This window comes from Bombina bombina, chromosome 8 (genome assembly GCF_027579735.1).
Source record: "Bombina bombina isolate aBomBom1 chromosome 8, aBomBom1.pri, whole genome shotgun sequence".
NCBI classification, from domain to species: Eukaryota; Metazoa; Chordata; class Amphibia; order Anura; family Bombinatoridae; genus Bombina; species Bombina bombina.
The window spans coordinates 16,707,044-16,779,132 of NC_069506.1; the positions used below are offsets into that span (position 1 = coordinate 16,707,044).

The 72,089-nt window shown below is 36.7% G+C and overlaps 2 protein-coding genes across 2 annotated transcripts; both read right to left on the bottom strand.

Moving 5' to 3' along the window:
- Window positions 1-1,484: 1,484 nt before the first annotated feature.
- Window positions 1,485-38,057, bottom strand: FXYD3 (FXYD domain containing ion transport regulator 3). Its single transcript, XM_053690143.1, has 8 exons — window positions 38,037-38,057; window positions 22,230-22,294; window positions 17,123-17,158; window positions 16,980-17,000; window positions 7,196-7,270; window positions 7,004-7,037; window positions 1,890-1,930; window positions 1,485-1,637 (listed from the first exon to the last, which is right to left on the bottom strand). Exons 2-8 carry the CDS (start codon window positions 22,267-22,269, stop codon window positions 1,624-1,626), a joined length of 261 nt encoding a protein of 86 aa, XP_053546118.1. The 5' UTR covers window positions 22,270-22,294; window positions 38,037-38,057; the 3' UTR covers window positions 1,485-1,623.
- A 22,015-nt stretch (window positions 38,058-60,072) lies between these two features.
- On the bottom strand, window positions 60,073-70,395 carry LOC128638749 (acrosin). The gene is made up of 5 exons (XM_053690886.1): window positions 70,323-70,395; window positions 68,105-68,348; window positions 67,170-67,435; window positions 61,494-61,639; window positions 60,073-60,536 (listed from the first exon to the last, which is right to left on the bottom strand). The coding sequence occupies exons 1-5, from the start codon at window positions 70,393-70,395 to the stop codon at window positions 60,363-60,365; spliced, it is 903 nt and encodes a 300-aa protein (XP_053546861.1). The 3' UTR covers window positions 60,073-60,362.
- Window positions 70,396-72,089: the final 1,694 nt, after the last annotated feature.

Genomic DNA, 72,089 nt, shown 5'->3' on the forward strand with positions numbered 1-72,089 from the left:
TTTTATTGCCTGAGTTATATATTTACCAAACTGTACTTAGCAAGAGAGAAGTAAATAAAATATGACATGCAGTTGCCATTTATATAAAACAGAGGACCTTCTAGAAACTGAACCTTTACATCTTCAATGTGTAAATAACTAATTGTAAAAAATAAAAACCTACATACTCTAAGGCTAATCTTTGTTTTTAATCATATCTAGCATTTGTTTACAGTTTAAAAACAGTTTAAAATGTGAGCAGCTCTTGAAGGCCTATGAAGTCCGTGCTTCAGCTTCTCTTAAGAGGAAATTCAGTCTGAACTTCAGATAAGTTTTTTTTTCTGGCAAATTTCAGTTTTTCTACTCCTCTTGTATCATGTGACAGCCATCAGCCAATCATAAATGCAAAACAAAAAGTATAAAATATAAAAAGACTGAACATTTTGTTAATGGAAGTAAAATGGAAATTAAAGTTTAATTTTCACTAGAGTGTCCCTTTAAGTATAGGTAGGGATACAACAGGCAAAATTAGCTATTTCAAATGGTTTACAAAAAGTTCCTTTACCTCTTTTATATAAGCATTTAATACACCCCTGCTGGTTAAAATGGATTATTGGGAATTAAAGTGATTTTTTTTATGGTACTACACTGTTCCTTTAAGTACATGCCCATACAAATGAACTGAGCATGCAGGTACAGCAGAATTGCTTAGGCTGTGTCTAAAACACAAACAGGTATTGCAATGCTAATTATGGCACAAGCAGCCATTTCAAACACAAAAATATCTCCCTTTCACCGCACCTAGGGAAGGGCGAATGTGTTTATATCCGAATTCGAATGTTAGAACGAATGTTATTCTAGAAATTCGATTTACATAATAGAATGTTGATAAGAACGAATATTCTTAAAAATTCGATTTTCGAATGTTACAGTTTTCGAATGTCACATTCAAATTCGAATGTCACATTCGAATATCACATTTGAATATTACATTTATAAAACACAATTGTAGACTAGAAACACTATTTCGAATGTCACATTCTAATCGAATATCACATTTAAAACACAGTATTAGACTAGAAATACTATTTCAAATTTGAATGTCACATTCGAATATTACATTGCTAAACATTCTATTATTCGAACAAATATTTTCGAATTTTATTAAAAAATTCGAAGACGAAAATTTGAAAATAGAATGTTAGAATGCTATATAAACATTCGAAATTCGATTCGAACGAACGAACCAAAATTCGTTTTAAATTTTGAATTTTTAGAAACATTCGCCCATCCCTAACCGCACCCCACCCACTGGGAGATTAATAAGGACACTAAAGTCAAATTAAACTTTCATGATTTAGACAGAGCTGCAGATTTACAAGTTTACAATTTGCTTCAGCACAGAACACAGTTTAATAAAATAGATGGACTATTCTGTAATGAAATGCAAAAATCTGAATCTTACACACAGCACGTTGTCGTTTTAAAAAAATAAGTTCACTCAGTACGAAAACACACGTTTTATTGTATTAATAACAAAACAAAAATGTTAAAAAGAAATAGTTTGCATAACAAAAAAAGGTAAGAAAAGCAAATTCTCAAGTCACAGAGTAGTTAGAAAACCATTGGCAGGAAGAATCCAGTTTAGCAGGCGCTTCCTGAAAGACAAAAAGACATTTCATTAAAAACATGACAATCACACAGAGTCATGGCATTAAAGAGTTAAAAATATTTACCTTTACATGAACAAAATTTGACTTTTTTTTTTTATTTATTATTAAAAGTTTTCTATGCTTTACAATAGGAATTATAAGAAATAGCCTCAAAACCAGCCTGTTGCCGGCATCACCAGCACAAGTAACAAGATAGATCTCTGGTGCCAAAGACCAATCAAAGGGCAGGAACTTTACCTGGACGTATCAGCTGCTGCTCTTGTGCTCGATTACGGCGCCTGAGAAAAAAATAAATATAAAAGTCACTTAAGGACACAAAACACTAAGAATTACTGAATAGAGGTCCAGTCACTAAGTTTGGGTCAGTGTTATTATCCCTGATCTTACTAAAAGGAACAGTATACTTGAACATGGATTTTGTTTACAAATCACTATTATCCATTCCCCAGTTTTGCACAACCAACACGGTTATATTAATATGCTTTTACCTCTGATTTCCTGTATTTGAGCACCTGCAGACTGCACCTTAACTTAGTGCTTGTTTCCCCCCCCCCACACCCCCTTTTACAATTTAGTATTTTAGCTAAATAGTGCTGCCGTTATTCTCTACAGGAGTGAGCACAAAGTTAGCTATATGTCACACATGGACTAGCACTGTCTGACTGTGCACAATAGTGTTTTTTGTTTTAGTATTGTGCATCTATTTACTGAGATAAGGGGCAGCCTGCAGGGGCATAGAAACAGAATATCGTAGAGTTTATAAAGTATATTAATATAACAATGCTGGTTTTTCAAAGCTAGGGAAATGGGTAGTAACTAGTAAGTGATTATCTTTTTAAACAAAAAAAAAAAAAAAACTATGCCCCTTAAAATGGACGTTTGCCCTAATTTTCTCTCTCCTTTATTTTGTTCCAATGATCCATTTTTACCTACTTTAGTAGTTTATTATATAGTTTGCAAATACCTCCTTTACATTTGTGTCAGCATTTGGAAACACATTAAGAGAAAAACTTTTACAGTATAATGTCCCTTTAACAAATGAGGCAGCTGCTCAGACCACTTAAAATCATAGAAACATTCCACAGGTCCATAAAAGGGGCATATTATTTTAATTTATATCACTGGTTTTCAAACCTGTCCTCGGGCCTCCCTAACAGGCCAGATATTTATGATATCTGAACTGGAGCATAGCCGAATAGTAAACATGGTTATTAACCTGTTCTCACCGAAGGTAATCATAAAAAACCTTGCCTGTTAGGGAGGCCTGAAGACCAGTGATCTATATGAAGCAGACACTCTTTTCTTTCTTATTGTGCTAATAATTACAACCTTTAAAAAGACAGAACACCCAACATTCTTCTTTTAGTATTCAGATATAGCATAATTTACTTATCTAATTTGCTTATACCTAGATTTAGAGTTTTGCGTTAGAAGGGGTGCGTTAGCTACGCGTGTTTTTTTCCCCCCGCACCTTTTAAACAACGCTGGTATTGAGAGTTCTCTGAAGGGCTGCGTTAGGCTCCAAAAAGGGAGCGTACAGGCATATTTACCGCCACCTCAACTCTCAATACCAGCGTGCTTACGGACGCGGCCAGTTTAAAAAACGTGCTCATGCACGATTCCCCCATAGGAAACAATGGGGCAGTTTGAGCTGAAAAAAAAAACCTAACCTGCAAAAAAGCAGCGTTCAGCTCTTAACGCAGCCCCATTGTTTCCTATGGGGAAACACTTCCTAACACCTAACACCCTAACATGAACCCCGAGTCTAAACACCCCTAACCTTACACTTATTAACCCCTAATCTGCCGCCCTCGCTATCGCTGACCCCTGCATTTTATTATTAACCCCTAATCTGCCGCTCCGTACACCGCCGCAACCTACATTATAGCTATGTACCCCTAATATGCTGCCCCTAACACCGCTGACCCCTATATTATATTTATTAACCCCTAATCTGCCCCCCCCAACGTCGCCGCTACGTTACCTACACTTATTAACCCCTAATCTGCCGACCGGACCTCGCCGCCACTATAATAAATGTATTAACCCCTAAACCGCCGCACTCCCGCCTCACAAACCCTATAATAAATAGTATTAACCCCTAATCTGCCCTCCCTAACTTCGCTGACACCTAACTTCAAGTATTAACCCCGAATCTGCTGACCGGACCTCGCCGCTACTATAATAAATGTATTAACCCCTAAAGATAAGTCTAACCCTAACCCCCCCTTAAGTTAAATATAATTTTTATCTAACAAAATAAATTAACTCTAATTAAATAAATTAATCCTATTTAAAGCTAAATACTTACCTGTAAAATAAACTCTAATATAGCTACAATATAACGAATAATTATATTGTAGCTATTTTAGGATTTATATTTATTTTACAGGCAACTTTGTATTTATTTTAACTAGTTACAATAGCTATTAAATAGTTAATAACTATTTAATAGCTACCTAGTTAAAATAATTACAAAATTACCTGTAAAATAAATCCTAACCTAAGTTACAATTAAACCTAACACTACACTATCAATAAATTAATTAAATAAACTACCTACAATTAAATCAACTAAACTACAAAAAAAAAAAAAGGATTACAAGAATTTTAAACTAATTACACCTACTCTAAGCCCCCTAAAAAAATAAAGCCCCCCAAAATAAAAAAAATGCCCTACCCTATTCTAAAATAAAACTTTTACAGCTCTTTTACCTTGCCAGCCCTTAAAAGGGCCTTTTCCGGGGCATGCCCCAAAGAATTCTGCTCTTTTGCCTGAAAAAAAAACCAAAAAAAAAAAACCAACACTATACCCCCCCACAGACCCCTAATCTAGCCCAAACCCCCCTTAAAAAACCTAACACTAAGCCCCTAAAGATCTCCCTACCTTATCTTCACCACGCCGGGTATCACCGATCCATCCAGAAGAGGCTCTGAAGTCTTCCTCCTATCCAGCAAGAAGAGGACATACGGACCGGTAGACATGTTCATCCAGGCGGTGTCTTCTATCTTCATCCTTCCGGTGCGGAGCGGGACCATCTTGAAGCAGCCGACACGGATCCATCCTCTTCTTCCGGCGACTCCCGACGAATGAAGGTTCCTTTAAGGGACGTCATCCAAGATGGCGTCCCTCGAATTCCGATTGGCTGATAGAATCCTAATTAAGGTAGGAGAAATCTGATTGAGCTTGCATTCTATTGGCTGTTCCGATCAGCCAATAGAATGCAAGCTCAATCTGATTGGCTGATTGGATCAGCCAATCGGATTGAACTTGAATCTGATTAGCTGATTCAATCAGCCAATCAGATTTTTCCTACCTTAATTCCGATTGGCTGATAGAATCCTATCAGCCAATCGGAATTCGAGGGACGCCATCTTGGATGACGTCCCTTAAAAGGAACCTTCATTCGTCGGGAGGAGGATAGATCCGCGTCGGCTGCTTCAAGATTGTCCCGCTCCACGCCGGAAGGATGAAGAGAGAAGCCGCCGCCTGGATGAACATGTCTACCGGTCCTGATGTCCTCTTCTTGCCGGATAGGAGGAAGACTTCGGAGCCTCTTCTGGACGGATCGGCGATACCCGGCGTGGTGAAGATAAGGTAGGGAGATCTTCAGAGGCTTAGTGTTAGGTTTTTTAAGGGGGGTTTGGGTTAGATTAGGGGGTATGTGGGTGGTGGGTTGTAATTTGGGGGGGGGGGTATTTTATGTTTGTTTTTTTTACAGGCAAAAGAGCAGAATTCTTTGGGGCATGCCCAGCAAAAGGCCCTTTTAAGGGCTGGTAAGGTAAAGGAGCTGTAAAAGTTTTATTTTAGAATAGGGTAGGGCATTTTTTTATTTTGGGGCTTTGTTATTTTTTAGGGGGCTTAGAGTAGGTGTAATTAGTTTAAAATTCTTGTAATTTTTTTATTTTTTGCAATTTAGTTTAGTTGATTTAATTGTAGGTAGTTTAATTAATTTATTGATAGTGTAGTGTTAGGTGTATTTGTAACTTAGGTTAGGATTTATTTTACAGGTAATTTTGTAATTATTTTAACTAGGTAGCTATTAAATAGTTATTGACTATTTAATAGCTATTGTACCTAGTTAAAATAAATACAAAGTTGCCTGTAAAATAAATATAAATCCTAAAATAGCTACAATATAATTATTCGTTATATTGTAGCTATATTCGGGTTTATTTTACAGGTAAGTATTTAGCTTTAAATAGAATTAGTTAATTTAATTAGAGTTAATTTATTTTGTTAGATAAAAATTATATTTAACTTAGGGGGGTGTTAGGGTTATGGTTAGACTTAGCTTTAGGGGTTAATACATTTATTATAGTAGCGGCGAGGTCCGGTCGGCAGATTAGGGGTTAATACTTGAAGTTAGGTGTCGGCGAGGTTAGGGAGGGCAGATTAGGGGTTAATACTATTTATTATAGGGTTTGCGAGGCGGGAGTGAGGCGGTTTAGGGGTTAATACATTTATTATAGTGGCGGCGAGGTCCGGTCGGCAGATTAGGGGTTAATAAGTGTAGGTAAGGTAGCGGCGACGTTGGGGGGGGCAATAAATATAAAGGTCGGCGATGTTAGGGGCAGCAGATTAGGGGTACATAGGGATAATGTAGGTTGCGGCGGTGTGCGGTCGGCAGATTAGGGGTTAAAAAATTTAATTATATTGGCGGCGATGTGGGGGGACCTCGGTTTAGGGGTACATAGGTAGTTTATGGGTGTTAGTGTACTTTAGAGCACAGTAGTTAAGAGCTTTATGAACCAGCAATAGCCCAGAAAGCTCTTAACTCCTGACTTTTTTCTGCGGCTGGAGTCTTGTCATTAGAGTTCCAACGCTCACTTCAGCCAAGACTCAATACCAGTGTTAGAAAAATCCCATTGAAAAGATAGGTCGCGGCTGGAAAGTGAGCGTTGGACCCTTTCTTGACTGACTCTAAATACCAGCGGGCGGCCAAAACCAGCGTTAGGACGGCTAACGCAGAACTCTAAATCTAGGCGTTAGTATTTTGTTATCCTTTGTGGAAAAGCATACCAAAGAAGCCTCTGGACTATCTGCCGATTGGTGGCCTCACATCTATAACTCTGGTCATTGGCTTACCAATGTGTTCAGCTATCTCACCCTAGTGCATTGCTGCTCCTTCAAGGGAGTATACCAAGAGAATGATAACTTAATAGAAGTGAACTGAAAAGTTGCTTAATGATTCAAATAGAGCATAGTTTTTTAAAGAAAATTGTGTTTCACGTCCCTTTAAGGCTCAAACATTTGATATTGAGAGCAGGTTTTACATTTCTGGCACTTAAAAAAGTTGGCGTTCGAACAAGAGGGGGGGTGCAAAGGGAACAAACAGTTTGTCACTTACTCATTTTGGTTGAATTTGCATCTGCATTTTCCACCTAAAAAATAAATAAAAAATATATGGTTACATCTGAGATAATTCCCCCATTAAACTAGATCAATGGTGAGCAGATCCAAGGAGTGAGGAACCTATGGCTTCCTGTATAGGACTCTTGGTTCTCACCGATGAGCGCTACATTTATACAATAGAACTTACTCATTAGAATGATAATGCCCATGGCGCACAGCACTCCTGCCACAATAAGGCCACCAATTTTGAGTGATTTATAATCTATAAGAACAAAACAAAGATTTTAGAATTGACCATGTAATGCTACAAGGTGCCCATTGCCAATATACGGTACAGAAGGGGATATTAAGATCACAACAGAGTGATATAATTTATGTTTGGGCAAAGGTTTTAAAATAGGATACTGGCAAAGCCCTATAGAAGGTCCATTCAGATTATTTTTGCACAGTAAAAAAAATTCAATTTTTTTTTATAAATTAATTAATATAATATATCTATTTATAAAATATTTTACCAGGAAGGATACATTGAGATTTCTCTCATTTTCAAGTATGTCCTGGGACCACAAAACATTGCATTGATACAATAAAATTCAAAAACAATAAAACACAATATATGCAATATTTTTACATAGAACAGGTAAGAAATAACATAATTTATGTAAGAACTTACCTGATAAATTCATTTCTTTCATATTAGCAAGAGTCCATGAGCTAGTGACGTATGGGATATACATTCCTACCAGGAGGGGCAAAGTTTCCCAAACCTTAAAATGCCTATAAATACACCCCTCACCACACCCACAAATCAGTTTAACGAATAGCCAAGAAGTGGGGTGATAAGAAAAAAGTGCGAAAGCATAAAAAATAAGGAATTGGAATAATTGTGCTTTATACAAAAAAAATCATAACCACCACAAAAAAGGGTGGGCCTCATGGACTCTTGCTAATATGAAAGAAATGAATTTATCAGGTAAGTTCTTACATAAATTATGTTTTCTTTCATGTAATTAGCAAGAGTCCATGAGCTAGTGACGTATGGGATAATTAATACCCAAGATGTGGATCTTTCCACGCAAGAGTCACTAGAGAGGGAGGGATAAAATAAAGACAGCCAATTCCTGCTGAAAATAATCCACACCCAAAATAAAGTTTAATAAAAAACATAAGCAGAAGATTCAAACTGAAACCGCTGCCTGAAGTACTTTTCTACCAAAAACTGCTTCAGAAGAAGAAAACACATCAAAATGGTAGAATTTAGTAAAAGTATGCAAAGATGACCAAGTTGCTGCTTTGCAAATCTGATCAACCGAAGCTTCATTCCTAAACGCCCAGGAAGTAGAAAAACTGACCTAGTAGAATGAGCTGTAATCCTATGAGGCGGAGTTTTACCCGACTCGACATAGGCATGATGAATTAAAGATTTCAACCAAGATGCCAAAGAAATGGCAGAAGCTTTCTGACCTTTTCTAGAACCGGAAAAGATGACAAATAGACTAGAAGTCTTTCGGAAAGACTTAGTAGCTTCAACATAATATTTCAAAGTTCTAACAACATCCAAAGAATGCAATGATTTCTCCTTAGAATTAGGACATAATGAAGGAACCACAATTTCTCTACTAATGTTGTTAGAATTCACAACCTTAGGTAAAAATTCAAAAGAAGTTCGCAACACCGCCTTATCCTGATGAAAAATCAGAAAAGGAGACTCACAAGAAAGAGCAGATAATTTCAGAGACTCTTCTGGCAGAAGAGATGGCCAAAAGAAACAAAACTTTCCAAAAAAGAAGTTTAATGTCCAATGAATGCATGGGTTCAAAAGGAGGAGCTAGAAGAGCCCCCAGAACCAAAATCAAACTCCAAGGAGGAGAAATTGACTTAATGACAGGTTTTATACGAACCAAGTCTTGTACAAAACAATGAAAATCAGGAAGATTAGCAATCTTTCTGTGAAAAAGAACAGAAAGAGCAGAGATTTGTCCTGTCAAGGAACTTGCGGACAAACCGTTATCTAAACCATCCTGAAGAAACTGTAAAATTCTCGGAATTCTAAAAGAATGCCAGGAAAAATAATGAGAAGACACCAAGAAATATAAGTCTTCCAGACTCTATAATATATCTCTCTAGATACAGATTTATGAGCCTGTAACATAGTATTAATCACAGAGTCAGAGAAACCTCTTTGACCAAGAATCAAGCGTTCAATCTCCATACCTTTAAATTTAAGGATTTGAGATCCTGATGGAAAAAAAAGGACCTTGCGACAGAAGGTCTGGTCTTAACGGAAGAGTCCACGGTTGGCAAGAGGCCATCCGAACAAGATCCGTATACCAAAACCTGTGAGGCCATGCTGGAGCTACCAGCAGAACAAACAGAATCTTGGAGATTACTCTTGGAAGAAGAACTAGAGGCGGAAAGATATAGGCAGGATGATACTTCCAAGGAAGAGATAATGCATTCACTGCCTCCGCCTGAGGATCCCGGGATCTGAACAGATACCTGGGAAGTTTCTTATTTAGATGAGAAGCCATCAGATCTATTTCTGGAAGTTCCCACATTTGAACAATCTGAAGAAATACCTCTGGGTGAAGAGACCATTCGCCCGGATGTAACGTTTTGGCGACTGAGATAATCCGCTTCCCAATTGTCTATACCTGGGAAATGAACCGCAGAGATTAGACAGGAGCTGGATTCTGCCCAAACCAGAATTAGAGATACTTCTTTCATAGCCAGAGGACTGTGAGTCCCTCCTTGATGATTGATGTATGCCACAGTTGTGACATTGTCTGTCTGAAAACAAATGAACGACTCTCTCTTCAGAAGAGGCCAAGACTGAAGATGTCTGAAAATTGCACGGAGTTCCAAAATATTGATCGTAATCTCACCTCCTGAGATTCCCAAACCCCTTGTGCTGTCAGAGACCCCCACACAGCTCCCCAACCTGTAAGACTTGCATCTGTTGAAATTACAGTCCAGGTCGGAAGAACAAAGAAGCCCCCTGAACTAAACGATGGTGATCTGTCCACCACGTCAGAGAGTGTCGTACAATCGGTTTTAAAGATATTAATTGAGATATCTTTGTGTAATCCCAGCACCATTGGTTCAGCATACAGAGCTGGAGAGGTTGCATGTGAAAATGAGCAAAGGAGATCGCGTCCGATGCAGCAGTCATAAGACCTAAAATTTCCATGCATAAGGCAACCAAAGGGAATGATTGTGACTGAAGGTTTTGACAAGCTGATATCAATGTTAGACGTCTCTTGTCCGAAAAAGACACAGTCATGGACACTGAATCTATCTGGAAACCTAAAGAGGTTACCCTTGTCTGAGGAATCAATGAACTTTTTGGTAAATTGATCCTTCAACCATGATCTTGAAGAAACAACACAAGTCAATTCGTATGAGATTCTGCTAAATGTGAAGACTGAGCAAGTACCAAGATATCGTCCAAATAAGGAAATACCAATACCCCGTTTTCTGAATACAGACAGAAGGGCACCGAGAACCTTTGTAAAAATTCTTGGAGCTGATGCTAGGCCAAACGGTAGAGCCACAAACTGGTAATGCTTGTCTAGAAAAGAGAATCTCAGAAACTAAAAGTGATCTGGATGAATCTGAATATGCAGATATGCATCCTGTAAATCTAATGCAGACATATAATGCCCTTGCTGAACAAAAGGCAGGATAGTCCTTACAGTTACCATCTTGAATGTTGGTATCCTTACATAACTATTCAATATTGACAGATCCGGAACTGGTCTGAAGGATTTGACCTTCTTTGGTACAATAAAGAGATTGAATAAAACCCCAGCCCCTGTTCCAGAACTGGAACTGGCATAATTACTCCAGCCAACTCTAGATCTGAAACACATTTCAGAAATGCTTGAGTCTTTGCTGGGTTTACTGGGACACTGGAAAGAAAAAAATCTCTTTGCAGGAGGCCTTAACTTGAAGCCAATTCTGTACCCTTCTGAAACAATGTTCTGAAAAACAGAGATTGTGAACAGAATTGATCCAAATTTCTTTTGAAAAAAACGTAATCTGCCCCGTACCAGCTGAGCTGGAATGAGGGCCGCACCTTCATGTGGAATTAGGAGCTGGCTTGGGTTTCTATAAGGCTTGGATATATTCCAAACTGGAGAAGGTTTCCAAACTGATACCGCTCCTGAGGATGAAGGATCAGGATTTTGTTCCTTGTTGTGATGAAAGGAACGAAAACGATTATTAGACCTAAATTCACCTTTAGATTTTTTATCCTGTGGTAAAAAAGTTCCCTTCCCTCCAGTAACAGTTGAGATAAAAGAATCCAACTGAGAACCGAATGATTTATTACCCTGGAAAGAAAGGGATAGCAAAGATGACTTAGAAGACATATCAGCATTCCAAGTTTTAAGCCATAAAGCTCTTCTAGCTAAAATAGCTAGAGACATATACCTGACATCAACTCTAATGATATCAAAGATGGCATCACAAATAAAATAATTAGCATGTTATAGAAATGCAAATGATAATTATGATCTGTTATTTGTTGCGCTAAAGCTTCTAACCAAAAAAGTTGAAGCTGCAGCAACATCCGCTAAGGATATAGCAGGAGTAGAGACAGCCCCATCAATCTTAGGGATTTTGTCCCAAAACTCTAATCTGTCAGATGGCACAGGATATAATGGCTTAAAACGTTTTAGAAGGAGTAGTAAATTAATTACCCAAAATATTCCATTCCCTGGAAATTACTTCAGAAATAGCATCAGGGACAGGAAACACTTCTGGAATAACTACAGGAGATTTAGAAACCTTATTTAAACGTTTAGATTTAGTATCAAGAGGACCAGAATCCTCAATTTCTAATGCAATTAATACTTCTTTAAGTAAAGAACGAATAATTCCATCTTGAACAAATACGAAGATTTATCAGCATCAACCTCTGAGACAGAAACCTCTGAACCAGAAGAACCATTATCAGTATCAGAATGATGATGTTCATTTAAAATTTCATCTGAAAAAAGAGAAATTTTAAAAGACTTTTATGTATACTAGAAGGAGAAATAACAGACATAGCCTTCTTAATGGATTTAGAAACAAAATCTCTTATGTTATCAGGAACACTCTGAGTATTAGATGTTGACGAAACAGCAACAGGTAATGTAACAGTACTAAAGGAAATTTTATCTGCATTAACAAGTTTGTCATGACATTCAATACAAACAACAGCTGGAGGGACAGATACCAAAAGTTTATATCAGATACACTTAGCTTTGGTAGCTCCAGCACCGGGCAGCGATTTTCCTGAAGTATCTTCTGACTCAGTTGCAACGTGGAACATCTTGCAATATGTAATAGAAAAAAACATATAAAGCAAAATAGATCAAATTCCTTAAATGACAGTTTCAGGAATGGGAAAAAACTGCCAGTGAACAAACTTCTAGCAACCAGAAGCAATAAATAATGAGACTTAAATAATGTGGAGACAAAAGTGACGCCCATATTTTTTTAGCGCCAAATAAGACGCCCACATTATTTGGCGCCTAAATGCTTTTGGCGCCAAAAATGACGCCATATCCGTAACGCCGACACTTTTGACGCAAAAAAAAAAAAACGTCAAAAATGACGCAACTTCCAGCGAGACGTAGGACGCCAGAAACAGAAAAAAAAAATTTGCGCCAAAAACGTCCGCGCCAAGAATGACGCAATAAAATGAAGCATTTTCAGCCCCCGCGAGCCTAACAGCCCACAGGAAAAAAGTCAAATTTTTTTAAGGTAAGAAAAAAATGATTGATTCGAATGCATTATCCCAAATATGAAACTGACTGTCTGAAAATAAGGTATGTTGAACATCCTGAGTCAAGGCAAATAAATGTTTGAATACATATATTTAGAACTTTATAAAAAAGTGCCCAACCATAGCTTAGAGTGTCACAGAAAATAAGACTTACTTACCCCAGGACACTCATCTACATATAGCAGATAGCCAAACCAGTACTGAAACGAGAATCAGTAGAGGTAATGGTATATAAGAGTATATCGTCGATCTGAAAAGGGAGGTAAGAGATGAATCTCTACGACCGATAACAGAGAACCTATGAAATAGACCCCGTAGAAGGAGATCATTGCATTCAAATAGGTAATACTCTCCTCACATCCCTCTGACATTCACTGCACGCTGAGAGGAAAACCGGGCTCCAACCTGCTGCGGAGCGCATATCAACGTAGAATCTAGCACAAACTTACTTCACCACCTCCATAGGAGGCAAAGTTTGTAAAACTGATTTGTGGGTGTGGTGAGGGGTGTATTTATAGGCATTTTAAGGTTTGGGAAACTTTGCCCCTCCTGGTAGGAATGTACATCCCATACGTCACTAGCTCATGGACTCTTGCTAATTACATGAAAGAAATATAAATCAACCATGACAGGTGCATTCTGTTTTGAGATATGTAGAGAGGGATCTCTTAAAGGATTTTAGACTTGGGGAAGGTTTGAAAGTGTGCGGGAGGTCATTCCATAACCGTGGCGCTCTGTAGGAAAAGGAGGATCGAGCTGCTTTCTTTTTGTATGGAGGCAAACTAAATAATGTGTTTGTACTGGATCGGAGGTGGGAACAGCCGGGGAGAGCATTCTGCTCAGGTAGGGTGGGAGCTTCCCAGAAAAGCTTTTAAACACAAGGCAGGAAAGATGGAGGGAGCGTCTGGATTCCAGCGACAGCCAGTTTAGTTCCTTTAGCATGTCACAATGGTGGGTCCTGTAGTTACATTATAGCACAAAGCGGCAGAACGAGTTTTACAATGTATTAAGTTTATTAAGGTGAGTTTGCGGTGCAGGTGCATATACTACATCCCCATAATCCACAATAGGCATCAGCATTTGCTGTACAATCTTTTCCTTTACTGTAGGGCTGAGGCAAGATTTGTGTCTGTATAGGGCACCAAGTTTTGGATAAAGTTAAGATGCAAGTTTTTCTATGTGGAGGACAAAAGATAGATTAGGGTCTAACATACCCAAGTATTTGAAAGAGTGGACTGCGGTCAGTGTGCAATTGGATTTTGTTTTGATGCGTAGATGGGAATTTTGTAATTTGTGAATTTTAGGTCCCGTTCCAAAGATCATTGTGACAGTTTTGTCAGTGTTTAGGAAGAGTTTGTTTTTTGAGATCCACTTTTCTACCTCTGTGAACTGGTCTTGGAGCACTGCTTCAAGCTGCGGCAGATCGGATTTGTTTGCATAGATTACCGTGTTGTCTGTGTACAGTTGAGGTTATGCAGACATTGGGCAGATCATTTATAAATAATGTGAATAGGAGGGGGCCGAGAATGGAACCTTGGGGGAACATCACACGTGACTGGGAGAGGGAGGAAGTCACTGTTAGAAATGGAGACATATTGTAATCGATCTGATACATATGATTTAAACCAGGTTAAAGGACGATCATCAATACCAGAGTTTTTTTTTAGTTTGAGCAGTAGTATGTTGTGGTCTACTGTGTCAAAAGCCTTTGCAAAATTTGGATGTCGTTGCAAACTTTTAGGAGGGCAGTTGTAGTGGAGTGATTCGGGCGAAAACCTGATTGATCAGGGGTCAGATAGTTAGAAAGTTGGTAATACTCAGATAATTGCGTATAGATGCATTTTTCTAAGATTTTTAACAATACTGGGAGCAATGATATAGGGCAATAGTTAGAAACTAAAAGTTAACTCCCCACTTTTATGAATAGGCACTACTCTTGCAGTTTTCCAGAGTTTGGGTATGTATCCAGACATCAAGGATTCGTTAATTAGGGTTGTGACAGACTTAGCAATTGCCGGCGCACTGATCTTCAACAGCATTACTGGGATTTGATCAGGTCCAGACTGGTTTTTCATTTTTAGATTAATAAGGCGTTTAAGGACATTGATGGGTATAGGTCTAAAATTGAACTTCTCTATATTTGGTCTTTGCTGTTTTAGTGGGGCCTGATCCACATTTCTAGTGTCAGGATGCGTGCCATTTATTAGTTTGTCAATCAGGGTGGTGGAGCATCCTACAAAATAATTGTTTAAGGCATTTGCTACTTCTAAGGGGAGTTACAGGTTTTGGTTATCTACATTGACAGTGGAGAGTTGGGAGTGGATTGGTGGATTTTGTAAGTTATTAATGAGTTTCCAAAACTTTCTAGGGTTAGATATGTTATTGTTCAAATTTTCCACAGAAATATTGGGCCTTGGCCAATTTTGTTTGTTTAGTGCATACATTTCGCCATTGTCTATATACACAGTGATCGTTCATAGAGCCAGTATGCTTGAACTTTGACCACAATGAATCCCAAAGCTGGTACATTTGAATGAGGTCAGCTGTGATCCAATTTAAGTGTGCTCCTTTTACTCTCACCTTACGCAGCGGGGCATATATATATATATATTATCAGAACGTTACGTTTTTTTTTTTCTATAAAGGATAGAGATAGATATATATATATATATATATATATATATATATATATATATATATATATATATATATATATATATATATATATATATATATATATATATCCTTTAAATATTAAGTGAGAATTACCATTAGAAAAACAAAACGTAACGTTCTGATAATATACTTTACGCAACATCTTTCCAACTCTGGAGCCTATTTTTATCTCTCCAGAAGCGCTACAGGCAATTAGCGTGTTTAATGCTCAAATCTGTTGATAATGCCTTGCTGGAACAGTGAGCCGGGTCAGGGCCACTCCCCCTTTTATTTTTTTAAAAGCCTGTAACTACACAGGCTGAAGAGCAATAAGTGATTATTCTTTATTTAAATGTGAATTTAAATAGCTTCTATTTAACAGCCACCAATAAACAAAGAACAGTAACAGAAGGGAGTTAAACTGCAGATGTAAAACAGACATTATATTATACTTGTCAGTTTTGGGATATGGTTAAACATAAGGTGGTGTGTGTGTGTGTGTGTGTGTGTGTGTGTGTGTGTGTGTGTGTGTATGTGTGTGTGTATGTGTGTCTATTTTTGGTCCCAGTCTGGTGCCGATTTCAGTTTCAAGTAGGTGGAGCAAAAGGAAAAAACGTGGCCAAAGGGGGGGTGTTTAACTTCAAGGGACACTGAACACATTTGTTCTTCCGTGATTCAGATAGAGCATAACATTTTAAGCAACTTTCTAATTTACTCCTATTATCAAATTTTCTTTATTCTCTTGGTATCTTTATTTGAAATGCAAGAATGTATGTTTAGATGCCGGCCCATTTTTGGTGAACAACCTGGGTTGTCCTTGCCGATTGGTGGATAAATTCATCCACCAATAAAAAATAAAAAAATAAAAAAAAATAAAAAAAAGTGCTGTCCAGTCTTTTCAAATAAAGATAGCAAGAGAACGAAGAAAAAAATAAATGAGAAATTAGAGTAAATTAGAAAGTGGCTTAAAATTGCATGCTCTATCTGAATCACGAAAGAACAAATTTGGTTTCAATATCCCTTTCAGGAAATTTTCTATTAAAATAACTTTTATAGGATGTTTGAGTAAGGTTTTTTTTTTTTTTTCATGTGACCGGTTTTGTGTATTTAACTCTTAAAAGTTTAATAATGGTAATAATGGTTAAGTCTATACTGGAGACTTCACAAGCCTGACCCTGGTACATTATGCATAACACTTCTTCTGCTGAGGCTGTTAAGTTGAGAGATTTAAAGAGAGATTTTTTCTTATAAAGTGGTGGTTTAAATTATTTTAATACATCATTTTTTTTTTTTTTTTTTTTTTTTTTTTTTTTTTATTTTTTTTTACATTTTAACATTTGCAATGTATAGGCTCAAACTTTTACGAAAGGTTATTAAATGCCTCCATGTGTTTATTGGTGAATGTTGTAGAAAAATTAAATAAAAAAAAGATTGTGATCAACCTAGAGCTTTTAGAATTCCTGCTATATCCCATAAATATTTAAAATGCGTTTTATGTCAATAGGAACAGATCAACAGATTAAAATTGTAAGACACTTACCATAATAGAACTGCTTGTTCACTAAAATAAAACAAAATTACAATTAAACTGTTGTTAAATTGTCACGCATTAGTCAATAGGATGTAGATACACACACTTCAAAAATACAGTTGTGATAATAGGATGTGTCTACAGTTACTCACTTTCTGAGGGATCCACCGCTTGCAGAAAAGGAAACGCTGCAAAGATAACAGGAACTTTTTACAACCAAAACAGAGCACTGAGATACACAGGAATGTTTTAACTAATTTTTTTTTAATAATTTCTATAATCTCTGCAACAAAAATAGTAAACAAATATTCACTAAACACATGATACAGTAATAAAATACAAATTAAAAAGGGACAATATACTGTAGAATTTGTTACCCTTTAATGAGGTTGCAATAACTGGCTATACCAGCTACAGAGTATGGGGTCACAGTTGGTCAATGGGATATGGTCATTTCAGTTACCCCCCTCACTTAAAAAGGATATTAAATGTCTGTTTCATTGTTGCCATAAAATAAGGACTAAGCAGTGGCGGGTTCTGCTTGATGAATAATTTATAATTTCAGTGATTTCTATTATTTTAAATGGATTTTACCATTTACTAACTTCATTAGTTCCAGTGTCCATTATTTCCTGTCACAGCCCTACAAGGGGGCGGGGTCTCTGCAGTAAGGCACATTTAGCTTGATCTAATAAATCCTCTGGAGTAACTTGAGCTGGTTTAATATTCAGATAATGCTTGAGAGTAAAGCGTTTGTGGCAGAATGCAAATTAAGGTCAACAGATGTCAAATCTCATCTTACTGAGGGTAGTGGCTACAATTATAAATTCGTAGGTAGTGGCTACAATTATAAATTCTAAGTGCACATTTTGCAAGATAATTAGTTCTTCAATTAAATAGTAGCAACACAAAGTGCTGGTCTCTATACAAAACAAAGCATCCAGATAAGTGAGAAAAAAAAAAAAAAAAAAAAGTCTGACCGGTTTCAGTCTTGGTGACCGTAATCATAGACCTAATTAGGTTTAAAAAACACAATCTCATTGGCTGTTAGTTAATAGGATACAAATTAACTCCTAGCATGCCGGATTTAACAGCTGTTTGATATATTCATATGGAGAATTTAACCAATTGTATAACCTGGAATACTAAAGCTTTTAACTTTGGAACAAACGATAAACTTGTAATGTGGAGAGTATACAAAGAGAACAAGAGACCTTAAAGATAGTGGAGTTACATAGTGCCTCCTGAAAGCTTATATTTTAAGTAAAGTAAAATAAACCTAAATAGCACTATTATTATGTGACCACTTATATCTATATTAACATCATGTGTACAGTGATCCATGTGCCAATATGGCAAGATGTGGTATAAGAATATCCTGAGTATCAGCCTTATAAGGGAATAGCCATATCCAAATGTATGTGTATATATATATATATATATATATATATATATATATATATATATATATATATATATATATATATATATATATATATATATATATATATATATATATATATATATATACACACACACAATACGATATGGAAAAATCTTGGTTCCCTATATCGGGCTGCCATGTTCTAATTCAACAAACTGTACCATAACCAAATCCCAGGGTCAACAAATAATTAACTGGTCATTACCCTGACTCCGGCCTAACAGGCCACAGTATTGTGGCTGCCAGTAGGAAAGGAGAGAACCTATATTTAAGTAATGCCTAACCCTCCAGTCAATACAGGCAAAGATCAGAGGGTCAAATTTATACTGGGAACGAGTCTGGGACAGTGGGCACTAAACCTCCTTACAGCCCCGGACATCATTTCTGCCAATAATTGATATGAAACTCGAAGTTGAATCCTCTAGGTAGCAAGCTACCCAGTTTGTAAATCCAAAAGACCTCCTGTCTACTCAGGATCTTCAACTAATCTCCACCTCTAGGTGGTCTCACTATCTGTTCTATAGCCTGCCATCTAAAAGGACCCCACATTTCCATTGTGTGTTTCAATAAAGTGTTTAGACAAGGCCGAGCATGGTCTTTCACTAGAGATGTATGAAAGGTGCTCCTTTATTCTGGTACCCAACATATTGCCTGTTGCAGATAGTACAGAAGATCAAGTAGACCACAAACCTGCTAGTAAAGTTGATGCAACCCCTTGTTTCATATTCTACCAGACTATCTGCTGAGTGGAATTTGTCTGTAACAACCACATGGTCACAGGAACTGCAAGATCTCTTGCCACACCTGAAGGTGCCTTTATGACGTAGCCATGAGCAGGCCAAATTTTCCTCTTTCATGAGACTAGGAGACAGGAGGTTTCCCAACGACAGATTTTTCCTATATATGAACCTACAGCCCTTCTCTACATATTGCCTCAACTTGGTGTCCCACATTAATATAGGTAGATTTCTGTTGATGATGTAACACACTTCCTTATATTGGTTAGAAAAAGCAGTTACACAAGTGGGACCCTTCTTATCACTCTGTCCTTGTTGCTTTCCATATGTTGAGCAGTCCGATTTTCTACCCTTTACCAGACTACCTCTGTCAATCTTCTGTACTTGGGCAAAGGCTCCCCTCACTAGTCGCCTAGGGTAACCCCTCTAATGTAACCATCTTGTCAGATCCCCACTCTAAGGAAATCCCTTTCTAAAATTTTGTTTTATATGAATAAATTGGCCATTTACAATACCCCCAAACACATGTCTGGGGTGACTGCTTCTAGCATGCAAAAGGGAGTTACCTGTTAAGGGTTTCCTATACAGAGAGTGGAAATGACTCTTGCCTGAGTCTCAGATATGAGAGTTATATCCAAGAAGTTGATTGTCTTCTTATTCCATTCATAAGTGAAACTAATCTCCACGTCATTATCGTTTAAATAACTGACAAAAGTTCCAGCTGAGTCTTGGTCACCAGACGACCAAGATATCATCAATATATCTTGCATAGCTTATAATCTGGGTGATGAAGGCATTGCCATCTCCATAGACGTGGAACAGCTCCCACCACCCCATGAAGAGGGTTTTTTTTTTCACTTGGCTGGATGCTTTGTATAGAGACCAGCACTTACTTTGTGTTGCTACTATTTTAATTGAAGAATAAAGTTTAATCTTTTAGTCTACTTCGTTGTGGGGCTGAACAGTTTTTGGAGTGCATATCCATTTGTTTCTTAAATCTATCAAGGAGCACTGGGGGCTCCTGCATTATCCATAACATTGGCACGCCCCCCGAGCCAGGTGCCATTGGCTGAGCTGTACATAGGAGTTGCCTGTCAAGTCTCACATCACATCTGGATGGATACCGCTGACACTGGGGAAATCTAACAGGGATCAAGCTGGCTGCAAGCTGCATTAGGAGCGGGACTGCGTCCATCTAAAGCTCTTCAGTGCTAGAGCTTCTGGATTTCAGAATGGACATTGCAGCTGGTGAGTGCTGGTGTAGCCACTTGCGAAGTGGACACTACTCTTATTAATATTGATGCTTATCCCGTTTACCTCCACCTGGAGACACATACAATAATATATAGGGGTAGTTGAGACATCCCTGGCCCCCTAGACGGACTGAATTTTTGCTATAGACGTAGGAGGTGGATGACCCCAAAACCCACTTCAGTAACTTGTCTTACATTGGTGGTAAAGCACGGACTCCCTGTCACAACGTGACACAATATACACGTTTCAATACAGGCTTTCCCTGAAGGGTAATTTTCCGATATTTTTTAAAACAATTAGTTGTTTGTGGGGAGGGTTATTGCTATTTTAGTTTACTTTGATTTAACATATTTAGTTTTACTAAACGAGTACCGTTTTTAACCCCTTTAACAAATGTCACTTAAAAGGGACAATATACACTCCTTTTCTTTGCATAAATGTTTTGTAGAGGATCTATTTATATAGCCCATAAAGTTTTTTTTTTCTTGTTTTTTTTAAAAGTATAGTTTTGCTTATTTTTTAAAGAAGATTGCTCGGAGTTGCAGACTCTTAACCAAGCCCCAAAGTTTTAGGAGAATACTGTCAGATACCAACTCCAGCTTACTCCTGTATGTGTAAAGGGTCTTTTCATATGCAAAAGAAGGGATAGTCTTATTTCCCACTTGCAGTGGGTTTTCCAGCTACCTTTTCAACAGAGCTAAACTTAGAGCTTCTAAGTAAGTTTTTAAACAGTTTTATACTGGATTTTTAGATCAGCATCTGTGCATCTTATTCTTTAGATTAGTGTCTATTACATGCAGTTATATGAAAATTGGTGTTTAGTGTCCCTTTAATACTGCACTGCCAAGTAGAGAAATTAAACTGCAAATTTTAAAGAAAATAATAATAATAATAATAAACCAGTATATAATCTATACATCTGATTAAAATAAGCTCTTAATATTCTACTAGCAAAGAAAAATGTAACACGTTATAGTGGTCAGTTATAAGATGTTTTTGTTCTGCAGAACACAGTGCAGTCAGACATTTGCTTCACAAGAGAGCTCTTTATAGCAGAAGCAACAGGATAGGTTAGCTCTGCACAACCACACTGCAGTTTATTTTTCCCTCTTTTTAAACTAGCTCTGGTTTATACAGTTTAAAAGACAACCAACACAACTTGTCCTAAGATTTATTTAAAGATCACTTTGAATCATAACAAATAATTGCTTTAATAAGTTTAAAGGCTACAACACATTTTAAACCTTCAACAAACAAAATCAGCCTCCCGCAACCATTCCATGACTTTTCTAGTGCTGGGCTTCTATATTCCACTAAAATAACTTCAAAATACTGTGGCACAGGATCTTCATATGGCTGAACACAACAACTACTTTAACAACCCACTTAAAGGGACATTAAACACTAAATAAAATGTTAGATAGAATGATTCATTCAAAAGAATGATAGTCCAAAAAAAAAAAAAAAATCTACGTTATTCTCAAAGTTTCATAAGCTGTTTAAATACTAAATAGAATAAGTGTAAAGTAACAATAGGAGTTGCCACGTTGTAACTTAGGTTACCTTCTCTGCTGTGGCCAATTAGGTCACTAGAGTGTGCAGCCAATGGCTGTCTAAAAGGAACTGAAAATTAATAAATAGTACAGTGAATATATATATATATATATATATATATATATATATATATATATATATATATATATATACACACTTTTTTTTTTTAAATGACCATCTCAATGTGTTTAATGTCCCTTTAACACAATCTCAATATAATATAATGCAACGAAAAGCAAACCCGGAACTTGGCACAGGTTGGTTACTTACAAGTCACCATAAGAAAAGCAGCAATGACCATCTCCTGCATTTTGATCCTTGTGGATATTAACCTGCTGAGAAAAGTAACAAAAAGGTATAAGCAGCTGCTCCTTTTATAGGCTACATTATACTTTACACATTAGCCAGTAAATATGAAAGACATCTGCATTCTAGAAACCCAATGAAAGGAATTTAATTGTAACCGGATCTGTAGAATTTCAAGAACGACGACGACGACAACTCAAAGCAACGAAACACAAAACCTGATGGAACCATTTTGTTATAAAAAGAGTTTGTGCTCAAACAGTATTTAGATAACATGGTATCTAGAAAACATTTAGGGCTAGATTTATTAAGCCCCTACGGCAGCAAGTTCTCTCAAGAACTTGCTCGCCAGGATTTATTAAGCAGCGGTCACCAGACCGCTGCTTCCCTAACATCTACGCCACCTCTATTGTGGCGAAATTCAACCTCCTCGGTCGAGTCCGACCGAGGAGATTGACAGCTCTTGCCCACACGTGATTGGCTGTGCGCGGGCAGGATTGCACGCGAGCGCAAAATTGCGCTCGTGTGCAATGTTAATTACCTGCGGGTAATTTCGCCCCGCCACAGGCGAGCTGAGGCGTAAAGGGGCGCGTATACGCACCCCTGTACGCCTCAGCGTTGATAAATCTAGCCCTTAGTATGTGACAGCATTTTCAGTGTGGTTATCAGATGAGCAAATCAGTGCAAGTTACAATGTTTTGGCAAAATTTGTATGAAACCAGAAATGTTTAGTTTACTGTAAGAAAAGAAAAAAAAAATTAAAATATGACTTATGAAATGTAACAGTTGGTTTAAAAACAGTATTTAACATGCAAGGGTGGATCTCAGACTTCAGTGTAAAATTTGAATTTTTAACATTTCCTTTTTAATATTATTCTAAGGAATCTAAACAATTTTATTTACAAGAAATTTCTGTCTTGTCATAAAAGAACGTACCAGATTAGTATGAAATCTTATTCGAGTAACACTGAATCTTGGCTGGGCAATTTGTTTCCAATTATCTGATTTGCCTGCTTGAGTGTATTAAATGGTTTACAAGTTACTTATTTTTAAATTTAGTATTGGATTTTGCCTGTGGTATCCCCAGCAAAACTGGTCTAAAGAAAAGCTGCCTAAAACAGCCATGAACTTTTTAGCGCCGTTGTGACGTTCTCTTCCGTTCAAACCGCGATGGGATTAGTGCCGTTAGGACGAAATAGAATGTCCTAACCGTTTGGCTGTCCTGAAGCCAACAGCGCTTCCAGGATGCTATTGCGGTCTGGAGGGCGTGCCTAGCGTCATATGGATGCCCCCATGACTCGATCCCATCATTGAAATCTCGCGATCGCGTGCAAGATTGTGGGATTTCAATTTGACAAATTAACCCTGTCAAAGGGTTAAAATATTAAATTGTACTGGGTTTTTGTTTACGAAGATAAAAAAAAAAAAAAAAAAAAAAGTGTGTGTGCACGAGTACACAGAAAGTGAAGAATAAGGAGAGCTAATTTCCCTACAAGCTCAATCCATTTTAATGAGTTGTGGCTTCAATGAACGAAACCAGCTATTTTATATATAAAAACCAAAGAAGCAATTTTTTGTCACATGTCACAAAATACTGTACACTCTTTAAAGCCAAGAGATATTCTATGAATAAATAAAGAATGGTAAGGTTGCACACTAATATTTAAGGCAGTTTTATTAGAACCCCTTTATAGTAACTAACTACATATATAGTATAAGAGGTTCACATCTAATACTAACAAAACAAGCTGATACAAGACAGCGTTATTTAATTGCATAACTGATGTACGGTTCAGAGACAAGATAAACACACCCTATTCAGTCATATTGTCATTTACCGATTATTGCTAGAGGCGCTAATCCTACATTATTCCTGTTTATGAAACAGACACTGCACCTTGCAGGCACCAAATACGCTGTATAATTCCTGCATTTTAACTATTTGTGTCCTGCAGAGGCCTGAGATGCACTGACTTGGGAGAGATTATTAATGTGAGATTTTTCAAGGCATTTTTGACAATGAATATTGTTGTTAATTAGAACTAAACAAATTATACAAAACACAATATTACTTAGTTTTAAAACTGACAAATTCCAAAGTTTTTCAATTCATCTGTCCCCTGTATTATGTGACAGACTTTAGCCAATCACAGACTCATATGCATATACTTTGAACTACTGTGCACATACTCAATAGGAACTGGTGCCTCAAAATGTGCCAACAAAAAGACTGCACAATGTGAAGAGTAAATTAGAAAGGTTTTTTTTTGTTGTTTTTTTTACTTACTGTCTCTTAAATTCACAATTATAGCAAAACTAAATTTAAAAAAAAAAAAAAAGGACCAAACAGTAGAAAACCATAATCAATAAATGGACAATAAAGTTACAATGTTATAGAACTTAGTTTGAATTTGGAGTAGTAGATTGGCTGACATTTATCAGAAAACAATCACAAAATGCATACACGTATATCCTGTGAATCTTGCACATGCGCAGTAGGGGCACATTTAGATAATGGAAGTGAATTGGAAAATTGTGTATCATGATGGTTTAATTTTGACTCGACTGTAACCTGTATGAAAAGGGCAGAATGTAATAAAGTAGGTATTTGCTGACTAGCTATTTTTTTTTTCAAGCTATTGAAAAATCAGTTGCAGTAAAAAGGATATTAAATTTGTTTAAAAAACAAAAGGGATGTGAAGCCCCAATGTTTTCTTCTTTCATGACTCAGATGGAGCAGTAATTTTAAACAACTTTTTAGTTTACTTCTAATAATTTTTCTCCAGCTCTTGTTATTTGTTGACAAGCAGGGATGTAAGCTTAGGAGCCAGCCCATTTCTGGAGCACGATATGGCAGCAGTTTTGCAGGATTGTTATCCATTAGCAAGAGCACTAGAGGGCAGAACTATATCCAGCCATGTAGTGCTCCAGATGCCTACCTATGTACCTCTACAACACAGAATATCATGGGAATAAAGAATTGGGACTTTTTTTTTTTTTTAAATGTTCTGTCCGAATCACAAAAGAAAATGTTTGTTTCATAGCCCTTCAAGACTTGGCTGATATGTAAATCCTACAGCGGCACAACAGGAATGTATGGCTGATATGTAAATCCTACAGCGGCACAACAGGAATGTATGGCTGATATGTAAATCCTACAGCGGCACAACAGGAATGTATTGTAATTACTGTCCCTATAGGTGATATTCTGCTTCAGTAATGCAGCTTTTCTAGTCTTCAGATCAGAGGTGATATGACATGGGGTCCCTTAGTAAATGTTTTCCAAAATCATCTGTTGCCTTCTGGGATTCAAAGTTTGGGACATTATGAAAATTTATTTTACACAAAGTGCTTTGGATCATACCCAGGAGTTTGTTTCTATCTGTACGTGCCCTGGCAAACGGCTATTACAAGATGGCAAATTATTTACATTACTATTTAAAAAGGGACAGTCAACACCAGATTTTTTTTTTTTTTTTTTTTAAACAAGTAGATAATTCCTAATTACTTATTCCTCAGTTTTGCATAACCAACCGTTATTATAATACACATTTTACCTCTGTAATTACCTTGTATCTAAGCATCTGCAGACTGCCCCCTTATTTCAGTTCTTTTGACAGACCTGTATTTTAGTTAATCAGTGCTCACTCCTCTGTAAATTCACGTGCATGAGCTCAATGTTATCTATATGAAACACATGAACTAACGCTCTCTAATGGTGAAAAACTGTCAAAATGCATTTAAATTAGAGGCGGCCTTCAAGGTCTAAGAAATTAGCATATGAACCTCCTAGGTTTAGCTTTAAACTAAGAATACCAAGAGAACAAAGCAAAATTGGGGATAAGTAAATTGGTTTAAAATTACAGGCCCTATCTGAATAATGAAAGCTTTTTTGGACTTAACCGTCCCTTTAATGTAAAGTTTTCTTCACAGCTTGTGGTTTACTCAAAGTATTGCGCTGTGTGTATTTTTGTCACAAGGTAAAGCTAAGAGGAAGGAACAGAACATGAGCAAGCCATGCCCGTCCTTGGCAAGAAACTGCTCTCATGCAGCGTACACCTTAACAGAAGGTTAGACAGGGGTGTTGGGAAAATGTTGCGTGTAGGTGCTGGCTTTAGCCATTAGGTAAAAACTGCCAGTTCTGCTTAGGTGACTCACAAAGTGATGAATGGAATGTGCACTGCAGTGTTTGCAGAGGTTTTTTTTTTTTTTTTTTTAAATAAATACACATAATTTCATGCGGCTGACCCAAAAGTATATTTCCCAATTTAAAGAAAAGAAAAAAAAAAAAAGAGTGTACAGCAAAAATACCTCTGGCCCAGAGAAGCTTTTACAATCATTTGTGTCATGATTGCTCCAGCGCCGAGAATCAACGGACAGCTACCATACCATTGAAACACCTGGTCGGTTTATCAGCCACCATTGATCCCATTTGCATTACGGAAAAATTATAAATATAATGTATCATTCTTTGTGGTATATATTACTCTAGTTTTGGGCCTTCATATCTAAATAGCTTACTCTGACACTTAGTGTTGGTGTATTCTACTTCTTTGTGCATATAATATATATAATTTTTTTTTTTTTTTATCCCTCAAGCCCTTCCTTATGCTCAGAGCTCTTGCAGTCAACTACAAAGAGTCACTACTTTGCAAATTCATGGTAACCAACTTCTTTGAAGTTTAGTTGTGCAACAGTAATGAAAGGTTTAGACCCCTCTGGAACCACCACGGTGAGCAGTAACGTCAATATACACTGTCACACAGTAACTATATGCCCATCTCCCAAGGGTGAAGATCAGCTGGGGTATTAGGGACACACACCGGCTGTTACCTTTCAACAACAGGTTAAATAATATCAATTTCACATTCTGGCTCCCTGCCCAGCCTGGAAATCAGACAGCATGAGCTTGGCATCCAGATAAAGAAAATGTGCCATTGGAAATGTCGAAGACAAAGGACTTGTGGCCCTAGCTGCGTTACACTATCTGATTAGCTGTTGGCCAGAGCTGGGCTCAGGACAAGGTGTGGCACAGTTTGTACTATGGTTCGGAGAACATTACTAGGTTTTAATTCTATAAGATGACAGCATGTTTCAACAATCCGCAATTAAGTACTGAATTGCAAAATAGCATTATACAAAAAAAGATTTTTATAGAATTAAAATCTGAAAAAACTACACATTTGTACAAATGCATGAAAACCCAGGTGAGCATGTGTTTATTTCTGCTCTCTTGATTCTGACCACTTAGAGTTATTGGAAGTAGGTTTTTGCCCTACTCTAAGCAAGCACTGTGCAGTATGTAGTTGGTATAGGCTATTTGCATTATTTAAAAAGGGACAGTAAACACTTAAAAAAACTTTGATGTCTTGCTATTGTGTAACATAAGTTTTTTTTTTTTTTGTTTTTTTTTTAAATAAAAATCCATTTTTAATTTATTTTTTATTTTTATTATACCCGAACTGCACCCACTTCTATCCTTATTTGAAAGATAGGATCTGGGCTTGAATCTGCAGCTCCCAGGGCAAGCAACGGTCTTACAGCTAGTAAAGTGTATTGCTTTGGAGCTCTTAGCAGTGAAAGCTAAACTGCAGAGACGTCTGCATTGAGCTTCTGAAAATCAGAAAAACTCAAGTCTTAAAGGGATATGAAACCCAGAAATATTAGTTTGTGACTCAGACAGAGCATACAATTTTTAAAAAGGTTTCAATCTACTTCTATTATAAAATTTGCTGCTATCTAGTGCTCTTGCAAAACGGGCCGTCTCCGAGGCTTATGTCACAGATTTTCAACAAAAGATACTAAATCACTTCAAACTGATGCAGTATAACTAAAAAGCTGACAGGAAAATATCACCTGAGCATCTCTATGTAAAAAAAGGAAGATCTTTTAACTCACAATCTCCTCAGCTCAGCAGAGTAAGTTCTGTTTAAAAAGTTATACTCAGCTGCTCCCAGCTGCAGGTAAAACAAAAAAAAGAAATGAACAGCAGCCAATCAGCATCAACAGTGCTGAGGTCATGAACTCTTACTGTGATCTCATAAGATTTCACGTAACTCTCATGAGATTTCATTGTAAACTTCCTTACACTAAATAGGGAAATAAGATGAGTGTGCACGAAAACTTGCTCCTTCCGTTGTCCCGGGACAGACTTACTGCTTAGAAGTCCTTTACAATGGGATGTGGCTACTGAGAAAATTTTGAGGTAAAAAGATCTTTTTTTACAGAGAGATGTTCAGGTGATATTTTCTAGTCAGCTTTTTACAACTATACTGCATCAATTTCAAGTGTTTAAACATTTGGGTATTATGGCCCTTTAAAGGCACATTACATCCACAAATGTATTACAGATGGTCCAGACAATCACAATGTGTATTGTTAGTCCAATTAGATTCCTGACAATAAGTGATATATTTCAAGCTTCTTCCTTAGCCCTTTCATAACAGGATCAATTTGTCTACATTGGAAAAAACGTGTCGATGTAGACAAGTTGAAATCCTGTGATCGCGATCGCAAGATTTCAATGAGGAGATTGGGTCACAGGGTTTGTCCCTATTATGCTAGGTATGCCCTCCAGACCGCGATCCCATCCTGGAAGCGACATTGGCTTCAGGACAGCCAAACGGCTAGGACGATCAATTCCATCCTAACGGTGCTAAAGCCAGCCGGGTTAGGACATAATAGAACGTTGTAACTGCCTTAAAGGGAAAGTATACTATAAAAAAATGTTTCCCTTAATGTGTTTCCAATTATATTTTATACTGGTAAAAAAAAAAAAAAAAGAGATTTGTTTTTTTTAAGGCTTATAAAAAGGTGTAGTGTAAAATGGTGTTCCCCTTAATGTGTTCCCAATGACTTATACCAGCTGCAGAGTCTAAAATTAAATATTAGAAATTGCTTCATTTAGTATTGTGTGCAAAATAGTTTTTGGATTATTGAAACTACAGCCCATTTAAGAGGGCTGAACTTACAGACATCCTTATCTCATCTATTTCTCTATACACAATGCCTCCATATCTTACCACTTTATCTTTACACCAAGGCTGATACTACAGAGCCCCCCCCACCACCACCACTGGGCTGCTGCTGATTCTCGTTTACAAAGCATTTTGTAAATGCAATATAATTTTATTGTTTTAAGAGATAGATAATCCCTTTTTTACCCATTCCCAGTTTTGCATAACCAACAGTTATATTAATATACTTTTTACCCTCTGAGAGTACCTTGTATATAAGCATATTCTGACAGCCCCCTGATCACCACTTAATTTATTATCTATTGACTTGCATTTAGTACTGTGCTAACTCTTAAATAACTCCTCGGGCGTGAACACAATGTTATCTATATGGCCCACATGAACTATCAGTCTTTAGTTGTGAAAAGCTAATAAAAATAAATACATGTGATAAGAGGCTGTCTGTAGTGGCTTAGAAATAGGCAGAAATTTAGAGGTTTAAAGGTTATAAAGTATAATATTATATCAATGTTAGTTGTGCAAAGCTGGGTAGTAAACTCATCTTTTAAAACAATTTTAGTGTGGCCTGTCCCTTCAACTTGATTTTTCGTTCAGTAAAATGAATTGTAAACCTTTTCAGACAATGCCCTTTGTATGCAGCATTATAATAAAAAGGACACTGAAGGGAACTCTATGCTTTGGATAATGACAGCAATAGGGTGAATTTGATTTTCATCTCTAAAGCAGCGATTAGTTTGGCAAGTTACGTTCATACCCTTTCCAATGTTTCTTTTAATTTATCAGCCAAGAGTCCTTCAAATTAACAAAAACCCTGAGTTTGTGTTTTTTTCCTTTTGAGAAAACCCTTATTTGCCGCCAATGACCTAGATACATTTAAATAGACTATTTGCATAGCAAAGACAGGGCTGGCGGCCGCCCTTGACAACTAGTGAGGACAAGCACCTGACCCCTCAGCTAAACGTGCCCGAGAATGTTGCTCAAGGAGGGCAGATGCTTATGGGAACTGCTTGGAAAAAAACTGTTCCATGAAATGACAGAGAGAGAAATATGTTCTCCAATACGTTCCCCTCATATGGCAGCATAAAACTTCCAGAGTGCTTGCAGCAGACTTCTGGCTGCACATTAGGGGCCAACACTTTAGCTCCAGCTCAGATTATTTGTTTGGTTTGATGTTATTTTTTCAGCTGGAGGAAATATGCATGAGGTGGTGGGTTGTCATATCTGTACCACTTCAAAAAGGCAGCAATGCACAGCTGGGAACTAGTTGAACACAGTCAACCAATGGCGAGAGGAATATTTGTGCAGCCACCAACCAGCTGCATTGTTAAACTGTATGCTCTCTCTGAGCAATGAAAGAAATTTTGACTTTTTGGACCCTTAAATGATGCAAACTTGTTCTAGAGCTTTGGCTAAACATTAAAGGGACATTGTACTACACAGATAAAAATGGTCTAATTTGCACCAGATTCCCTTGCAAATGAGGTTAAAAATAAGCTAAAGAATAATATACACAGATATTGATATAAGAATCCAATATAAAACCTTAAAAAAAAAAAAAAAAAAAAGGGGAGCAAGAAGCTCCCAATTATTTAGCACTGTTGAGATAAGCCTGGGACACCTACTAAAAGGGACAGAGAAGAACCTCCCCTACATACGAAAAGACCCATTATTCAAACAGAAGCAGTCTGAAGTCTGTATAAATCTAAACTTTGGGCTTGGTTAGGAGTCTGAAAAACAGCACAATGTTAATTAAAAATAAGCAAAACTAGACACACCCAGATCGGCTATATAAATGGAATCTACAAAACATTTATGCAAAGAAAGAGAAAAAAAAAAAAAACAACACTTCTGGTGTAAGCCAATTAGAAGCGGACACACACACTACAACCCCCAAAGCTAAAAATGACAGAAAATAAAAGCTATCCAAAATAAAATTTAAACCTAAACTAATACCCCTATACAAATAAAAAATAAAAAAAAAAAAAAAAATCACCCCCAAAATAAAACACCCCCTAATCTAATACTAAACTACTAATAGCCCTTGAAAGGGCTTTTGTAGGGCATTGCCCTAAGTTAAACAAATTACCAATTACCCCCTAACAAAATATATACCCGCCAAACCCCCCAAAATTAATAAAACTACCCATTGCCCCTAAAGGGGCATTTTTATGGGCATTGCCTTTAAAGGGGCAATCAGCTCTTATCCAGCCTATTAAATCCCTAATCTTAAAAATCTCCCCCCCCCAAAAAAAAAAAATCTTAACACTAAAACCCAAATAGTTACTCACTGTTCCTGAAGTCCGGCGGAGAAGGTCCTCTTCCAGGCGGCTCCATCATCTTCCATCTTCATCCGGAGGGAAGGCAGTGGAGGGAAGGTGGTGCGGAGCTGTGAATCCTCAGTGGCGGCGCAGAGCTGTCTTCCAACGTGTGGATCCTCAGCGGCAGTCCTCAAAGGCATGGAGGCTCCTCTTTATCTGATGTCCATCGTACACTAAAGATTGAATGCAAGGTACCACAATCATTTTGGGGTACCTTGCATTCCTATTGGCTGGAATTTTGAAATCAGCCAATAGGATTAGAGCTACTAAAATACTATTGGCTGTTCAAATCAGCCAATAAGATTGAAGTAACTCATTCTATTGGCGGATTTCAAAATTTCAGCCAATAGGAATGCAAGGTACCCCAATAAATATGGGGTACCTTGCATTCAGTCTTCAGTGTGCGATGGACGATCACATGAAGAGGAGCGTCCACACCGCCGAGGACCGCTGTTGAGGATCCATGCATCGGTGAAGCCAGCCTTTGCTCTGGATGAAGATAGAAGATGATGGAGCCACCTGGAAGACCTTCTCCATCGGACTCCAGGAACGGTGAGTACCTATTTGGGGCTCAGTGATTTTTTTTTTTTTTTTAAAGGATTAGGGATTTAATGGGCTGCAAAAGAGCAGATTGCCCTTTTAAAGTGAATGTAAATTATGATACTAAAGTGCCCAGGTTTTTAAAAATTTGATTAAAAACAGAGGCACTTTAATTCATCAAAATTTACATTTCACTCATGTTGCTCCAGCTTCCTCCGCCCATCGCAAAGCCTCTTCCTGGGTCTAAAATGAGGAACCCGGCTTCCTCTAATCACAGCGTTGAATCAGACACCGACTCCCCTGGGGAGGGGGGGGGGGGAGCCGTGATTTGAGGATGACCGATCCATCATTTCTGATGTCAGAAATGGCTTGCGACGACCGGGAGAAGCTGGAGCGGCTGTCAAGTTTAAAAAGGTAAAATATTTTTTCGTAACACGAGTGAAATGTAAATTTTGATGAATTAAAGTGCCCCTGTTTTAAATCGAATTTTTAAAAACCGGGCACTTTAGCATCAAAATTTACTTTAAAGGGACACTGAACCCAAACATTTTCTTTCGTGATTCAGATACAGCATGCAATTTTAAGCAACTTTCTAATTTACTTCTATTATCAAATTTTCTTCATTCTCTTGGTATATTTATTTGAAAGGCAAGAATGTAAGTTTAGATGCCGGCCCATTTTTGGTGAACAACCTGGGTTGTCCTTACTGATTGGACAGCACCAACAAACAAGTGCTGTCCATGGTGTTGAACCAAAAATTTGCTGGCTCCTTAGCTGAGATCTCTTTTTCAAATAAAAATAGCAAGAGAACAAAGAAAAAATGATTATAGAATTAGAAAGTTGCATGTTCTATCTGAATCATGAAAGAAAAATTTTGGGTTCAGTGTCCCTTTAAGGGCAATGCCCATACAAATGCCCCTTTGGGGGTAATGGGTACTTCAGGTTTTTTTTATAGCGTTCGTTTTTTTTTTTTTGGGGGGGGTGGGTTTAGTAATTTTTATATGTAAAAGAGCTGTTTAACTTAGGGCAATGCCCTAAAAAAAAAAAAAAAAAAAAAAGGTCCTTTTAAGGGCTATTGGTAGTTTAGGGGGTGTTTCTATTTTGGGGGGGCTTTTATTTTCATAGGGATTAGGTTTAATTTTGTTTATTTTTTCTGTAATTTTTGAGTTTTTATTTTTTGTAATTTAATGTTAGGTTTTATTTAAGTGTAACTTAATATTGGGGTTAATTTAGGGGGCTTAGCAATTAAATTAGTTATTTGCGTTGTGGGGGGGGTTGACAGTTTAGAAGTTGATAGGTTAATTAGGTTTGTTGGGGGTTGTCAGTTTAGAGGTTAATTAGGTTTATTGCGATGTGAGGGGTTGGCAGTTAAGGGGTTAATATTTTAATTATGTTATTTGCAGATTAGGGGTTAATTACTTTATTATTTTGCAATTTGGGGTTTTGCGGGAGGTTAGTTTTTTTGTTATACTTCGTGCGGGCAGTTACATGTTTTTATTTCTTGCGGGCGGTTACGCGTTTGCTTTATTTATTTTTTTTAAGGCTTCGGGTTTGCCTATACTGCATCCAGGTTGATTCCGAAAATGGCAGGGTGGTGAAAGAATTCACCTTTGAGGATGCGTGCGCAACTGGCGACAGACGCGTTAAACATGATTATAGTATAGATATATAAAGTGTGCATTCAGAAGTTTTGGATACCTCAATGCGGAAAGGCAGGTCCTTCATGCCGTTTGGCAATTTTTGGAGCAGAATTTATACTTTAAAACAGCAAACTGAAACTGTGCAAATCCAGACTATAGGGTGTTGCGGTTTCACAAGTATAAAATATGTTCCAAAAATTGCTAAACGGCACTAAGGACGTGTGTGTGTTTTTTCTCTATCATTGACATCTAGATTGCCTATTAAAATCTTTTAAGTAGCAGAGTATCAGTTATTCGACCTTCAGATTACAAATACAAAAGCAGAGAGTGACCTTTATCAAGCAATTAATAAAATAAAGGTGACCTACAGTTTGATTGAAGGTGAAATAATTGTTTGCTCAGTCATTTCGCTTCTACAGGATCAGAGAGATGCCCTGCTCGTGCAAATATTCATATTTGGTTTTCGCAACTGATAATATGCAGGAAGTGTGAAGCCTGTATACTCTGTCAGATGCCTATGGGGTGGCACTATAAATGTACAGTTTGTGGGTGTAATAGATTTGTTGTTTTTTTTAACTTAATTTTTTTTTTTTTAAATCACCCTTTCAAATTTGCATCCCTCTATATCCTCGTAAAAGATCATAATGTATAAATAAGAGACCACTTTACAACTGTATGTCACTTTAATGGGACTACTGAAGTCAAAATTAAAAATGTTCATGATTCTGATAGTACATGCAAATTTAAACATTCTAATTCACTTCCATTATCTAAATGTGCACAGCCTTTATTGGCAGGGCCAGATTTCCTTCCCAGGTGCCTGTAGGCACCAAAATCTTAAGTGTCCCCCTGGCTCTCATGTCCCCCCATGTATTTATTCCCTCCTGGGATTCTCTCATGTCCCCTCCAGTATATTTATCCCCCCCAGGACAGTGTGATAACTTTACAGTGGGGCAGACTGCTGAACGGTATTTATAATAGGCAGAGACAGGCGCACATGTCTACTCTGCCTTACTATTAATCCGGCCCTGTTTATGAGCAAGAATTCACAGTATATAGGTTTATGTAATTTGTGATTAATGGCTGTTGCATGATGCCAGGGGATAGAAAATTATACATACACATATTAAAAATGGATTTTATATATAAAAACCATCACTATAATACAGGTCTTCACATCTCCTCTGCATACTCACACCTTTATTAGCCCACTAATGCGTGCAGGTCTTGTTTGCCATAAATCCTAAATGATAAACACAGTTTTCTGACTCCTTCTGTATTAATAACCAGTTCTTTGGTTTTGTCCCTGTGATGCATTTATTGTATTTTCTAAAACACGTTGCTGCTTTACAAAACACCACAATCCTTTATTAATACCCTATAGACAATGGGTACAAACATACACTTGCCGAGTCAGTAATACCAACTGGCATTCCCAAACCATGTCCTCTATAAGTTATCAAGACAAACACTTCAGTCCAGACTGAGAAGTGGCTGAAAACAAAACCAGCTATTGTTTTAGTCAGAACCACAAACCATCAGCCCTTATGAGTAACAAACCAGTTAGCGTCATAGGTAAGTACAGCTGATTATGATGGATACATGAAGCAGCAATATGCAAGTGTTCCAATGTATTAAAGCACTGTTATTATTTCACTATTGCTTGTCTTTACCTATGGGTTTAATCCTAATTCTGGAGAAGCATCTTACTGTTCACCCTAACCTGAATGTAACTGATGATTGGCAGCCAGCTACTCATATGCAACACCTGATTCGCTCAGCAGCCATGAGCCTCTCTAGACAGTGCATTGTCAGTCTGGAGTTAGACAGTAAACACAGTGTAGCTAAAATATCTTTCTGTTGTCTTGCAACAAGGTCACATTTTAATTAACACCTTGTTTGCTGCAGTTGGTTTTAGAGCTAAACAACCCCCACCACTTGTCTTATCTGGATTAGACGCAGCTTGCCACTGTCATTTTGTAGTTCTTTATCAGATGTCTGCTGAAGCAAGTTAGGGACAGATATGTTGCAGGGCCAGGCATGTGAGGCCTATTACAAGTTCTCAGAATTGTAAAACACAAGATTTTCAGACTTAAAATTACAGGAAATGGGGACAAAATAAGTGTATTGCAAGTAGTTTACTTTATGTATGTGTTTAACCCCTGCAAAGAAAGTTTAGATATAGTGAATTCTTATTGCAGTTTTATTTCCCCCTAACCACTTGTCTGCTAGAGAGCATATCAATTCATTGCTGCAGTATTTGGCAGCCAATGGGTTAAGATGCACTTAGTGATATCTTACAAGACAGATTTGCATAAACATCCAATCCCAAATCAGGTCGCACCACTACCAGATTCCTTTATCTGAACACAAATTGTAATTTACAAAACAGTGAAGAATATTTTTTGTCTCAGCAGGATAATCTCTAGCCTGCAAGTGAGACCTGGAGAATATTTCTAGGAATGGCCTCTAATATTCCCAGCTGAGCTCCTTGTAGGATTCACCATTTACATCCCTTGTGTAAAAGCCATTTAGTAAAGCCACCTGTGTCTACACAAGGACCTATAATCTACAATACATATTCCCCAAGGGACATTTCTCTTACTGAATTTAGATTGAATCATGCCACTTTACATTTAAAGGGACATGAAAGCATTTTACTGCATAATATGTATCAGCCAATTAAAAGGGGCTAACTGCAATGAAAAATGCCAGAAGCACCTCAGTTTGCCTATAATTATTTCTAATCCCTGTAAAATAAAAAACAGGTAAGCATTGTGCTGTGAATCCAAATATGGGCCTGTGGGCCAATAACAAGAAGCATTCACAGGTATCTGCCAACGACTGGAAAAGCACAAGCACATTTCTATTCCAGTGATTAATTTACTCCCTTTCCTGGGGGAGTTAGACACAGTTATATTAAAGTAATAAATATCACAATATGTTACTGCACTTTTTGTACCCAGATGAGTGCAGGGTTGTTTTAAAAGAATATATAAATACATTCTGTAAGTACAACTTGCATTAGTTTACAATCCAAGAACACACATGGGGGGGGGGGGGGGGGCAAAAACAAACAATACTCTTCTTGAATACGTTTATCTTATTTGTTCTGCCTCTGCCTGTTAGCATCAAGTATAAATGTTCCCAGACAAATTAAGCATATTGGATGGTTATAGATTGGGGGCTCAATTCTTACAAACTCACCAGGACAGAAATCCTTAGATTATTTCACTGAGCATTTTATTGTAAAAAGTGTATATAAAGCACATTAGTCAACTCCCCTTAATGAGATACACAGTTCTCAAGGTAAACATTGCCTCTAAAAAAATAAAATCCCTGGGAATACTGAAGAGGCATTTTATCGAATCTCACCAGATCTCTTCAGAGAATCAGGCTCTAAGTATTCTTATAATTGTATTTATTTCTCCTAAATAGATATAAGGTAGATTATATGTATTAAAATGATTACCTTATTTATTTAAAAACCACCATCTCCACTAACCCTGGGGTTGCAGTGGCAAATGCTCCGAGGCAGCCAAAGGGTTAAAGCTTATTCCAATTGAAATATAATCATCACCTGCGTTTTATATTGGCATCATATAACACTATAAATAGATCTGTCTGGCTCCTAAACAACCTGTATTTGTTTGCCTTCATTTTGCCAACACCTGATATGTAAATATATAGAGAATATACAAAATATCACAACACTCTATGGTAAAGATACACAACAGTGAATTTAGTCAGTGAAATACCAGCATTGTTACTTATCCCAAAGCAATAAAACATTTACAATATGTAATCGTTTCACCTTACAAGTTTCAAAGATATAACAGACATTTTTATGACAACTGAGTGCCTATAAAGTATAAACTAAGACTAACAATTTGTCCAGAAACTGGTTTATAGGAGCACACAGATGCTGCTATAAGACTCATGGCAAATTATCTCATAGTGTTAAATGTAATTCTTGTTAAAATGGAATCCTCATTAAAATTTAATGTACAATTCCATAAAACAAAATGCTAACAAGCTTTTTAGCTGGAATAGCCTCTAACACTTTGCTAAAAAAAACACACACATGGGCCTTCCTTATCACTTAAAAAGCTATATATAAAATATAATCTAAATGTTAAAAAAAAAAAAAAATGAAACGGTTTAAATCTATAAGTGGCCAGAAAGTTTGTAAAGTGTAAGTGTTGCATATTCCTGTAAGCAGCTCAAATATAGACATAAAAAGGATGTTTTAGATTTGTTCATTTATTTGTGAACAGATGCTTATTGTGCACAAACCTTTGATGCAGAATGTGTGTCCTAGGAGCTTGCAATCTATACAGAAAGTTATAGAAAACCAATGAGATGAGTAACTACTATAATCCATGTAGCATAAACACAACCAGAGAAAGCAAGAATAACACAAAAAGATACTTACCCCAAATGAATTTGTGTAGCCAGAGGCAGAGCAGGACAGTTCAGTGCAAACAGGAGCAGATAATGTTTCAGTTCTCAGCAGCTAAGACTGGTTGAGTTCTGTCTCCTCCTCTGTCCCACCCCACTAGACACAGGTAAGAACAAGCCTTACTGGCCGGGACAGGTATCTCCACCCACAAGGAAGATACCAACATACATCCAGATGAAAGACTCTGCATTAACCCTTTCAGTTAAAACACATTTATGTAGGAGACTGGTCTGGCTCAGTGTACACTGTGACTTTTTACTTTCTGAAACTCTTCCATAAAAAAGAAACATCTGAATCATGAAATATCTAAACTGGCAGGAACTGCATGTTCATTAACAACTGATTCTGCTTTATACATTTATTGGCTCATAGGGACAAGGCTCATAGCTCTATTGGTGAAAAGAGACAAACCCAGGTGCTTTACTGCTTCTGAACTCTCGTAGATAAACCCTTTAACAAAGGATAACAATAGAAGGAAGCAAATTATAATAATAATAATAGAAGTAAATTGGAAAGTTATTTAAAATTGTATGCTATGTCTATATCATGAATGTCTAATTATGACTTTAATGTCCCTTTAAGCACAGGAACATACAATTTTTAAGTACTTTCTATAATGATTATTGCACCTCTACTTAGTTCAGATATCCTCAAAATCTGGCCTGTTAGGGAGATCTGCTTGCACACACACATACATACACACAAACATACACAAACATACACACCCATACATACACACACACACACACATACATACACACAAACATACACACCCATACATACACACACACACACATACATACAAATACACACACACATACACACACACATACACACACATACATACACAAACATACATACCCATACATACACACACATACACACATACATACAAATACACACACACATATACACAAACATGCACACACATACATACATACACACACACACACCTACACACAAACATACATGCACACACACATGCACGCACACACATACATACACATATACACACATACACGAACATACATACACACACTCATTTGTCTAGTTCTAAAAATTAAATCTTCAGAATTCAAGTTATCTCCCAAAGCTGGGATACATTTTCCAACCTGCAAATGAAGAAATTGATACTATGAATTAGACTTTTCACAAAGTAACAGTACAGAGATATTTCTGTACACAAATATTTTCATGGCAGAATAAATACTTTGCGTGATAGAATAAGCTCATTGTTGTTCTATGGGGCTTGGAGTTTATGACTGGTAAACCAGGGTTTAAAAACAAGGACAAAATTGTGTATTTAGTATTTCTCCACTTGGAAATTTTGTAGCTGAAATGTAATATTCATTATTCATAGACATATCTAATGCTGGCTTGAAAGGGACTTAAAAAATGTGTGTGTATGTATGTGTGTGTATGTATGTATATCTATCTATCTATCTATTGGGTTCTTGTAAAGTGCGGCTATTCACCCATAAGGGTATGTATGTGTGTGTGTGTGTATGTGTGTATGTGTGTGTGAGTGTGTATATGTGTGTATATGTATATGTGAGTGAGTGTGTGTATGTATGTGTGTGTGTGTGTATATATATATATACTGTGTATATATATATATATATATATATATATATATATATATGTATGTATATATGTGTGTATGTGTGCATATGTGTGTATATGTGTGTGTATGTGTATGTGTATGTGTGTATATGTGTGTATATAAATATATATATATATATATATATATATATATATATATATATATACTGTATATATGTGTATGTTTATATGTGTGTATGTATATGTGCATGTGTATGTGAGTGTTTGTGTATGTGTATATATGTTTGTGTGTGTAAATGTTTGTGTGTGTGTTTATGTATGTGTATATGTGGGTGTGTGCATGTGTATATGTATGTGTGTATGTGCATGTGTATATGTGCGTGTGTGTATGTGTATATGTATATGTGTATATGAACAGGGCCGTCTTTAACACAGGGCAAAAGGGGCAGCTGCCCAGGGCCCAGTTTCTGTTGAGGGGCCTAACAGAAATACTATGTGACATGGGGAACACACACATTCAGTCCTAATACTGTCACAGTCAAAAGTACTCTGCTTATATTTATTTTTTTTAAAAACTGTGCCAGACCGTGCAGGTGTCATATGACATGCCAAGCTATTGCCATGTGCTGTTTTAGATGTGCACTGTGCAGCACTGATTGCAAAGCCCTAACTTGGCATCCAGCCATTCCCACTGCATCAGAAAAGGTCCTACTGGGGTTACCACTGTTACTAGGTCACTGCTCTGGTGGTGGGGATTTTTTCTGGGTAGGGCTAACTGTAGGAGCATGCAGCAGAAAGCTGGAGCGGCAGGCACAGGAGGATTTGAGCATCTGTGCAGCTGCATACACTGCTCTCTTCAGTCTTGAGGCTGTGTGACTCATCTCACACTGTATCCATGCAGCCTTGGACAGACAGCATCCAGTCTGCTGGTCCCCTTAGCCCTGCTCTTTCTGCTGTGGCCCTAAGATCAACTAACTGAAGTTTGTTAGGGGAACAGTGCTTTGTAGAAAGGTGTCAGTGGGAAGAATAAGATAGTGCACACACACCCCTCCCCATGCAGTATTGTCTAGTGCAGGGTGAGAGGGAACTTGTTCCTAGCAAAGAAGTGACATGTACTGCTGTGGCTGATGTATAGTGTCATGCTGATAGTCCACACATTAATGTAAGGTTTATTTTTATAGTTTTTGTTTTCTCTCTGTCTCAGATTTTACAGCTTCCCATAGTAGTTCTGCTGTTCCAGTCACTAAACTTATATTTGTCTGCACCTCTATGATTCCTCCTCAGTCTTTACCTTGCTTTGCTCCTGTTGGCTGCCCTAAATCTCTTTAACCAGCTAACCTCACACCAGATTCACATTCAAAAGAATATTAAATTAATTCACAGTGGAGGAATTTATATATTTATTTACTTATTAGTACTGCTTAGGTCCAGTTTCACATATTGCAATTTATCTCATTTTTTTTAAATGATTAGCCCAGCAGTGGATGATCCACTGCTGGGCTAATAATTAAAAAAAAATTGATTTAGTTGTTTTTTGGGATGCTGGGGTGGAGAGCGAAATTGCATGTGGGGGCCCAAGAAAATGTTTGCCCAGGGTCCAGTCAATATTAAAGACGGCCCTGTATATGAACGTGTGCGTATGTGTATATGTGTGTGTATGTGTGTGTGTGTATATATGTGCGTGTGTGTATATATGTGTGTATATGTGCATGTGTGTACAGTATGTGTATATGTGTGTGTATGTGTATATGTGTGTGCGTGTATATATGCGTATGTGTGCATGTCTGTATATGTGCATGTGTGTGTATGTGTGTGTGTGCATGTGTATGTGTATATGTGCGTGTGTGTATATGTGTGTATATGTATGTATGTGTATGTGTATATGAGTGTGTGTGTGTGCATGTGTTTGTGTTTGTATATGTGCATGTGTGTGTATGTGCGTATGTGTAAATGTGTGTGTATATATGTGTGTATGTGCATGTGTGTATGTGTGTGTATATGTGTGTGTATGTGCATGTGTGTGCATATGTATGTGTATATGTGCGTGTGTGTGTGTGTGTATATATGTGCGTATGTGTATATATGTGTGTGTATATATGTGTGTGTTTGTATGTATGTGTGTCTATGTGTATATGTGTGTGTGTGCATGTGTATGTGTGTGTATATGCTGTATGTATGTTTATTTGTGTGTGTATATGTGTGTGTATATACTGTATGTGTGTTTATATGTGTGTGTGATTATTTTTCCCCCAACTGGTTTACAAGGAATCTGTCCCTTGTAGTGAGTGAGATGTATTGTTTGCAAACCGAATACACAACGACCAGTAACCACAGCAGGAATCCCGGATGATTATTGTGAACTCCTGCCTGCTATTCTTCACTATCATAATGTGATTATGTTAAATAGCTCAGGAACACACAAGTGACTAGTAATGTACCAGGGCTAGTTGTATTGTTCTCTGGTGTCTCATTGCTGATGTTTGTTTTCCTCTTCAAAACAACAACATGCAGAGCTAACAAATTTATCATTGTTTTTCTTATTTTTTTATTGCACAATGCAAAAATGCAAAAATGCAAAAGCAGAGACAAAAGTAACAGACCCCATAATAGAAAGTATTAGCAGAGAGTTAGTAAAGCACAAATCGGCAAATGATCGTTAGAACCAAGTGAGAGTATGTTATAAATACTAGTTATACCTATAATGTTATAAATACTAGTTATATCTATAATGTTATAAATACTAGTTATAGTTATAATGTTATAAATACTAGTTATACCTATAATGTTATAAATACTAATTATACCTATAATGTTATAAATACTAGTTATAGTTATAATGTTATAAATATTAGTTATAAATACTAGTTATACCTATAATGTTATAAATACTAGTTATAGTTATAATGTTATAAATACTAGTTATACATATAATGTTATAAATACTAGTTATACCTATAATGTTATAAATACTAGTTATAGTTATAATGTTATAAATACTAGTTATACCTATAATGTTATAAATACTAGTTATAGTTATAATGTTATAAATACTAGTTATACCTATAATGTTATAAATACTAGTTATAGTTATAATGTTATAAATATTAGTTATAGTTATAATGTTATAAATATTAGTTAGAGTTATAATGTTATAAATACTAGTTATACCTATAATGTTATAAATACTAGTTATAGTTATAATGTTATAAATACTAGTTATACATATAATGTTATAAATACTAGTTATACCTATAATGTTATAAATACTAGTTATAGTTATAATGTTATAAATACTAGTTATACCTATAATGTTATAAATATTAGTTATAGTTATAATGTTATAAATACTAGTTATACCTATAATGTTATAAATATTAGTTATAGTTATAATGTTATAAATACTAGTTATACCTTTAATGTTATAAATACTAGTTATAGTTATAATGTTATAAATACTAGTTATACCTATAATGTTATAAATACTAGTTATAGTTATAATGTTATAAATACTAGTTATACCTATAATGTTATAAATACTAGTTATAGTTATAATGTTATAAATATTAGTTATAGTTATAATGTTATAAATATTAGTTATAATGTTATAAATATTAGTTAGAGTTATAATGTTATAAATACTAGTTATACCTATAATGTTATAAATACTAGTTATAGTTATAATGTTATAAATACTAGTTATACCTATAATGTTATAAATACTAGTTATAGTTATAATGTTATAAATATTAGTTATTCATATAATGTTATAAATATTAGCTAATAGAGGAAAAGAAGCTAGAGATCGAAGATCTCAATAAGAAGATAATAATAAACAGAAGCCCCAATTTAGTTAAATTGATCAAATCAAAGAAAGCAGAACTAGATAAATTACTTGATGAAGAAGCATAACCTCACTGAGGATTATTGATGCACAATTCTTTGTTTACGCCAATAAGCCTGACCGAATGTTGGCCAGGAAAATTAGAAACATTACCAGATCCTCTTCTATCCCCCAGATTCAGACACCATCAGGATCGATAACTAATAATCCTTTGCATATTGCTAACTCTTTTGCTGACTTTTATCAGGTTTTATATGGACTACCACGGAACCAGACAGATTCTAGATTAAATAAAATTCAAGCGTTCTTAAACGAATGCCATCTTTCCAAGCTAGAAAAAACTGCTTTGGACCAATTAAATGCCCCAATTATGGCCCAGGAAATAGCCATAGCAATAAAACAACTTAAAAGTAATAAAGCCTCTGGGCCCGATGGATATTCGGGAAGCTTCTATAAAAGGTTCTCAATCAATCTTATTCCTCATTTAGTGGAATCATTTAATTATATAATGGAAGGGGGTATTATCCCAACTGAATTATTAACAGCTCGAATATGCGTGGTCCCTAAGACAGGCAGGGACAAGTTTCACTGCAAAAATTAAAGGCCAATATCACTTATCAATTTAGACCTCAAGCTCCTCACTAAAATACTGGCCACAAGATTAAATTTACATATATCTAAATTAATTTCGAATGACCAAGTAGGGTTTATTACTGGGAGAGAAGCTCCTGATAATGTTCGTAGGGTCATTGACCTGGTGGACCTTGCAACGTATGAAAGAGTGCCTTCTCTGTTCCTATCTTTGGACGCAGAGAAGGCATTCGATAGAATTCATTGGGACTACATGTTTGAAACTCTATCACAATTTGGAATCTCGAGTTCATTCGCTAAAGCGATACAAGCCATTTACACTAGTCTATCAGCATACCTCAGAGTAGCAGGATACCAATCCAAAAGAATTAGCATCCATAACGGAACCAGATAGGGGTGTCCCTTGTTGCCCTTGTTATTTGCCATATGCATTGAACCCTTAGCTGTTAGCATTAGAAATCATAGAGACATAACCGGGATAATAGTAGGTAAAAATGAACACAAACTTTCCTTATTTGCAGACGACATTATAGTAACAATTATTAAACCATTACTATCACTGCCAATTCCATATGATCTTCTACTAAATTTTGGTACCTTAACTGGCTATAAGATTAATGATGACAAGTGTGAGGCGATTGGGGTGCATCTCCCTAGTTATACAAAAAAGCTATTGGAAATAAACTTCAATTTTAAGTGGTCCACTCAAGCGATTAAATACCTTGGAGTTTTACTTCCTTACAATCTGAAAGAGCTATATAAACTTAACTATCCCCCCCTTTATAAATACCTCTATAAAGAAATGAAAACCTGGGGTAAATACAAGATATCATTCTATGGGAAAATGGTAGCAAGATGGTAATACTCCCAAAACTACTATATCTATTTAGATCGCTTCCCGTTGATGTTCCTTCAAGGGATATTAAAAACTTTCAGAAATACATTTCGGAATTTATTTGGGCTAATAAAAAAGCGAGGATAAATAGGAATACTCTCCTAAAACCCAAAAAGCAAGGAGGACTGGGAGTCCCTGATCTCCAAGTCTATTTTAATGCTGCTAGATTAGCTCAAACAACGCTCCTGCATAACGCTGATAGTGAGTTGGCATGGGTCCAACTGGAGAGAGATATGTTAAACCTTAGCCCCAATTACCAGATGTTCTGGACATCTAAAAAAGATAGACCAGACTCCTGGACAAAATACACATTGCTTGCACATACCTTGGGTCTATGGGATAAATTAAAAAAAAGATATCATTTAATTCCTAAAGGCTCACCTCTGACGCCTTTGACAGTTTTTCCAGATAGCTGCAATAACAAAACTAGCACAATTTGGGCTAACAAGAGCTTATACAGAATAGCTGACAAATTACGAAATTCCGAGGCCATCTCGTTTGAGCAATACAATGACCTTCCGCCCTCCACGCCACACTCCTGGTTTCACTACTTTCAGTTAAAAACTAGAATAAACGAAGTCCGTAGACTAGGAGACCCATACAGTCCCACACTATTTGAGAAATTTTGCAGCTCTGCAACCAGGATTAGGGATACAATCTCCAGCTTATATAAGTTCATGTGTGCTGGTCAGCGACCAGAGAAATTGAATTTCATTCAAAAATGGGAAGAAGAGGTTAACTTCTCTAGAGATATAAAAGAATGGGCAGACATAATTCAAAAAGGCCTGGCTTGCTCCATTAGTGCAAACCTGAAAGAAAACTATATCAAGGTGGTGTATAGATGGTATATGCATCCATGCAGGTTTAAACACTATCACTTAGACACAAACTTAGCTAGGTCACCCCAGTGATATCGAGGCTGTCAAGCTGAGGGGACCTACATTCATATGTGTTGGGAGTGCCCAGAAAGTGCCAAAGTATGGGAAGCCACCTCTGAGCTGCTGAGTAAAATTTTCAACAAACAGATTACATTAAATATGGAGCAGGCCCTCCTACATTTCCCTATTGAGGGACTACACAGACAATCTTTAAAGCTAGTGGGTATCATATGTACTGCAGTCAGGACAGTTGTTGCAAAATTTTGGAAAACTTCAGTCCCCCACTACGAGGTTATACTAAATAAAATCAAAAATTATTATCAAATGGAGATCATAGCATCCTCACTACTAGACAAAAGAAATGAGTTTCTAAAGGTCTGGGAGGAATGGATAGTTTGGGAGGACTCTATTAGAATGCAGACGAGAAGGTCTCTTGGAAACGGTGTCTGTTAGGATACAGATATTACTATAGGCAGCTCCCGTAAGTGCTCACTACAGTCTCTTCTTCCCTTCTCTCTCTTCTCTTTTCTCTCCTCTCTGTTCTCCTATCATATCTCCTCTTCTTTTCCTACTATAAATGTTACTTTGTTACATTCTGGAAGTCTTCCACTACTTCAAAATGAGAGTCCAAATTAGATATTCTGCATAGATTTGACATGCGGACAATGCATAATTTAATACTATCTTATATACTATATTGTATAGGTTATTATCTCATATTGTACTATGTTAAGGTTCATCTATTAATATAACCTTATTTGTTCAAATGGAAAACTCCAATAAAAATATTTTCAACATAAATATTAGTTATAGTTATAATGTTATAAATATTAGTTATACATATAATGTTATAAATATTAGTTATAGTTATAATGTTATAAATACTAGTTATACCTATAATGTTATAAATATTAGTTATAGTTATAATGTTATAAATATTAGTTATACATATAATGTTATAAATATTAGTTATACATATAATGTTATAAATATTAGTTATAGTTATCATGTTATAAATACTAGTTATACCTATAATGTTATAAATATTAGTTATAGTTATAATGTTATAAATATTAGTTATACCTATAATGTTATAAATATTAGTTATAGTTATAATGTTATAAATATTAGTTATACCTATAATGTTATAAATATTAGTTATAGTTATAATGTTATAATATTAGTTATACATATAATGTTATAAATATTAGTTATAATTATAATGTTATAATATTAGTTATACCTATAATGTTATAAATACTAGTTATAGTTATAATGTTATAAATATTAGTTATAGTTATAATGTTATAAATACTAGTTATACCTATAATGTTATAAATATTAGTTATAGTTATAATGTTATAAATATTAGTTATACATATAATGTTATAAATATTAGTTATACATATAATGTTATAAATATTAGTTATAATTATAATGTTAAATTATTAGTTATACCTATAATGTTATAAATACTAGTTATACATATAATGTTATAAATATTAGTTATAGTTATAATATTATAAATACTAGTTATACCTATAATGTTATAAATATTAGTTATAGTTATAATGTTATAAATATTAGTTATACATATAATGTTATAAATATTAGTTATACATATAATGTTATAAATATTAGTTATAGTTATCATGTTATAAATACTAGTTATACCTATAATGTTATAAATATTAGTTATAGTTATAATGTTATAAATATTAGTTATACCTATAATGTTATAAATATTAGTTATAGTTATAATGTTATAAATATTAGTTATACCTATAATGTTATAAATATTAGTTATAGTTATAATGTTATAATATTAGTTATACATATAATGTTATAAATATTAGTTATAATTATAATGTTATAATATTAGTTATACCTATAATGTTATAAATACTAGTTATAGTTATAATGTTATAAATATTAGTTATACATATAATGTTATAAATATTAGTTATAGTTATAATGTTATAAATATTAGTTATACCTATAATGTTATAAATATTAGTTATAATTATAATGTTATAATATTAGTTATACCTATAATGTTATAAATACTAGTTATAGTTATAATGTTATAAATATTAGTTATACATATAATGTTATAAATATTAGTTATAATTATAATGTTATAATATTAGTTATACATATAATGTTATAAATACTAGTTATAGTTATAATGTTATAAATATTAGTTATACATATAATGTTATAAATATTAGTTATAGTTATACTGTTATAAATACTAGTTATACCTATAATGTTATAAATACTAGTTATACCTATAATGATATAAATATTAGTTATAGTTATAATGTTATAAATATTAGTTATAGTTATAATGTTATAAATACTAGTTATACCTATAATGTTATAAATACTAGTTCAAGTAATACTGTTATAAATATTAGTTATAGTTATAATGTTATTAATATTAGTTATAGTTATCATGTTATAAATACTAGTTATAGTTATAATGTTATAAATATTAGTTATACCTATAATGTTATAAATACTTTTTATAGTTATAATGTTATAAATATTTGTTATAGTTATGTTATAAATACTAGTTATAGTGTTATAAATATTAGTTATAGTTATAATGTTATAAATATTAGTTATGTTATAAATACTAGTTATAGTTATAGAGTTATAAATATTAATTATAGTTATAATGTTATAAATATTAGTTATAGTTATCATGTTATAAATACTAGTTATAATGTTATAAATACTATTATTGTTATCATGTTATAAATACGAGTTCTAGTTATAATGTTATAAATATTAGCTATAGTTATCATGTTATAAATATTAGTTATAGTTCCAGTGTTATAATTATTAGTTATAGCTATAATGATATAATTATTAGTTATAGCTATAATGATATAAATATTAGTTATAGTTATAGTGTTATAAATATTAGTTATAGTTATCATGTTATACATACTAGTTATAATTATAATGTTATAAATATTAGTTATAGTTATAATGTTATAAATACTAGTTATAATTATAATGTTATAAATATTAGTTATAGTTATCATGTTATAAATACTAGTTATAGTTATGATGTTATAAATATTGTTTATAGTTCCAGTGTTATAAATATTAGTTATAGTTATGATGTTATAAATATTGTTTATAGTTCCAGTGTTATAAATATTAGTTATAGTTATCATGTTATAAATACTAGTTATAGTTATAGTGTTATACATATTATAGTTATCATGTTATAAATACTAGTTATACCTATGATGTTATAAATACTAGTTATAGTTATAATGTTATAAATACTAGTTATAATTATAGTGTTATAAATATTAGTTATAGTTATAATGTTATAAATATTAGTTATAATGATTTATTCAAAGCAAAGTTAAACCTGAGAATATATACCGGTATATTTACTTATATTAGTTGTTTAATATTGGTAAACACAGTATAAAAAAGTTTCCTTCTCTGCTTAGGGAAATTTAGAGACAGTTATAAATAAAACCAATTGTGTAGATAGAATATAGCAATGTTGAGTCTGGAGTCTAAAAACCTACAATTTTCTGAAATAAATCAAAGGAAAATGGGGAGAAAATAAAATAAAAGAAATTGTTTACTCAACATAATGACATTTTTGATGTCCCTTTAAACAATAAATAAATACTATATATAAAATGTATCTGAAGCCAAAATAAGTCTGAGAGTGATAAACAGATGCATTACTTGTAATTATATTAGTTTAGGGGGAGTTATTGAAAACTACAAATCTCCCAGGTTTGTATGTCCCTTTAAAGTAGAATTGTCTAAAAAATGTTATATGTAGAGATGGTCACTTGTGGTATTGGTAAAGAGTTTATTGTAAAAGTTACACCTCAAAATAAAATGAGATTATCACCACATATTGGTTAAAAAAGGACATAGGAAATGAGCTATTATTCATCTAATTTAAAGGGAACTTCCTAATGCATACATAATGTTCTAATCAGTTAGAGCACATCATATTACTGATGCCGTATACACATGCACACTCCTGAGCCCACATCAGTATTCTCTTATTGAAAAAAGACACTTTGGGGGTGATGATTTATCAAGCTGAGGCAGACGGGGGCGCATATATGCACCCCTGTCCGCCGCAGCTCGCCTCTGGCGATCTGAAATTTCCTGGAGGAATTCAGCATTGCACACGAGCACTATTTTGCGCTAGCATGCAATCACTTCCCCTGCCCGTGCACAGCCAATCACCCGCGGGCAGGAGCTGTCAATCTTCCCAGTCGGAAAAGACCGGGGATATTGAATTGCGCCAAACAGGAGGTGACGAAGAGGTTAGCAAAGCTTGTGAGAACCTGTAGCCATAGTGGCTCAAAGGCTGGCGAAAGCCTTTGATAAATGGACCCCTTTAACAAAGTATCCAAACTGAAAGAAATACATTTGATAACATATATATATATAATTGTATGTACTGTATCTAAATTATGAAAGTTTAATTTGATTCCCATGACCCTTTACATATTTTTGGACTTTGCTTACACATTTAGAAAATAAATAAATGAATGACTTATTATTTTTTAACTGGAGACATATTGTGTTGACACAATGTTTCCTTCATATGTGTAACCAGTTCACACCTGATCTTCAACCCTGGGTCATAATGTGGAATAACTGGATATAAAACCAGACATCTTTGCATAAGCACAGTATGGGCTACAGCTGTCTTTATATGGAGAGGTCACTGCTGTTCCTTCAGGGAAAAATACACAGTTTCTACAGCTGTCCTGGGCTGGACTGGTTTTTTGGGTATAATTGTGCTTTGATGTATCTGGAGAAACCAGTGCGGGCTGGAGATTAGTTGTATTTAAATTTGTTATTCTTTTAAGATTTGAGATAAGAGAGATATTGTTTATATCATTGCATGAGACATCAGCATCAAAGTAACTACAAGTTTAATTTATTGTTTACTTTTTATAGGCTTAAATAAATTGTATTGAGTCAAATCAAACAAAAACACAGACATTGCTAACAACTGAGGGTTTGTTAGTTATTTCTCAACCAGTAAAATAATATTGTTTGTATGGAGATAGCTAATACCGAAAAGTAACCTCACGTTTTAACGTTCTAATAAATGATATGTAATTCTTGTGAATAGCCAAGTTCAAATATAAACACAGATCTGATGAACCCTCTATAAATCCGTCAAAAAACTTTATTGATTCACTAAGACAAATGCAATGATAACTTAAAGGAAAAATAGGATTAATCGTTTGTAGGTTCAAAATATAATCTTTCATATAACCACTTGGTGACTGGAGATTGCAGGAACAAAGATATAAGTAAAAGAAAGCGAAGACAAGAAGATATAGAGAGAAAAAAAGGAAAATGTAGAACTCTCTAACCCTCTCAGCTGAAATCACTCTCTTTAACCTATTTGTAAAGCACTGTGGTTTCCTGCAGCTAAACAAGGAAAAGAAATACACGGAAGTTATTCGGCTAACGTAAAGCCATAGACAGATTGGATAAGCAGTAAATACGTCACTGCAATAAAAAAAGTGTTCTTACAAGTGGGTCAGCGGTAATGGAGGTAAAGAAACCTAACATCAGAACAAGCTTAACCAATGGAGTGGGTATATTTTAGTTGAAAGGTACACATAGGCATATTAATGCACACTGATTACATAAATATTGCTAAGGAATGCTAACTTTACCATCACTTTAATGAAGCAATTTTATAGGATTAAATTGGAAATTTTTATATGAACCACGAAACAATGAAAGTCTAATAATTATCCCTTTAAAAAGGGGTCTATGGTAGATTTTCAGCAAATCTTTATATGCAAATGGGTTTATAATTCTCACCTAAGACTTGGCTCCTGTCTGGTGGGAGGGGTATGTCTGACCTGGGGGGATCTGTAAGCAACAATCATGGGAAACAGTTTGTAGGTTCCTCAAGGTCATTGTAAGAAACCTTTATATTATCGCATCACCTTTTTTACATTTATTAATATTATAGATTTCTAATAGAAAAAAATACTGGCATTGGCTCTAGTGGGGCTGAGGTGACCTAGCATGACCGAGTATTGTCATACAGACCACAACACTCCAGTCCTGGACAGGGCTGATGATGAAGGAAAAGTTAAACTCAAAATTTAAACTTAAAAAAATAAATACAAATAAATAAATACATTTAAAAAACCTGTGATTTTCAATATCTATTTTGCCCACTTTTCCAACAATTTAAAGGGATATTATAGTATTTTTCTTTGCTTCATGGACAATGTATTTCTGTTTTGTTTTAAAACAACAACTATTGTTTTGTCTTGAATAAATCAATCTCTTACTAGCAGATGTTTGCTCTTCTCCACAGATGTCACTATCAGACAGTGAACATTAGTGTCTAACAAAGTGTCATTAAAGGCACACAACACGTCAGATGTTTGTGAGTCTCTTGCGTCTCCTGAGGTTTGTACTGAGTTACTATAAAGTGTAAATCATTTATTCATACCCTAAGCTTGGATTGAAGGATGGATAATATTTACTGGACAGAAGCATTAGTAGGAAGTACACATCCAGTACTGCAGTATTAGTTTAACTTAAATTGAAATAGCTTGTACATAACATATTTTCATGCACGGAAAATCCCAGATAAAAATAAAAAAACATGTAAAACGTGTATATGCTACGCCACTGCATGAATGATAGTAAATCTGTATGTATAATGTCCCTTTAACTCTGAAAATGCAGTGAAAACCTGATGTTTTGCAGAGCTCTCTGGGACAATGAACTGGTTTCAGCCTCACACTGTGAGTTTCAGCAGCAGAACATCCCTGCAGGGCTTCTCCAACTTGCACAATGAGGGCGGTGTGTGCTCAGGGAAGGTACGTACTGTACACACCCAAACATATGAAGGAAAATCACACTGCTGGGTAAAAATGTCTCTTCATTTATACAGTCTGCCCCATTGCACCTAACTAGTGGGAACTATTTGTTGTTCTGTGCATTGCATTGTAGCTTATTGCCCAGTAAAGTTGGCTTAGTAAGTGTCCCTTTATCTTACTGACCGTCTATCTATCTATCTATCTATCTATCTATATCTATCTATCTATCTATCTATCTATATCTATCTATCATCTCTCTTTTTTTAAACTCTATTATTCATGGATGCTTATCCAGGACCAGTCAACACAGTAGATTTGCATAATCAACAAATGCAAGATAACAAGACAATGCAATAGCACTTAGTCTGAACTTCAAATGAGTAGTAGATTTTTTTTCTGACAATTTAAAAAAGTTATGTATATTTCCACTCCCCCTGTACCATGTGACAGCCATCAGCCAATCACAAATGCATACAGACTTATTCTGTGAATTCTTGCACATGCTAAGTAGGAGCTGGTGACTGAAAAAAATAAATAAATATAAAACAACTGTGCCCATTTTATTAATGGAAGTAAATTGGAAAGTTGTTTAAAATTGCTGCTCTATCTGAATCATGAAAGTTTAATTTTGTTGTCCCTTTAACCTTTTTCTCTGTTTTCTCACCTCTGATCCCTCCTTTACACAAGGTGACCTACATGAGAGGGCAGAGCCCTCTACAGCCAGCAATTGGAGTGGTTGTGCAAGTGTGCTTCTGATTGGTTAACCAATGGTTAGATTACGAGTCTTGCGTTAGCCTTAAAAAGCAGCATTGAGAGGTCCCAACGCTGCTTTTTAACGCCCGCTGGTATTACGAGTCTGGCAGGTACAGGTGTACCTCTCACTTTTATTCCGCGACTCGAGCTTACCGCAAATCCCCTTACGTCAATTGCGTATCCTATATTTTTAATGGGATTTGCCTAACCGCATTTAAAAGTCAGTAGTTAAGAGTTTTATGGGCTAACGCCGTAACATAAAACTCTTAACTAAAGTGCTACAAAGTACACTAACACCCATAAACTACCTATTAACCCCTAAAACCCCGCACATCTCAAACACTTTAATAAATTATTTAACCCCTAATCTGCCGACGGGACATCGCTGCCACTTTAATTAATATATTAACCCCTAAACTGCCGCACTCGCACCTCGCAAACACTAGTTACATTTTATTAACCCCTAATCTGCCGTCCCTAACATCGCCGACACTTATCTAAATTTATTAAACCCTTATCTGCCGCCCCCAATGTCGCCGCTACTATATTAAATTTATTAACCCCTAAACCTGTCTAACCCTAAGTCTAACCCCCCCTAACTTAAATATAATTTACTTAAAACTAAATAAAATTACTACAATTAAATAAATAATTCTTATTTAAAACTAAATACTTACCTATAAAATAAACCCTAAGCTAGCTACAATATAACTGATAGTTACATTGTAGCTATCTTAGGGTTTATTTTTATTTTACAGGCAACTTTGTATTTATGTTAGCTAGGTACAATAGTTATTAAATAGTTATTAACTATTTAAAAACTACCTAGCTAAAATAAATACAAAAGTACCTGTAAAATAAAAGCTAACCTAAGTTACAATTACACCTAACACTACACTACAATTAAATTAATTACCTAAACTACCTACAATTAAATACAATTAAATTAAATAAACTAAAGTATGAAAAACAACAAACACTAAATTACAGAAAATAAAAAAATAATTACAAAAGTTTTAAACTAATTACACCTACTCACCCCCTAATAAAATAAAAAAGCCCCCCAAAATAAAAAAACAATTCCCTACCCTATACTAAATTACAAATAGCCCTTAAAAGGGCATTTTGCAGGGCATTGCCCCAAAGTAATCAGCTCTTTTACCTGAAAAATACAATACCCCCCAACATTAAAACCCACCACCCACACACCCAACCCTACTCTAAAACCCACCCAATCCCCCCTTAATAAAACCTAACACTACCCCCTTGAAGATCTTCCTACCTTGAGCCGTCTTCACCCAGCCGGGCACAGTTGGACCTCCAGAGGGGCAGAATTCTTCATCCGATCTGGCTAGAAGAGGACATCCAGACCGGCAGAAGTCTTCATCCAGGCGGCATCTTCTATCTTCTTCCATCCGAAGCGGAGCGGGTCCATCTTGAAGACATCCAACGCGGAGCATCCTCTTCCATCCGATGGCGACTGAAGAATGAAGGTTCCTTTAAGTGACGTCATCCAAGATGGCGTCCCTTCAATTCCGATTGGCTGATAGAATCCTATCAGCCAATCGGAATTAAGGTAGGAAAAATCCTATTGGCTGATGCAATCAGCCAATAGAATTGAGCTTGCATTCTATTGGCTGATTGGACCAGCCAATAGAATGCTAGCTCAATCCTATTGGCTGATTGGATCAGCCAATAGGATTGAACTTCAATCCTATTGGCTGATTGCAGGGTCCGGTGGCGGCGGTCTCCAGAGCGGCAGAGTAGGGGTTAATAATTATAATGCAGGTGGCGACGATGTCGGGGATGGCAGATTAGGGGTTAATAAGTGTAAGATTAGGGATGTTTAGACTCGGGGTTCATGTTAGGGTGTTAGGTGTAGACATAAATTTGGTTTCCCCATAGAAAACAATTGGGCTGCGTTCACAGGTGTTAGTTTTTTCAGCTGGCTCTGCCCCATTGTTTCCTATGGGGAAATCGTGCACAAGCACGTTTAGCCAGCTTACCACTACCGTAAGCAGCGCTGGTATTACAGTGAGATGTGGAGGTAAATTCTGCTCTATGCTCACTTTTTTGTGGCTAACGCCGGGTTGAAAAAAACCTGTAATACCAGCGTTGTCTTAAGGTAGCATTTTAAAAAAAAAGGCTCGTTAGCACCACACCCCTGTTACCGTAAAACTTGTAATCTAGCCGCAAGTTGTTGTTTTTTTCCAACATCACCAGTTTATGATTGTGATCACTAGAAAAACATTTTATTTATTTTTTTCTATTGATATTTAAGATTTTTTTCCCTTAAAATATCAATAAGATTGTGACTGACCCCACAGTTACTTATGGTCACTAATGCAAAATTAGAGAAACAACATTTTGCATTAGATCATCCCTTTAAAATTCAACTATAAATGAAAAAACTGACTGACTCATCAACGTCCAGCTCAAACCGTTTATCTTAGGAACGTGAACGCCCAGCTCAAACTGTTTAACCAAGGAACGTGAACGCCCAGCTCAAACCGTTTAACCTAGGAACGTGAACGCCCAGCTCAAACCATTTAATCTAGGAACGTGAACGCCCAGCTCAAACCGTTTAACCTAGGAACGTGAACGCCCAGCTCAAACCATTTATCCTAGGAACGTGAACGCCCAGCTCAAACTGTTTAACCAAGGAACGTGAACGCCCAGCTCAAACCGTTTAATCTAGGAACGTGAAATTTGGAAGGTACATTGTTTTTATGACGTAGGCCACTACCAAGGAAGGATTTTTGGAAATTGCGTCCCTAAGAGGGTAAAAAGGGGGTGAACTTTTTTATGAGGATACCTATAGCTCACAAACCGACAATGTTACAGACGTGAAAATTGGTATTTAGATTTTCCTTGAAAAATAAAGAAACACGTGTTTTACCATATCCCCAAAATCCACTTAAGGGGGGGGGTTAAAAGAGGGAGCTAATTTATGAGGATACTTATATCTAAAAACTGACAATGTTACAGACATGAAAATTGGTATTTAGATTCTCCTTCAAAAATAAGGAAACACGTGTTTTACCATATCCCCAAAATCCACTTAAGGGGGGTTAAAAGAGGGGGGCTGATTTATGAGGATACCTATATCTCAAAAAACGAAGATGTTACAGACGTGAAAATTGGTATTTAGATTCTCCTTTACGAAAAAAATAAAAACATGTTTTACCATTTCCCAAAATCCACTTAAGGGAGGTCAAAAGAGTTGGGCTGATTTATGAGGATACCTATATCTCAAAAAACGACGATGTTACAGACGTGAAAATTGGAATTTAGATTCTCCTTGAAAAATAAAGAAACACATGTTTTACCATTTCCCCAAAATCCACTTCAGGGGGGTCAAAAGGGGGGGTTGATTTATGGGGTTACCAAAATCTCAAAAACCGACGATGTTACAGACTTGAAAATCGGTATTTATATTCTCCTTGAAAAATAAAGAAACATGTATTTTACCATTTCCCAAAAATTCACTTAAGGAGGGTCAAAAGGGGGGGGGCTGATTTATGAGAATACATACATCTCAAAAAATGACGATGTTACAGACGTAAAAATTGGTATATAGATTCTCCTTTAAAAATAAAGAAACACATGTTTTATCATTTACAGAAATCCACTTAAGGGGGGTCAAAACGGGGGGGGATTTATGAGGATACCTATATATCAAAAACAAAAGATACAGATATGAAAATTGGTGTTTAGATTATGAGAAACAGAGAATTAACAAAAACTCAAGAAGTTCATGTCTGCGAGTGTGCAAACCAAACGAGCACACACGTAAGGGCACATGTCGTTGTGTGTGGTCGGGTTTTTAGCTATTTTTTACAAATCACATAATCTACGTGAGCAAAGCCACGGGCAACAGCTAGTTGTATGTATATAAGTGTAGATATTTCTGGACTAGCAGTTTCTGTGACATCCCCAGATTTGCAAACTCATGTACACTGTCAATTGATCAAATGCGTTAAGTTATAGGGGTCAATTTAGCATGGTATGACAGACATGATCCGCTATAGCAAATCATGTCCGCCGCACATTGATAAATGCCAACAGCATACACTGTCTGCATTTATCATTGCACCAGCAGTTCTTGTGAACTGCTGGTGCAATACCGCCCCCTGCAGATGGCCGCTAGCAGGGTGTGTCAATCAACCCGATCGTATCAGGTTGATTTTCGGCGATGTCTGTCCACCGCCTCAGTACATGACTAAGAGCCTAGTGCAGGCTTGAAACGTTGTATATATTGCTGGAACCCTACATATGAAAGAATAAAGGTCTTTTATTGAAGATGGTGGCTGGAGTTCTTTGAATTTTTTGGATATTGAGGAGACTTGGCAAGTCTGTTACTCCGTGCCCCATTGAAGAAAGATACAGGTGTGCTGTTTCCATTATCTTGAATATCGTCGCCTCAGAGCAGGCGGACAGGTTATGGGGCAGCAGTCTTTAGACCGCTGCTTTATAACTTGTGAAGGCTCGCCAGAAACACGGGGCATCAGGCTCCATACGGAGTTTGATAAATAGGCCCCATATAATTTACATTTGAATTTCCAGTGTTCCTTATACGGAACTTAACATATTTTGTTTAATACCATTTTGACTTACGTTTATGGTTACCTGTCATGTAATACCTGTTAGTATCTCTCTCTGTATACACTGTTATTGAACTGTATTCTGTTTGTCAAAGCTCAATAAAAACTTTTTTTTTTTTTTTGTAATTGTGTCAGTTTTGCATCTGTAACAAAATGTTGTTGTACCTTTCTAGAGGAATATTTTTCCTTGGGCTAAACGTTCAAGGATCTAAGTAAACTCTGCAAGACCTAGCGAGATCTCCGTGCCCCATGCAATTAGGGGGAAAAAAATTACACATGTGCACAGGCGAATTTTTTGGTACAATTGAATCTTACGCTACAAATATTTCAAATATTTCAAAATGCTGTTTTAAACTAAACAAATAACTTGGAATGTTTAAATTTGTTTTCATTAAATGAATGTACATGTTCCACTGCTGATTGGAACAGCCAATAGGATGAGAGCTTCTCAAATCCTATTGGCTGATTAGAACAGCCAATAGGATTTTAGCAGCTCTAATCCTATTGGCTGATTGAAATCTTTCAGCCAATAGGAATGCAAGGGACGCCATCTTGGATGACATCACTTGCATTGAAGTTCCACTTTGCGGCGGAGATGCTCTGTGCCGGATGTCTTCAGGATGGACCTGCTATTGATAGTTTATTTTAGGCTAGGGTTTTTTTTTATTTTGTGGGGGCTTTTTTATTTTTATAGGGCTATTAGATTAGGTGTAATTGTTCTTATTTTTTATAATTTCGTTTGTTATTTTTTGTAATTTAGTATTTTTTATTTTTTATAATTTTAGACTTCAATTTCTTTTAGTAGTGTTAGTTTTTTTATGTGTAATTTAGTTTTTTTAATTGGTAGTTATTTTAATTTTAGTATACTAGTTTAGTATAATAGTTATGTTAGGTTAATTGTTAGTTTAAACTTAGTTTTTTTAAATTACATAGGTGAGTTTTTATTTATTTTAAGATAGGGATATTGTAATTTTAATTTAAAGTTAGGGGGTGATAGGTTTAGGGGTTAATAGTTTAATTTATTAGTGGCGATGTGGGGGGGCTGGCGGTTAAGGGGTTAATATGTTTAGTTGGAAGCGACGGAATAGGGGTTAATAACTTTATTATAGTGGTGGGGATGTGGGCGGGTGGAAGATTAGGGGTTAATAAGTTTTAAATATTGTTTGCGATGTGGGAGGGTGGAAGTTTAGGGGTTAATAGGTAGTTTATGGGTGTTAGTTTAATTTGTAACACTTTAGTTATGAGTTTTGTGAAACATTTTTGTTACTACTGCTCTCAGATGGCGGTATGGTTCGAGTCGGTATAGGCTGTAACGCAATCTTTTTAGCCTCAACGCACAACCTGTAATACTGACGCTATGAAAATCCCACGCAAAAACGTCATTTTTTTGAGTGCGGGATTGACGTTGCGTTACAGGCTAAAATGATTGCGGTATAGCTATACCGACACGACTCGTAATGGCTGTGTTACTGTTTTTACGCTGAAATTGCCATTTTTTCAGCGTTAAAACTACACAACTCGTAATCTAGGTGTTTGTTTCTTTAACCAATGTTCATTTATTACAACACATATGAACTTGTCTACTAAATATTCTCCCAGAGGTTTCTGAATTCAAGAACCAAATTCTTTTATTTAAATTCAAACCTTAAGATTTTACTACCCATGAAATGTTTAGCTCTACATAGAAAAATGTGTTGTTTTCAAATGCATCTAGTGATGCTGGAATGTATCCTGCAATATTCAGATTCCTGATCCTGCAACAGTATATATAGCAATTGCTAATCAGTACATGAGCGGTCTCTCTACCGTTCTCTAACCGTGTGAGACATAAGTATAAAATAAAGAAATAAATGTTCGGCTACTATGGCGGAATTTTATGAGCTCGTAATAAGCCAGCTGATAAGCAAATTCTTGCGTACAGGTTTAGGCGTTTACAGCAATTTTAGCAGTATTGTGTGAATAGAAAATAGAAAAGTCATCGTACATGGCAGGTTCAGAATCTTCAATAATTATATCAGCACAATTCTACTGAGCATTACAATTGTTAACAAGCTAGTAACATGAAGACTTTGTAAGTTTTTTTATTGTTAGATTTTTATAGTTTTGAGGAATGCGTTAATGTTCTGATAATTTGATTTAGTTGTTATTAGGGTTCAAATTCCATTATATTCCTTTGTTGCTGAGTTTCTGAATAATCCAGTTGCGGAAGTATTGAGTGGCAGTATAAATGCCAGGGCTTTGGGCCTGGGCACAGCCGGATCCCCAGCTGGTCACTCCAACCACAGTAAAGGGTGAGCCGATCTTTGGTCTGCACATCAGGGGTCCACCGCTGTCACCCTACGTAAGATGCAACAAGAAACAATCTGTGAGCGGAATAGGTAATTTCTCACCCAAATACTCTTACACACACTGAACGAGGAAATTACAAAATGCCAAACAAAGAAAAACATAGAGCTTTGTGGTGGCTTCATGCCAGAGACAGTCAATATAAAACAGGCAATGGCATCAGACCACAACATTGCAGTTGCAATCTTCACAACTGGTTTGAAGAACATTTTAATAAAGATTCATGTTGTTAAAACCAGATGCTAAGTTCACATCTGGAATGTGGTTAGCATGGGGTATGTTATACAAGTCTACCCCACCAACATGAGTCCAGAGAAGGAACTACCATTGGTGCAGCAGGTGCAGTGGCACAAGGGCCCAAGTGCCGGGTGGGGCCCATTGCAACCAGTTTATACACATGCATGTGCATAATGTATACAATCCTTATACAGGGAAGCCTTTATTCTATCATCCTATCTATCTATCTATCTATCTATCTATCTATCTATCTATCTATATATCTATCTATATCTATCTATCCTTAAAATAATTATACAGAGAAGCATGTACATTATTACCATTGCTTACTATTGAGTTTCCTTTAGGGGGCCCAATTTTTTTTCTCACCAAGGCCTTTTTGCTGCATATCTATACTGTTTTACCACAGTTACCAGCCCAAGTGTATTCTTATACTACTCTGGTGCCAAACTAAACCAGCCCCAATCTTGGCACCAGGCAATCATACTGCCCCCCATTATTAGAAAGACTGTACCTCAACCTTCACTAAAATACTGTAGACTTGTCTAAACTTGCAACTGGTGCTAATCAGCAAGTACCCCAAACATTAGTAGTGCACTAGTAGTCAAGTCACTCTATTACCATCATCCTGACTCTAAAATACTCCTCCATAAGTAAAGTGCCTTATACCCTCTGTACCACTAGGCTTTATATTACAATGAGCCCATGTACCTGGCAAGCATCAATGCCACCTTCCTCATAGCCAGCACAAAGATTGCTGAAATATACGGCCCCATTGTACCACATGGTGCTGTTACAGCGCTTGGTTGGTATCAGGTCCACTTGTGCTTCTTGAAGAATATCGGCAGCTTCATAAGCTGTAGAGGAAACAATTATGTGTGATTAGTTATTTACAAACACCAAGAAAAATAAACTGATTCTAGCATTCATCAAATATATATGGTCAGAAGAAAGTCAATATATAGTAATTGGGTGCATGGGTAGAAGTGCCAGTGTACAGTAACTGGAGATTTGGCTAATAGGAGTGTCAATATATAGTGACTGGGGCTGGACCCATAGCTAGTACAGGTGTAATAGTGACTAGAGACACAGCTAGTAGAGATGTCAGTGTGTAGTTACTGTTAAGTAAAGGTGTTATTGTAACACATGGTTAGTAAAGGGGACAGTGACCAGTCCCATGACTAATAGAGGTGTCAGTATATAGTTACTGTTAAGTAAAGGTGTTATTTTAACACATGTTTAGAAAAAGGGGTCAGTGACTGGTCCCATGACTAGTAGAGGTGTCAGTATATAGTTACTGTTTAGTAAGGATATCAGTGTAGCACATGGTTAGTAAAGGGGTCAGTGACCGGTCCCATGACTAGTAGAGTTTTCAGTATATAGTTACTGTTAAGTAAAGGTGTTATTGTAACATATGGTTAGTAAAGGGGACAGTGACCAGTCCCATGACTAATAGAGGTGTCAGTATATAGTTACCGTTTAGTAAAGGTGTCAGTGTAGCCCATGGTTAGTAAAGGGGTCAGTGACCGGTCACATGAAAAGTAGAGGTGTCAGTATATAGTTACTGTTTAGTAAGGATATCAGTGTAGCACATGGTTAGTAAAGGGGTCAGTGTATAGTGACTGGTCACATGACTAGTAGAGGTGTCAGTGTATAGTTACTGTTTAGTAAGGGTGTCAGTATAGCAAATGGTTAGTAAAGGAGACAGTGACCAGTCCCATGACTAGTAGAGGTGTCAGTATATAGTTACTGTTTAGTAAGGGTGTCAGTGTAGCCCATGGTTAGTAAAGGGGTCAGTGTATCGGCCGACCAAGCCTTCGCAGTCATCCCCCGCATCAGGAAAACCACAGCGGGAGGCAGATCCTTCTCTCATCTGGCAGCCAAGACTTGGAACACCCTCCCGCTGCACCTCAGACAAGCTACCGCCCTAACTAAGTTCAGAAAGGACCTCAAGACCTGGCTCTTCGACTGAACTGCAACCCTCAGCGCCTTGAGACCCTTACGGGTGAATAGCCGTGCTTTACAAGAACCCAATAGATAGATAGATAGAGATATAGTGACCGGTCCCATGACTAGTAGAGGTGTCAGTATATAGTTACTGTGTAGCACATGGTTAGTAAAGGGGTCAGTGACCAGTCACATGACTAGTAGAGGTGTCAGTGTATAGTTACTGTTTAGTAAAGGTGTCAGTGTAGCACATGGTTAGTAAAGGGGTCAGTGACCGGTCACATGACTAGTATAGTCATGTATAGTTACTGTTTAGTAAAGGTGTCCATGTAGCACATGGTTAGTAAAAGGGTCAGTGTATAATGACCGGTCACATGACTAGTAGATGTGTCAGTGTATAGTTACTTTTTAGTAAAGATGTCAGTGTGGCACATGGTTAGTAAAGGGGTCAGTGTATAGTGACCGGTCACATGACTAGAAGAGGTTTCAGTTTATAGTTACTGTTTAGTAAAGATGTCGGTGTGGCACATGGTTAGTAAAGGGGTCAGTGTATAGTGACCGGTCACATGAATAGTAAAGGTGTCAGTGTATGGTTACTGTTTAGTAAAGATGTCAGTGTGGTGCATGGTTAGTAAAGGGGTCAGTGTATAGTGACCGGTCACATGACTAGTAGAGGTGTCAGTGTATAGTTACTGATTAGTAAAGATGCCAGTGTGGCGCATGGTTAGTAAAGGGGTCAGTGTATAGTGACCGGTCATATGACTAGTAGAGGTGTCAGTGTATGGTTACTGTTTAGTAAAGATGTCAGTTTGGTGCATGGTTAGTAAAGGGGTCAGTGTATAGTGACCGGTCACATGACTAGTAGAGGTGTCAGTATATAGTTACTGCTTAGTAAAGGTGTCAGTGTCGCACATGGTTAGTAAAGTGGTCAGTGTATAGTGACCGGTCCCATGACTAGTAGAGTTGTCAGTGTATAGTTACTGTTAAGTAAAGGTGTCAGTGTAGCACATGGTTAGTAAAGAGGTCAGTGACCGGTCACATGACTAGTAGAGGTGTCAGTGTATAGTGACCAACTGCATGAGTAGTAGAGATGCCAATGTATAGTGACCTGTCACAGGATTAGTAGAGGTGTCAGTGTATAGTGACCAGTCACATGATTAGTAGAGGTGTTAGTGACCAGTCACATGACTAGTAGTGATGCCAGTGTATGTTGACCGGTCACATGACTTGTAGAGGTGCCAGTGTATAGTGACCGGTCAACTGACTAGTAGAGGTGTCAGTGTATAGTTACTGTTTAGTAAAGGTGTCAGTGTGGCACATGGTTAAATAAAAGGGTCAGTGCTATAGAGACTTGGCACATGGTTAGTAAAGGGGTAAGTGTTATAATAACTGTGCACATGGTTAGTAGAGGTGCTAATGTATAGTGACTGGTCACATGACTAGTAAAGGAGTCAGTGTATAGTGACCAGTCACATGAGTAGTAGAGATACCAATGTATAGTGACCGGTCACATGATTAGTAGAGATGCCAATGTATAGTGACCAGTCACATGATTAGTAGAGGTGTCAGTGCATAGTGACCAGTCACATGACTAGTAGTGGTGCCAGTGTATAGTGACCGGTCACATGACTAGTAGTGGTGCCAGTGTATAGTGACTGGTCACATGACTAGTAGAGGTGCCAGTGTATAGTGACTGGTCACATGACTAGTAGAAGTGCCAGTGTATAGTGACCAGTCACATGACTAGTAGAGGTGCTAGTGTATAGTGACCAGTCACATGACTACTAGAGCTGCTAGTGTATAGTGACCGGTCACATGACTACTAGAGGTGCCAGTGTATAGTGACAAGTCACATGACTATTAGAGGTGCCAGTGTATAGTGACCAGTCATATGACAAGTAAAGGTGCCAGTGTATAGTGACCAGTCACATGGCTAGTAGAGGTGCCAGTGTTTAGTGCCCAGTCACATGACTACTAGAGGTGCCAGTGTATAGTGACCGGTCACATGACTATTAGAGGTGCCAGTGTTTAGTGCCCAGTCACATGACAATTAAAGGTGCCAGTGTATAGTGACCGGTCACATGACTATTAGAGGTGACAGTGTATAGTGACAGGTCACATGACTAGTAGAGGTGCTAGTGTATAGTGACCAGTCACATGACTATTAGAGGTGCCAGTGTATAGTGACAGGTCACATGACTAGTAGAGGTGCTAGTGTATAGTGACCGGTCACATGACTATTAGAGGTGCCAGTGTATAGTGACAGGTCACATGACTAGTAGAGGTGCCAGTGTATAGTGCCCAGTCACATGACTAGTAGAGGTGCCAGTGTATGGTGCCCAGTCACATGACTAGTAGAGGTGCCAGTGTATAGTGACCAGTCACATGACAAGTAAAGGTGCCAGTGTATAGTGACCAGTCACATGACTATTAGAGGTGCCAGTGTATAGTGCCCAGCCACATGACTAGTAAAGGTGCCAGTGTATAGTGCCCACTCACATGACTAATAGAGGTGCCAGTGTATAGTGACCAGTCACATGACTAGTAAAGGGGCCAGTGTATAGTGCCCAGTCACATGACTAGTAGAGGTGCCAGTGTATAGTGACCAGTCACATGACAAGTAAAGTTGCCAGTGTATAGTGACCAGTCACATGACTATTAGAGGTGCCAGTGTATAGTGCCCAGTCACATGACTAGTAAAGGTGCCAGTGTATAGTCCCCAGTCACATGACTAGTGTATAGTGACCAGTCGCATGAGTAGTGGAGATGCCAATGTATAGTGACCGGTCACATGATTAGTAGAGATGCCAATGTATAGTGACCTGTCACAGGATTAGTAGAGGTGTCAGTGTATAGTGACCAGTCACATGATTAGTAGAGGTGTCAGTGTATAGTGACCAGTCACATGACTAGTAGTGGTGCCAGTGTATAGTGACTGGTCACATGACTAGTAGAGGTGCCAGTGCATAGTGACCGGTCACATGACTAGTAGAGGTGCCAGTGTGTAGTGACCAGTCACATGACTATTAGAGGTGCTAGTGTATAGTGACAAGTCACATGACTTTTAGAGGTGCCAGTGTATAGTGACCAGTCATATAACAAGTAAAGGCGCCAGTGTATAGTGACCAGTCACATGGCTAGTAGAGGTGCCAGTGTATAGTGACCAGTCACATGACTAGTAGAGGTGCCAGTGTATAGTGACCAGTCACATGGCTAGTAGAGGTGCCAGTGTTTAGTGCCCAGTCACATGACTACTAGAGGTGCCAGTGTATAGTGACCGGTCACATGACTATTAGAGGTGCCAGTGTTTAGTGCCCAGTCACATGACAAGTAAAGGTGCCAGTATATAGTGACCAGTCACATGACTATTAGAGGTGCCAGTGTATAGTGACCAGTCACATGGCTAGTAAGAGGTGCCAGTGTTTAGTGCCCAGTAACATGACTACTAGAGGTGCCGGTGTATAGTGACCGGTCATATGACTAGTAGAGGTGCCAGTGTATAGTGACCAGTCACATGACTATTAGAGGTGCCAGTGTATAGTGACCAGTCACATGACTATTAGAGGTGCTAGTGTATAGTGACCAGTCACATGACAAGTAAAGGTGCCAGTGTATAGTGACCAGTCACATGACTATTAGAGGTGCCAGTGTATAGTGCCCAGTCACATGACTAGTAAAGGTGCCAGTGTATAGTGACCAGTCACATGACTAGTAAAGGTGCCAGTGTATAGTGCCCAGTCACATGACTAGTAGAGGTACCAGTGTATAGTGACCAGTCACATGACAAGTAAAGGTGCCAGTGTATAGTGACCAGTCACATGACTATTAGAGGTGCCAGTGTATAGTGCCCAGTCACATGACTAGTAGAGGTGCCAGTGTATAGTGACCAGTCACATGACTAGTAAAGGTGTCAGTGTATAGTACCCAGTCACATGACTAGTAAAGGTGCCAGTGTATAGTGCCCAGTCACATGACTAGTAGAGGTGCCAGTGTATAGTGACCAGTCACATGACAAGTAAAGGTGCCAGTGTATAGTGCCCAGTCACATGACTAGTAGAGGTGCCAGTGTATAGTGACCAGTCACATGACAAGTAAAGGTGCCAGTGTATAGTGACCAGTCACATGACTAGTAGAGGTGCCAGTGTATAGTGCCCAGTCCCATGACTAGTAGAGGTTCCAGTGTATAGTGACCAGTCACATGACTAGTAGAGGTGCCAGTGTATAGTGCCCAGTCACATGACTAGTAGAGGTGCCAGTGTATAGTGCCCAGTCCCATGACTAGTAGAGGTTCCAGTGTATAGTGACCAGTCACATGATTAGTAAAGGTGCCAGTGTATAGTGACCAGTCACATGATTATTAGAGGTGCCAGTGTATAGTTATTTGTTAGGTACAAGTATATCAGCCATACAGATTAGATAAAGCAATAGATTTAAACTCACAGTCTTCACTTGTTACTCCCCAGCCTGCGATGTAGCAATCGGTCATGCTGTTTATATTGATGCTGACCGGAGGCAGACAGGCTGCTTGGGTGTAATTGTTAAACTTGATTGGTTTGTCTGCCTTGAGAAGGGCAATATCATTCAGCATTGTGACAGGGTTGAATGCTTCGTGAATAATCAGCTTTGTTATTTTTCTGATTTGTGTCTCAGGTCCCAAACGTGACAATATCTGCGCTCCAAAAACCATCCGCCAGCCATAGATTTTGCTAAAATCATAAAAATAAATCCAATTTTGTTCTGTAATATTTTAAACATTTGTGCAAATACAATGGAATCCCAGATATCCCATGTTCTGATTTAAACTTTATAGATCAAACCTCAAGCTGGGCCAGAATTTAAAAGGACAGTAACCCTTTAAGATTGTAATATAAAATTCTTAATTATGCAAAGTACAAAAATGTTGTGCAAGCCTAACTGTGTCACATATCTGATCAATTACTAATGTTCTATCTTCTATGAAATCTTTAGCTCTAAATGTTAGATAATATTATAGGCAGTATTATAAAAAAATGCTATTTTTCTATTTTAGTACTTTGTTGAGTAGGTTTACAGCAAGGTAGCCACATATTTAATTTATGCATATCTCATATTCATGAAAATATTTGAATTCTATTATTGGGCAGAAATATTTGAATTGATTTTTAAAAGGTAAACAAAATGTTTTCATTCACTTAATTTTATTTGCTCTACTATTCAAATGCTACTGAAGAACAAATGCTAGCATTTAAATATCAAACATTACCTTCAATCAAATATTCTGTCAAAATCCAAGAGAATCAATATTTGAATATTCAATGCTACACTGAAGATAGACAAAGACAGATCAAATGCATTATATACCAGGATAGATTACAGATGTAGAGGATGGTACATACTTTCCCTGGTTCTTGAAACAGTGAGCCACTGTTAGGACCCATTCTTGATTGATAATAGTGCCTCCGCACAAGTGACCATAAGTATTGCCATAAGGATCTTGAAGACTTACAATCCATGGCCAAGAACCAGGCAGGGCATCGTGTCCCCCTACCACACGAGAGCCAAAGCGGTTATCATTTGCCAATGGTCGGTTTCCACACACAGCAGGAAGTGCAGTAACTTGTTTAAATGGGAGAAAATGTACTGAGGGAACAAGCAAAATGAGATGAAATTATAAATATTACAATATGATACTGTACCATCTAAATTATTCTACAATATAAAGAAATAGTATGGCCAGATTACAACTGGCACGCTAAATATCTTTTTGCTCGCACGCTAATTGCAATTACAGTAAAATTTTAACGTGGCCGGGTTTGCGTCCGTATTACAAGTTGATGCACACGCTAACTTGAGGACTGATATTGTGACTGCGTTAACTTAATGTAGCGTGGCTGCGATATTGCTTAACATTAGCGCGTCACTTGTAATCTAGCCCTGAAGGGGACATGGATGTCCCTTTACCATGTGTGTCCCTGTGTGTTTGTCTATGTGTGTATGTGTATGTTTGTGTGTGTATGTATGTTTGTGTGTGTATGTGTGTATGTTTGTGTGTGTGTGTATGTGTATGTTTGTGTGTGTATGTGTGTATGTGTATGTTTGTGTGTGTATGTGTGTGTGTGTGTGTGTGTATGTGTGTGTGTGTGTATGTTTGTGTGTGTGTGTGTATGTGTATGTTTGTGTGCGTATGTGTGTATGTGTATGTTTGTGTGTGTATGTGTGTGTGTGTGTGTGTGTATGTTTGTGTGTGTATGTGTGTGTGTGTGTATGTTTGTGTGTGTATGTGTATGTTTGTGTGTGTATGTTTGTGTGTGTATGTGTGTGTGTGTGTATGTGTATGTTTGTGTGTGTATGTGTATGTTTGTGTGTGTATGTGTGTATGTGTATGTTTGTGTGTGGGGGGGGGTGGGCAGATGTGTCCATATATCTGTATGTGTGTGAGAATATGTGTTTGCGCTAGGGTTCAAGGTATGTATTTGTGAGTATACAAACATATAATTATAATTATTATAATTATATATTGGTAAAATGGGACAGTGGGTTGGTGTATATGTCTGTATATGTATATGTGTGGGTGTGGGTTGGTTGGTGCATGTGTCTATATATGTATATGTGTGTTTGTGTTGGTTGGTGTATGTGTCTATATATGTGTGTTTGTGTATGTGTCTATATATGTATAGTATATGTGTGTTTGTGTGTGTGAGTTGGTGTATGTGTCTATATATGCATAAATGTATATGTATATGTGTGTTTGTGTTTGTGGGTTGGTGTATTTGTCTATATATGCATATGTGTGTTTGTGTGTGTGGGTTGGTTGGTGTATGTGTCTATATATGTATATTTGTGTTTGTGGGTTGGTGTATATGTATATATGTATATGTGTATTTGTGTCTGTGTCTATATATGTATAGTATATGTGTGTTTGTGTATGTGAGTTGGTGTATGTGTCTATATATGCATAAATGTATATGTATATGTGTGTGTTTGTGTGTATGGGTTGGTGTATATGTCTATATATGTATATGTGTGTTTGTGTGTGAGTTGGTGTATGTGTCTATATATGCATATATGTATATTTATATGTGTGTTTAGTGTGTGAGGGTTGGTTGGTGTATGTGTCTTTATATGTGTACGTGTGTTTGTGGGTTGGCGTATATGTATATATGTATATGTGTGTTTGTGTGTGTGAGTTGGTGTGTGTGTCTATATATGCATATATGTATATTTATATGTGTGTTTAGTGTGTGAGGGTTGGTTGGTGTATGTGTCTTTATATGTATACGTGTGTTTGTGGGTTGTCGTATATGTATATATGTGTATGTGTTTGTGGGTTGGCGTATATGTATATATGTATATGTGTGTTTGTGTGTGTGAGTTGGTGTGTGTGTCTATATATGCATATATGTATATTTATATGTGTGTTTAGTGTGTGAGGGTTGGTTGGTGTATGTGTCTTTATATGTATACGTGTGTTTGTGGGTTGTCGTATATGTATATATGTGTATGTGTTTGTGGGTTGGCGTATATGTATATATGTATATGTGTGTTTGTGGATTGGTGTATGTGTCTAAATGGCACAAGCCATGATAGGTAGCCCACCGTCCTGCTTATACTCACCGTTAAACTGCTCCCTACTATCTGATGCCCACAGTACAACAAGGAGGATCTGCAGGACAAGTTGCTGATCCATGGTTGAGCTGTTGATTTACTGACAGTTGAATGTTTTCTGCAGCTAAGGTGCTCAGTGACGTATGATGTCACCAGCATCATTATGAGATCACAAAGAGCCACAGGATGACACTGATTTTAAAGCTCTGTGAGTGTCTATCACAGATCTCCATGGAAACAAATAATACAGCCTAAAGCAAAATATGACTAGTTTGAAGGGACAAACAAATCTAAATTAAAACACATGAATACATTTCAGTTTTTGAAAGAAGCACTTTTTTTCAATACATGTGTACACTGTCTTAGTAATAGCTTTTACTCTCCACAGAGCATATTTAGATTTGTATCATGCACCTGCACTCAAACACTGCGCATGCTCAGAGAGCCGGTGGTAATATTTGTCAGCAACGATGCAAACTGAGTAATCACTAGCAATATATACACTTTCTGAACATAAGCAGCGTTTGAATGTAGGGGCACATGGCATATGTACATATGCACAGTGCACAGTAAATACTATCACAGAAACACACATACATTTTACTAGAAGCACTTTTGCTAATGCATGAGTATTGTATATGTTTGTAATCCTGCAACAAGCCATGAAAGGTTTCTTCTACGTAAATTCTAATAAATCGCAGTGTGGACAACTGATAGTTTCAATCTTTATTAACCCCTTGGCTTTCAGAGAGGGTTCCAACATATTACAGCACCCAACATTTTCATTTTAATATCTATTGCCAAAATTTTATTTAAATAATCATAAGACAAGCTACTGTTCCCCACTCTTTGTCAGCAAGTCCCTCTGGGTGTTGTATTTATCAGCCAGTGAGAGTTAATACAGCCGTACCAGGTGTGCACAAACACATTTCTTGCTAATTTCCATTTAAATAGCTTTTATTAACTAAAAAATTACTTTTACATGAAAGTGACATTAAAGGGACAGTAAACATAAAAAAGAATGCTAGTGCACATAGTGCAGAGTGGTCTTATTGTTCATATCACATTATGGTAGACATTTGCTTCACCTGCCTTTCTGAGTGTAGTGGTACTTCCTGTCATGTATAGCTGCATTAAAGGGCTGTTATAGTTGAAAAATTATTTATTCCAATGTTAGAGCATGTAATTTAAGACTAGCATCCACGCGCCTCTATGTGTGTAATCCCCACAAAGAACACATAGTAGAATTACCGCTCAGGACCCACAGAGTACATCAGTTCAGAGCAGAAATTGCTGCTGATCCGTTCAGCAGTGCTAGTCGTACAACCCAGCAGTGTAACTCGTGCTGCTGATCCGTTCAGCAGTGCTAGTCGTACAACCCAGCAGTGTAACTCGTGCTGCTGATCCGTTCAGCAGTGCTAGTCGTACAACCCAGCAGTGTTAGTCGTGCTGCTGATCCGTTCAGCAGTGCTAGTCGTACAACCCAGCAGTGTTAGTCGTGCTGCTGATCCGTTCAGCAGTGCTAGTCGTACAACCCAGCAGTGTAAGTCCTGCTGCTGATCCGTTCAGCAGTGCTAGTCGTACAACCCAGCTGTGTAAGTCCTGCTGCTTATCCGTTCAGCAGTGCTAGTCGTACAACCCAGCTGTGTAAGTCGTGCTGCTGATCCGTTCAGCAGTGCTAGTCGTACAACCCAGCAGTGTTAGTCGTGCTGCTTATCCGTTCAGCAGTGCTAGTCGTACAACCCAGCTGTGTAAGTCCTGCTGCTGATCCGTTCA

What these genes read in the sequence shown, in the direction of transcription:
- FXYD3 (XM_053690143.1), bottom strand. Translation starts at nt 22,269, where the DNA reads ATGCAGGAGATGGTCATTGCTGCTTTTCTTATGGTGACTT. An exon ending in AGCGGTGGATCCCTCAGAAA is followed by an intron (nt 17,001 to 17,122) that starts GTGAGTAACTGT and finishes GTTTTATTTTAG; the next exon opens with TGAACAAGCAGTTCTATTAT. An exon ending in TGCAAATTCAACCAAAATGA is followed by an intron (nt 1,931 to 7,003) that starts GTAAGTGACAAA and finishes TTTTTTTCTCAG; the next exon opens with GCGCCGTAATCGAGCACAAG.
- LOC128638749 (XM_053690886.1), bottom strand. Translation starts at nt 70,395, where the DNA reads ATGGATCAGCAACTTGTCCTGCAGATCCTCCTTGTTGTACTGTGGGCA. An exon ending in TAGTAGGGAGCAGTTTAACG is followed by an intron (nt 68,349 to 70,322) that starts GTGAGTATAAGC and finishes TTGTTCCCTCAG; the next exon opens with TACATTTTCTCCCATTTAAA. An exon ending in GGGAGTAACAAGTGAAGACT is followed by an intron (nt 61,640 to 67,169) that starts GTGAGTTTAAAT and finishes TTTCCTCTACAG; the next exon opens with CTTATGAAGCTGCCGATATT.